The sequence below is a fragment of the Phodopus roborovskii genome, unplaced genomic scaffold, assembly GCF_943737965.1.
Source record: "Phodopus roborovskii unplaced genomic scaffold, PHOROB, whole genome shotgun sequence".
NCBI classification, from domain to species: domain Eukaryota; kingdom Metazoa; phylum Chordata; class Mammalia; order Rodentia; family Cricetidae; genus Phodopus; species Phodopus roborovskii.
The window spans coordinates 115,907-187,995 of NW_026126143.1; positions in this window are offsets into that span (position 1 = coordinate 115,907).

Consider the following 72,089-nt stretch of genomic DNA (forward strand, 5'->3'; position numbering starts at 1 on the left):
TAAGCTGCCTGTATGTACATCATCTGATAAAAAATTGTGATATATAGATAGATGCATAGATAGACAGATGCTGAAATTCTTTTCAGCTATAAATAAAATTTAAATCTTGACATTTACAAATAAATAGATACTAATGGGAAAATATTATACTGACTGAAGTAACTCAGACTCTGAAAGACAAGTAATCCTTGTCACGGCCTTTTTATGGATCCTAAATTTGAATCTTCAGGTTTGAGAATATAATCTGGAGTGTTAGATAGCTGGAGGCTGGGATGAGCAGGAGTTCTACAGAGGGAGCAGTAAGACATGGGTTCTGTTAATGAAAAGAGGCAGAAAAATTGAGTGAAAATGTAACTTGTGAAGGAGAGAAGCAGTTACAAGGTAAAGAAGTATGTTAACCACCACTAAAGATGCTAAGAAAACAAGGAAGAAACCTATTATTTTTCAAGTTTACTTAAATGCACACACTTAGTGTGCGTGTGTGTGTTTGTGTGTGTGTGTGTGTGAGCATGCATATACACACATACCCCCCCCACACACACACCAATATGTAGTTTTAAGGCAGTTATCCTACATTGTCGCAATGTGCACAACTCGAGCATCTAAGAGACTCTTCAAGCCATTTATAGCTTATTGCTATTGCCCTTGGCTGCCTGCTAGAATAGAAATATGTGATTGTGAGAAATGCCTCAGACAGGCTTGGCCATTTGAGTACTTTGTCCACATTAGTGGCATGGTTCGAGGAACCTTAACAACTATGGCCTTGTTGGGGGAAGTATGTCACTGAAGGAATCATTTTAAAGTTAAAATATTTGCTCTATTTCTAATTCCCTCTCTCTGCTTTATGTTTGTAATTTAAGATGTGAGCTTCCAGTTTCCTGCTCCAGTTAACCTGTCTTCAATCCACCATTATAAACTCCAACAATGTGGAACAATAAGCACAAATAAACTCTTCCTTCTTTGAGTTGCTTTTGTCATTGTATTTTATCAGCACACTAGAAAACATAACTAACACAGAAACTATGTCCCTATTGTTTAATAGACAATACACTTCTGTCAGGGAGCATTGAGAAATCAACCTGATACTGACTTTGAATCATCTTCCAAGGGGACAAGTTCTCAGAAAAGCTTTCATAGTCTCACCCAGGGATAAAGCCTGAGAACCACAACAATGACAATACAGCCAAGGTATACACCAGTGGAGTAATAGTGGAACTTTTACATCTAAGACACACAATGATATCTAATTAGACACACAAATGATATCTAATTAGACCTATAGCCTGCTCAATTGGAGGTAATCCATGTCTGGTACTATATACCTGGCCGATAACTCATGGTTGGAGGGATCATAGGCACTAAAGGAAAACCTACTACAGCCATATTGCTAAAGTTACACAATTGCTGTATGTATATGAGATGCTATCACCTTTCATCTGAAAAACCTTTCTTAAGCAAAGGAAGACTATAGAAAACACCTACAACCAGTCAAAATGCAAAGAAAAAGTAAATATCTGTTGGGTATCCAACCCCAAATTAAGCATCTATATTCCGATTCCTACACCTGGGGTTCAGAGAACATCACAGAGAGTTCTGAGAGCTTGACAATCAGGAAAACTGCTGCATGATAATTGCTTATAGATGGGAACGGAATGTTTCTCTCATGAGTCATAACAATATGGCTATCTGAAAATACCTTCAAAGACCACACCAATTGTCATGATACTATGATGGAGGATAATTTCATGAGGTAGTTCCATGTGAAAGAGTCAAGAAGAGTTGCTAGCTCTCAGTCAGTTATTCCTGAAGGAAAGAGAACCAGTTTGTTTTGTTTGTTTGGTTGGTTGGTTGGTTTAGTTTGATTTTGGGCATGTTGTTTTTTATTTTTGTTTGTTTGCTTCAGGGATGATCACCTACTAATAAATGTTTAGCCCTAAACACATGCAAATAAAGGAATCACTAGAGTTTGCAAGATTGTGACTAACCTAACTCATGTCCAGAAAATCATTTATCATATATTCTACCTCATATTAATCCTAGCTTCAAGTCTTTTGTGTGTTTAACTTGGAGCACAAGTGGAAGCCAAAAGAAGTGGACATGGGTTATTAAAGGAGGACATATGAATAGAAATAGCATAATATTGGCGAGATGAAAATAGAGAAGGGAATACTGGGCAAGCATTAAAAAAATTATTCAGACAGAGATGTAGAAGTTAAGGAAATCAGGAGATTGGAGTAGGACTAACCAAAAGATAGCATTATGAAAAACCCATGTGGAAACCTATTATCTCTCAACCCAATTAAATATTTTTAGAATTACAGTATAATGCAGGCAATATGAAGGAAGATTGGTCAATAGTAGCAATTAAAGGATTAAGTGGGAATGGATGATAAAGGATGAGGTAGAGGAGAGGGTTATGGTAGGATATTTAAAGTCTCATGAAAACAGACGAGTTAAGAAGCCCATTCCAAATAGAGGGATATTCCTTCATCCTAGAGGAAGGGCCTGAGCTATGCTCCAAATAATATGACAGACTTTGAAGACTACCCATGGAAGGTCTCACCCTCCCTGAGATGCAGAATGTGGATTTGAGGGGCATTGGTGGTGGGGAGCAGGGGAGGATAGGAGGGTATGGGAACTGAGATTGGTACATAAAACAAGCTTCTCTCTAATTTAAATAAAAATTATATATGTACACATATATACGTGCTGATTTAAAAATATTAATTTAAACAAAAGATTTCAAGCAGAGAGATCTTGCATGGGTAGACAATGTCACTCCCAAAAGACATAATTATTATATAACATGGGAAACTTTCCAATATACTGCTGGTCAGAGAGGTCACACAAATTTCCAAAATTATAGAAGCTATTGCATTGCCTTTATTTAAATACCGTGATTAGATGTTATAGTCCTATTTCCAAATATACCATAAACTTTGGCTGTAGTGCATAAAAATTCCAATGTCAAACTGATTGGTAAACCTCTTCCATGTTGGCTAATTTTCATAATGATGAAAAGGGACAAGTAAGGTGCTTGGGGGAAAAATCAATTGTTTCAACCATTGCTAGAACTTGCATGCTATAACACTGACCTGCCATGCAGGATGTACTCACTTGTGCAGTGATGGTATGACAGTTATATAGGGCACCAACTGCTTCCATTTGGTTTGGAGGTGTGCTCAACAGGAGGCAATTTGTGAATGGAACTATAATACTGATGAAAAGCCTATGGTAAGAGAGGTCACAGGCCTTGGCAATAGAACCTGCTACTATAATTTTACTAAATGGCCATGCTGTCAAATAACTTTTTAAATATTTATGTTTGTATTCATAAACCTAGGCTGTTTTCCACCTTGGTCAAAAAAGTTCTTCTTCTTCTTCTTCTTCTTCTTCTTCTTCTTCTTCTTCTTCTTCTTCTTCTTCTTCTCCTTCTCCTTCTCCTTCTCCTTCTCCTTCTCCTTCTCCTTCTCCTTCTCCTTCTCCTTCTCCTTCTTCTTCTTCTTCTTCTTCTTCTTCTTCTTCTTTGAGGTATAACTCTTGAAAGTTTTGAGACTAATAGAACTAGTTTTCAGCCCTACTGGTACATCTCTACTAACTAACCCCTTCACCACCAATGATCTGAGAACATCAAGAAAGAGGAGACAGAAAGAAAGTAAGAACTGAAGGACACAGAGAAGTGTCTTCTGCGCATGACATGGATATCACATCCATGAACTCACACAGTGTGTATCTCTAGAAGACAGCCAAAATTCCAGCATAGAGAGGGAAGATTCTCATAAACATATGCTTCAACCTTGTGTTTCAAACTAAGAGAATAGAAACATAATTTTGTTTTAATATTGTAGGCACCTGAAATATTCAGGTATTTTGTTCATTCTATTATCAATTATTATAGAAAATAGGTAATATTCTATGATTTAAAACTTTTAAATACAGTTCTACTTTTTCCAAATTCTCTAAGCATCAGTATCATACTCTATAAAATCGGACTAGTGATATCTAATATGTTGATTCACTTGAGCAAAAACTCAAACATTTTCACCGAGGTTTACACTGAATATCTAGAAGACATTAACTGTGTGTACCCTTTTGCATTTTCACTTAAAACCAATAACACATTTAGATAGAAATGGCCAAATAACTAATTTGTATCTGGGATTCATAAAAAGAGATAACCAACTTAACCCACAATCTAGCATATAACATTGATTCAGTTAATACTGAGAAAGCTCTCATTCAGTGTACACATCAATACAAAGGCATGTGTCTCAAAACTTACCAGCAGTTGCTTCAAAAGATGGATGTGGAAAAGGTCCAACAGCAATTTGCATTGGAAAGAGATATCCAGGAATGCAGCGCTTAGGATGAGGCTGGTTCACTGAATATAAGACAAAGCAGGGCATCTTACTTTTTTAATTATAAGATCTTGGAAATTAAATTCTGATCATCTATATATCCAGAAATTCATAGAAATATTTGATGGAATTAAAATAATTTGTAGGAAGTACTCTTATTTATAAATAATTCCAGCAGGATACAGAAATGAGTATAACATGCATACCCAGTGTCACACAAAAAAGAAATTGGAGTCCAAGTATCTTAATTATTACTCAGTGTCCCTTAGAGCACTCTTTTCATTAATTATTTTATAAACTTTCAATTCAAATCAATATGGTTACTTGGCATCTACCATATATTTTAAAAGCGTAAGATAAATGTTACAGTGCTTATTAAGCCTTCAGCTTTAAGAAACTATAATTTAATTTCATATAGAAACACACAACCAAAGAGCTACAATTAACTAGACTCTTTTGAGAGGGATGGAAAATGTACTATGGATATTACTAAGATGAAATTTGAATTTTAAATGAAGAATTCTGAAGGCTATAAAATTTTATTTTGACCTCATAAGAAAGGAGTAGGTTCATCTTCTAAGTATAGCATGAAAAAGTACATTTGAGATAGGAGCTAGTATGAAATCATGGCAAGTGATAGAAAAATAGTAAGAGAATTTTTAGAAAAGAACATAAATTTTAATAATAGATAGGTAAAATGATTTATATTCTCAAAAGTACATTATTCAGGAAATGTACTTGTCCATGCAGCCATAGATGCTGTGAGTTCATGAGCATACTGGACCTGTGTAGGTTGACCACATTCTAGTGAATGGCACCAAAGCCATGAGTACGTAGCCAGTATAAATTGGACCTAGTGAGTTATTAAAGAAATAAAGAAGACACAAACTTGAGAGGCAATGGAAAGGTGGGAATTGTATCTGGAAAGAGTTAAGGGAAGAGTGTGGATGAAAATGATAACAATATAGTGTTTAAATTATTCAAAGAATAATTAAAATATTATGATTTTAAAAGTAGATTACAGGTAAAGGATAATTCCAGTTTAACTAATACATTATAATGATTCTGTTCTCACTTCACTATCCAACTAAGAAATTTGCTAAACTAAAAGGAGTGTGAGATTCCCTTGAAAACCACAATGTACAACAAGACACAGGTCAAAGCTTGTTGAAATATGTTGATTGCTTGAATGTTCATTATAGTCCCCAAACAAAATTTACTGAACTAAGCACAATGAAATGTAATATGGATAAATTCAAAGGCTTTTGCTTAATTAAGACAGTCAGTTGTAAACGGAAGAGAAAGAGCCAGAGAGAATGATTAAGATTTAGAGACCCATTAATTAGCACACTCAGGAATGCCATAAAAACTATAAATTGGAAGCCATACTATATAATATATGATGTCCTTCTCTATGATTTTATTGGTTGATGAATAAAGATGTTTTGGCCAATGGCTCAGGCTTATTATTGGCTAATTATCTCTTATAAATTAACCCATTTTAAATAATATGTGTATCACCATGTGGCCGTGGTGGCTTACCAGGAATATTCTACCCCTTTTGCAACTACATGGTGTCTCTCAAACTCCATCTTCTTTCTCCCTGTCACTCTGTTTGGATTTCCTGCCTAGCTACATTCTGACTTGTCATTTGCCAATACAGCTTTATTCATAAACCAATAAAAGCAACATATATTCACAGTGTACAGAGGGGCATCCCGTATCATCTCTCCTTTTCTGTCTAATTAGAAAGGAAGGTTTTAACTTTAACACAGTAGAATTACATACAACAAAACAGTTGTCAAGCAAGAATTATAGTTACAACATTTAATCTATTTGTATTTGGCAAAATTAAATACTCTATCATCTATCCTATCTTTGTGAGTTTAAACTTTTATATCTTTTATCATAACTAAGGAAAACTATAATCATAAGTATCTAATCTTTAATTCTATCAAAGCTCCAAGACGTATATAATATTACCTAAATAATCAGAAACTACATTGTAAAAAATATTCAAAACTCTAGAAATGACAGAGATATCTGGTTGCCTGGACAGTAATCCAAAGTTGTATAATGCTGGGGCATCCATATTCAGCATATAGGTCTAGAGTGTCTGGCAGACTTCTCAGCAAAGCAGGAAATTTGAAGATCTGTTCTGCCTTATACTGGCAATATTTGTCAGTTGCTTTCTTCTGTGTCCTGCAGAATGTCTAGCTGTTTCCTCTGTGACACAGGAACCCTGAATGGCCATCCTGTCTTGTCTTAGCAAGTTCAACAGTCAATTTTTTTGTAGGTCATTCATGTCTGGTTTATACAGCATACTTACTGTCAGCAGTTGAGACTAGGGCAGTTCTTTGCCCATTAATCCAAGTGTTTCCCAAGAAGAAAACAAGCTCTATATAGATTGTCTCTGGTGCCCGTTATTTTCTCAGGAATAACTCAGTGCTTCTAGGAGCAGTCTTGTCTCAAGTCAAAAAAGTTCTAAATTATTAAAACATTTAAATGACATACTTTATAGGTCTTTGAAGTGTTTGAAGATTGCCCATGTATTCGGAGTACATCTCCCTGCATCTAGATAAATTTCATAACATAACTATCAGTATAACAAACATGGGTGGTTATTAACACATAATTCTAAATAACCTATATAGTTTAAAAACTAGTTTCACATTATAAAATAAACAATTTTTAAACAGATATGAAGCATGAGGACAATGACCTTGACCTTGTAACAATTTGTAAAATATCATATTCAGAGGTAGAAATGTATAGTGCAATATGACAAAAATACCTTTAAGTTATACCAATATACAAAATATCTTAAGCACAATACATACAATATGACAAAAATAATTTTACATTTGTGTGAAAAAACTTTGTAAACAGAAATAGAAACACACACAATATGATAAATACAATGTTAAATTTGTATCAATATACAAATTATCTTAGAGAGGAATACAAAATTAATTTTATATATGTATCAATATACAAAAATCTATACCAATGTAACTGTCTAAAACTAATAGTTGCTAAAATAGTTTACAAGCAGATACACTAATCTACCTTACTGTCCTATCCTATCTATTCCCATTTTTTTTAATACCAAATGTGATTCCTGGATCTAAACTTCATTGTTCAGCCCCCAACCCTATTATAACATATAATCAACCCCTAGCAGATGACAATTGTCCTTAACCTTGAAACAACTAAATCTGTCTGGAAAGGGCTTGTCATTTTCTTAGAATTGCTTCCTGCTGGCTAATGGGTGACTGTATCTTGTCTCAAGAGGATTTGTAGAATCATTTGTAACCAGTCTCTGAGTAGTGAGTGGGTAAAGCTTCTCTGATGTTCCTATCTATAGTTCTGGCTAGAATGTAGTAAGAAGGTGGACCTTCCCAGCTAGCATTTTTTGGAATTGTCTTGAGTCATTTGTACTCCAAAACCAAAACTTAAGTGGTGTTTATTGGCTCAAAATCATCATTATGAACCAGGTGGAATTGTTTTTGTGGGGCCCTATGTTCCTTCTTTAAGGTGGAAGTGTCTATTTTCCTGTAAAGACAAAATAGAACCCTCCTCTGACCCTTGTGAGTTTTTCTTACAACTTGCAGGGTTATCACATTGTAAATAAGCCACCATTTCTCCTTATCAAGAGGTTTCTCCTGTTTAAATCAAATCATAATTAATTTTGATGGTACATATTGTGTTTATTCTCCTGTGGAAATAAAAGCAAAACCGCTTTCCCAACATAGCACATATCCTGGTTTCCATTCTGAGGTCAGCACGTCTTTGAGGTACATAGGCAGATTTAACTCAGTTTTTTCTACTGTCCAACATCTCTCCACAGATGTTCTTCCTTTACTCATTAGCATTAAGAAAATCCAAAGTTAATAAAACATTATGAGGCATTTGCTTTAGAGTGTAATTAGTTCTTTCAACAACTGCTTGTCTTGTAAAATTGTGTTGTATACCTGTACTAGCTTTAAATTATAATATGAAAAACCCTCTTCATTTTACTTGAGATATTTGTTGGAGCATTGTCAGTCTTATTTTTTTTTCTTATTTTACATATTGATCCCAGTTCCCTTCTATCCCTCCCTCTCTTCCACCCTCCCATGCCCACCGAGCATTCTCCCATTCCATTCCCCCATCCCCACTCCACATGTAGGGTGATGCTATCCTGGAGGGATCATCTAACTCTGTCAAGTCATTTGGAGTCAGCCTTAATTTGTGCAGGTATGCCCATGATGGCCTTGACTTTTAATAGATGTGTAATTGCAGAATCAGCCTTTTCAGAACTCAAAGGAGTTGTGCATTAAATCCTGAAAATGTGTCTATCAGATTGTGCATATATTTTAATGTTCCAAATTCTGTAAAATGAGACAAATCCATTTGCCAAATTTTATTTCTTTGCATACCTATAGAGTTACTTCCTATGGGTAAAGGAGTTTGGTTATAGAAGGAACAAGTAAAGTAGGACTTTCTTTCAATGAATTCCATGGCCTATGCTTTAAATTTGCCAAGTGGTGGTAAAATTCTCTTATAAACCTTTATTATTGCCATAGTGTGTTTTATGAAATTTTGAGACCTTCAGCATATTTCCTATTGATAACATCAATTTCTTCATTATCATGTATTAGAGGACATGACAGACCCATATAGGACCTTATATGTGATATATATTCTGTACCTGACTATTTCCTGTAATAGTATAAATAATGAAGCTAATTGTGTGTTTTTTTTCAGGAATAAATTTGTCAGTTTTAAAGTGTAAAACAACTCATTCTGCATATTTAAAAATCAGTAACTATACTGACTCTGGAAACTCCATTAATAGCATAAAAATGACATATAATTCTCACTTTGCACAAAATTACAAGGGGTTTGAATTACTTTACTTAACTTTTCTGATTTATATCTTGCCTTTCCTGATTTATTTGCATCAGTATAGAATGTAGAGACTCCTAAGATTGGTATTCTCCATACAGTTTATGGAAGGACCCAGTTGGTTATTTTTTGAATTTGACTCTTTAACTATTGGGATAATTGTGGCTAATCTTTCCCAACAAAAATTACTGCAAGCTATTCGCAAATATTTATTATCTTTCCATAAAGAGCAAAGTTCCTTCTTAGTTAAAAGTAGTATAATTTCTTCTGGGTCCATTCCTGTCATTCGACAAAGTCTTTATTTTCTTTTAAAATCAAATCAGGGAGAGAGGGAGAGGAAAATGCGATTGATATCTAAAATAAGAAAAAAAATAATTAATTAAAAAATGAAATCAGAAATCTCTTGAACATATCTTAATTTCTTAATCTGTTTATGTGGTAGAAGTAGCCATTCCAATATAATGTCTTTCCTCTGCATCAAAATCCCTTATGGGAATTGCCTAGATGGTAATATAAATAAAATCAGTTAAGCTTTGGATCCACATGATCCACATGTACATCTTGAAATTTCTTTTCCACCAAAGCCAATTCCCTTTCAGCTTCAGCTGATAATTCTCTTAGACTACTTAAGTCCTTGACCCCTTCTAGAGTCTTGGCCAAATTATTCAGTACCTTGGGTTCTATCTCAACAGTGGGCTGTGAATTGGAAATGTCTCCTAGCAATCTTTGAAAGTCATTGTGTTCACAATTGATCCCCATAGCTATACGTTTTATGGAATTTTGTTTCAATCTATCTTATAACCTAAGTAATTAGTAGATTCTCCTCTCTGAATTTTTCCAGGAGCAATTTGAAATCCCCAGAGAGTCAAAAATTTTCTACTTCAAACACTTTTTCTAAAGCATCCAAGTTTGAATCAACTAAGAAAATAGTATTCATATAATGGTAAATTATAGATTGTAGCAACTGTATACAAATTATATACAGTGATTTTTGAACAAAATATTGGCACAGAGTCAGGCTATTTAGCATTCCCTGTGGGAAGACCTTCCACTGATATCTCTTGACTGGCACTATGAAGGCAAATTTTTCCCTATCTGTTTCTTGTGATGGTATAGTGAAAAAGCAATCTATTAAGTCAATAACTATAATTGCTCATTCTTTAGATAACAGAGAGGGCAAAGGCATTCCAGACTATAGAGCCCATTGGCTCAATTACTTTATGTATGGCTCTCGAGTATGTCAATATTCTCCATTTTCCAGATTTCTTTTTATTAACACGTACAGGAGAATTCCAAGAGCTGGAATTTGTCTAGCATTTAACTGCTTTTGAACGAGCTGTTCTAAAGCCTGTAGTTTCTCTGATGCCATAGGATATCACCCAACCCAGATCGGTTTGTCTGTTAACCACATTAAGGGTAGGGCCATCAGTACTTCTGAGAGCTCAACAGCTGTTGCACCCTGGTTTTTTTACAGCCTGGATGGTCAGTAACTGTTTTCTATTGTGCCTTATAATATTCTTCCCAGAAACATGAGTTAGTTTATGATCCATTTTTGATACTGGAGGAAAATTAATCTAGGTATTCCATTGCTACAGCATATCATGACTCAGATTGACTGCTATATCAGCTACATATGACCTCAGACTTCCTCTCTGTCCTTTTAGCCCTATGCATTCAACACATCTCATGCTTTGTTTTACCTAAGATAGGGTCAGTCCCTAAGAATTGAACATCTACCTCCTGAAGAGGTCAATTTGGACACCATGATTCTGGAATAATAATTCACACTTGCACCTGTGTCTAATATCACTCAATTACAATGTTATTTATTTGTATTCTTAGCTTTGGTCTTTGGTCATTTGTTGAAGCCTGCCAAAATATCAGCTTTGTGGTTCCTCCTTTAACTTTTGATTCACCTTCCATAACTTCTCTACCATTCAGAGCAGTATAGCTTTTTACAATAGGCACCAGATTTTCTAATTTTTCTGGGAAGGAGTGTCCATCACAGTGATTGGGAATGACTGAACCACTTTTGACATGGGGGTCTGCAAGAAGTCCTCCAAGTTGCTCTCCAATGGTAAATGCTTGCCTTATTTGTCTCTTGTTGTTCTATATTCATTGTTCCAATTTTTGTCTTTGCCACATCTTTTGCATAGTCCAGATGTTTGAGGTCTTCTATTTGTGTTCTAGGAATGCTGTGTCTTAAATTCTTTTCAGATGACCTCTTCTAGCCCAATTAAAATATTTGGTATTTTGTTGTCTCTTTAGGCCTTTAGAAATCATCTCTCCTATCCAGGCCTCATCATTATAGTTAAGAGGCTCAGCATTGGCTATTTTTAAGATCCATTTGTCTATGGGTGCTTATCTAGTCTTTAGCGGTCCAAATACATTTTTGCATTCCCAATTAGCATTTTCAAAAGCCAAAGAGTCAATGAGTACTCATCTAGTTTCTGGAACTGATACTCCTATTTGTACAGCTTCAGAGAACCTTTGAAGAAAGTAAATAACGTGTTCTCTTGGAACTTGTATAGCGTTAGTATATGACTCAATTCTTTATCCTGGTCTTTGAATCCTGTCTCAAGCATTCAAAGCTACTGTGCTACATAGGAATAAGATGTGTTCATTCATTGTATGTAGCATAATAGCCCTCACCAATAATTTGATATTAGGAAACCTCATAGCCTCTGATATTACCTTGATGCTCAGGTTCTGTTCAAGGTCTGTTGGCCTTTCCCTCCCCCCAAAAATGTATGATATACAATATACCAATCTTTATTGGAATTTCACAGGAAAAAATCATTTCAATAAAACAAACACTTACATTCCAAAAAAAAGGCCAGTTTTACCAAACAGAATCAGAAAAGCATGTGGATAAACACAATAATTCAATAATAAGATAATTTATGGAATTTAACATGGACTATATAAATATTTTTGTTAGGATAACATAAGAATTAAAACATTTAATGTTGTACAAATAGAAAAACAATGCAGCCAAAAAATCAGAATTCATATATGGGATACATTGGTATGTTTGAAGGATAGACATAAATTACAGTTTACCACAAAAGTCTCAATAATTAGCAGAATAAAATTAAGATACTAAGAATAGAAATACATGGTAAAGAATAGAAATACATGGTAAGTGTCAAAATGAGAAGAGGTGAATAATCACACTGATTAGTCACTTGACAAGTAACTAACAGGTGTGACTCTGAAACACAGAATAAGAGCTCATAGTCAGAGATGTCAGTAAGATTGATTTCTGTTCAGCGAAACTAAGGCTACAATATTAACTGTCAGATATTATAATGAGATGTGTGGTTAAAGACTCTAAGCTACCTTCAATGAAATATTGAAGAATAGAGTTGATGACCACTTGTCAACATATTATTGAGGAGAGTTATACATCAATCAAGTAGGAAGTTGCACTAGATAATATCTATGGAATTCTCAAATAGTAATGCTCTCTGATTCTAGAAGTCCATGAAAAATCATGGTATTATAATAGAAGTGTCATTATATCAGTGTTAATACCAGTGTCTTGTCATGATTAATGATATATTGAGAATGTTAGATATGTTAATGGAGTGACCACTTATCTTAAAGTGTTTTCTAGTTAGCAGTAATACTTTATACTAAGTAGACATTTGTCTCCACTTAAATTACTAAAGAATTTCAATTGAATTGATTATTAGTGCTTCGTGAATATGAAATTAATTTGCTACATCAAATGCTTTCAAATTAGCATCAAGAGAAGAATTAAGATCTATCTACGGTTTTAAAAATATATGTTAACAGCAAGAAATTTCAGTGTCTGTCCTTTGACATGTCTATCCTAACCTCATTTAGCATACGTATTCCTCATTAGGTTTAATTTATAGAATTATATGTCAACTATATCAATCTAGCTTATGTATCAAAAGTTATTAAGCTTATAACCACTGATGAAATATAGTACACCATGAAGAATAAACATAAAAATAGAGTAAGTAGTGACAGTCAAATAACTCTATGTTCATTTATAATATATATTTAAATATATATATTAAATATATATATATGTATATATATATATATATTTAAAAATGAAATATCTGATAAGAAATTGAAACCAAATCCCCAAAAATTAAACAATTAAACATATTGGTTGTTAGTTAAAAATGTGAAATTTATGGACTATCGCAAGCAGATAAATGAATATGAAATGATGATAAATAGAAACATTATACCTCAAAGAGTAAACTGTATTTAAAAAAAATCTATGTATGCTGAGAAACTCTAACAGACTACCAAAATATTACGGGCTATTGTTATTGCCTTTGGTTATCCTCCCCCCAAGGAGGAAGTTAAGTCCATATTACTAAAGACACCATGCATTTTGGACACAAGACCCAGAAACCCCAAGCTGAATCTAACCTGAAAGCCTCCTACTCGCTAAGGACTAGGCACCAAAAGGTACACGTTTTATGACACCAGAAGTACCATGCAAACTTCCAAAGGAGGGAAGCAACCAACAGCCATACCCATGAACCACATGACAACTATGAACCACAACATTGACCAACAAGGCCTATACCTGTTCAAGTGGAGTGATAGTGTTCATACATTGGTGATAACTTAAGACATGCTCAAGAAGAGGGAAACCATGCTTTGTATTGGAAATTCAGCCAGCTTCCTATGGCTAATGAGATGATGGATGGTGGATGAGAACCTATTACCACCATTTTACTAAACCAGCATAATCTTTAACTACATCCTAAATATCTACCTTTATATATACTCAGAGATAACTTCTAACCCCTCATCATGAAAACTTCCATTTGTAATATAGGGGGATCATTGCAGCAAATGACAACCAATCAAAATGTGAATTTCAGTCCCAACTGATACAATCTATGAACACCCCCCCCCCAAACCTTAAGCACAGTGATAGGTCTGAAATAGGAGGCAGAAAGATTGTGGGAACTAGAGAAACAGGAAGTTCACTATTATCTCCAAGAAATGCCAGAGTCGATACCTATGAAGTCTCAACAACATGGCTACTTAAGCATGATCATAACAAAGAAAATACCAATAGACATATTAATAAGGAAGAGAGAATGTTCCAAAAACCTCAGCCTAAATAAAGAACTCTAGGCAACTAAGGAATACTGGAAGCAGGATAAATAGTCTTCCCTAGGGAAGAGCACACAATTTCACATCCAATACCAAATGGCCAGTCTTGAAAACATATGCATACAAATAACATTACATGGAAAGAACAAGTTATAATTATATATTAAGGAACACACACACACATACATTGCATAAAATAAATAAAAGAAAGTGAAGTCATGAATTTGAGAGTAAAGGGGTGGGTTCATGGAGAGTTAAAATAGAGGAAAGGAAAGGAAGAAATGAAAAGGCTACTGTTATTGTATGTTGTTTGTCTCCTTCAACTTTACTGAAAGTGCAGGAGTTTTCTGCTAAATTCAATTGGGGTATTTTAAGTATAGGGTCAAATGACTTACTAATTTCCTGTTTTTATCCTTTTCATATATATCTCTCCTTTTATTACTGCAGCTAAAATTTGGAGCACTCTACTGAGTAAGAGAGGTGAGAGTAGCCACCCATTCTTCATTCCTGGTTTTAAAGAAAATCCACTGTTTGTCACAATGTATTATAGCTATGGATTATGATTTATTGTATGTGGTTTATTTTAAATATACTTTATTTCTAATTTATCCAGGATTTTAATAATAAAGGCATGCTGAACTTTGTCAAATGGCTTTCTGCATCTATAGATATGATCATGTGGTTTCTGTCCATAAGTTTAGTTATATTGTATACTGTATTTATTGATTTTCATATGTTAAATGAACATTGTATCTCTGAGATTAAGCCCATATGTTGCATGATATGTTTCAGAATTTGATTTACAAATATTTTATTGAGGTTTTTTGCTTCTATTCTTACAAAGGCAGCTGCTCTGTAAACTTTTCCTTTTGTTATTGCTGTTGTATTTTTACTCAATCGTGGTATCAGGATAATACTGACATTGTACAATTTTGAAGTTTCATGTCCTGCAACAGTTAAGCATATTAAAAATAGATGCAGAATCACCAATATGCATCATTGTCACATTAATAAAAGAGAAGGGGAGGAGAGGAAAGTATGTAGGACAAGGAAGATTGAGTTAGGGGAGGAATAGACGAGAAGAGATAGAGATAGAGAGAAAGAGAGAGACAGAGCAAGAGCATAAAAGAGGGAGCCAGTATATGTTTGAAGAGAAAACTGAACCTAGAGAAATGTCCAGAGATGTACAGGACTGACACCAACAAACAATTTGAGCAACAGTGGAAATGCTAACATAAATGCCCTTCCCTGATAATGAGATAAACAAATAACTTATCCACCATCATGAAGCCCTCATCTAGTAGCTGATAGAAACAGAAGCAAACACCCACAACTAAACACTGAGCCGAACTGCAATACAGATTCAGAGAGGGAGAACAAGACCAGGCTGCAGAAATGCATAGAGACAGCTGACCTGAACAAGGAGGAGCTAATGGGACCCCACACTGGGAATCCAGCATGGGGCTGACTCAGACCGCCTGAACATGCATCTCAGCTAGAAGGCCTGAACAATCTAAGGGACCTCTGACAGTGGAACCAGGATGTATTCCTGGTGCACAAAAGGACTTTGGGGGCACTTCCCCCCATGGAAGGATACTCCCTTAACCTAGAGACAGGAGAGAAGTCCTAGTCCCTACTCCAAATGACTTGACAGATTTAGATGATTCCTCCTGGAGGGCATCACCCAACATGTGGAGTCGGGGGGGGGAGGGGGAAGGATGGTCAGGGGCATGAGAAGGTGGGACAGAGGGAAAGATGGAGGGAGGGAGGGGGAACTGGTATCAATATGTAAACTAAAAGTAAAGAACTAAACTAAAAAAAAAAAAAGAAATCAGAATACTTCACCTGAATTAATTTGATCAAGGATGAGCCCAAGTTTGAATTATCCAATTCTTTCCTTATATATTCTCTCTATATATAACTTATGGTTTCTGGCTTATCTATACTCTGTCCAATGTTGGAATCTGGCCTGTTCCTATTGTCTGTGCCTTATCATATATTCCTGCCCTATGTGTGACTGCCCCTATGGAGGAATACTCTATCAGCCTAGATAGATGTGGGGAGGCCCTAGGTCCTACCCCAAATGACATGACAGACTTTAATGATCCCCCATGGGAGGCTTCACCCTCCTTGGGAAGCAGATAGGGGGTAGTATGGGGTGTTGGTTGGTGGAATGGGAGGACTGGAGGCAGAGGTTTGTTTGATCTTGTGCAAGTCTTGTGCAAACAGCCACAGCTGCTATGAGTTCATGAGTGCAACATCTCTTTCACTTCTGGAAAGCATTACTCCATGACCTCTAGCTCTTATACTCTCTGATCTCTCTTCTGCAATGATCCCTAATCCCTGGAAATAGAGGGTGATATAAATGTCCTCTTTATGGATGAACATACCACAGTCATTATTCTATGCACATTGATTTGTTTTATTTCTCAGCACCAACTGCCATCTGCTGAATGGATGATATAGAATTTCAATGCCAGTTTGATTTGCATTTCTCAGATAGATAAAGATGTTGAACGTTTGTTAATATATCTACTGGTCATTGGTTTCAGTCTTAGATCATTTTACTTGTTCAATTACTCACTGAACTATTATCTTGTTGGTGTTAAATGTTTTTGAGTTTATCATATGCTCTAAAATAAGTTTATATTGTGTGACATATGTATACATAGTGGCTGTATAAAATAACCTTAAGCCATTCCTTCACAGTGCTCTTTGGGAGAGAAAACTTTCTAGAGGGGAGAAAGATAGGGTGATGGGTGATTATGTTCAAAATTTAAACTATTCTTGAAAGAAATCTTATCATGAAATCCATAACTTTGTAAAATTAATAGACATCTTAATCTGTATTATATATTGTGGTAATTTTCATTTATTCAAACTCTAATTCAGGAAAGATAATATAATACAGAACAGAAATCTTTTATGGGAGTGAGGGGTTTCAAAACAGGATTTCTGTGTGTAACATCTCTATCTGTCCTGGAAATCACTCTGTAGAGTAGGCTCACCTCAAATTCAGAGATCCACTTGCCTCTGCTTCCTGGGTGCTGAGATTAAAGATATATGTCACCACTCAACTAAAGATACATTTTCCCAAACATCAGAAATAATTTTGATGACTTTATTGTTTTTACATATCACATAGGTGCCTTATATTTTCATAACTATATGAAATAATTTGACTACTTCGTTGTTTGGATTTGTGCTCGCAAATCTTTATCTATGAGATGGACTTCATTTGCCTTTTCTTCCAAATAATCCAAATAAAGAATACTAAGTAGCAGTCTAATTGAATGAGTTGTATTTTCTAGAAGTTATATATAGTTATTTTAGTGGAAGTAAATATTATTTTTATTTTTAGGTTATTATTAATTGCTGCATCAGTTCATCATAGGGATTACTAATTTATTCATTTGGCTAAACTAATTCCATGAGTGTATTCCCACAGCATAGTCCATCTGATTGATGGCTTAAGAACCTGCTTTGTTTTTGTCTACTTCTTTTTTTCTTTCATTCATCTTGACTACTTAAGTTTCTCCCTTGTGTCAGCAAAAAAACACATTCGGTTGGATTTCAGTATCTAATTTTACATGCATATATTGTTTGGAAACTCTTGTCACAGTTTCAGAAATTAATGTATTTCAACTGCAAACCCACATAAACAAAAGTAGTTTGGTGAATCCTTCTTGGATCACTAAAATGCAGTAGTCAGAGGAATGTTCACAGTATTCTAGGAACTCTGGTACTGTTGCATTTATTTTCAAGCCTCAATTCCTAGGATTTAACCTTAGGTCAGGTAAGATTGTAGTCATTATTTGGTGACAGTTTGTATTTAAGCCCCATTTTCCAGTGATACTCATCTCTGTGTTGACGAGTCTGTATGAAATGAGGCATGTTTTCAAGTCTGTGCTGCTTCGTGCTCCAATTGCTTCTGAGTTGATAGAGGGTAACATGTATGTAACGTTCTTCTGATCTTCAAAAGTAACTGTGCTCACAGGAGAACTCTTCCCTAGCTTTCTTTCCTAAAACTTCTTTAGTCATTATTTTGCTTATCCTGGGACATTACCAGTCTCTTTCAAATTTGTTTTCAAAAATATCTCAATGGTTTAGAGCAATCTTTCTGTGAAATTCTCAAATTTCTATTTCAAGTATTGCCTTAATACACCGCTTTTTAAATGTACAGTGTTTCTTGAGCAGGAAACCTGACCCTTTGCACAAGAACATAGACAAGAGGACCTGAATGTCACCATCATTCTACTAATGGGCTTTAAGAGACAGGCATCAACCCCAGGTATTGCAGAGTATTCACCATCATCAAAGCTTCATACTCTGATCATTCACAGGTATAAGCAATAGAGTGAAGTTATCACATTCTGTTCATATTAAAAATTCCACTCCCTAAGAACTGGCCCAGGAATCCTCAGATCTTCCTATCTCATAACACTGAAGCTATATGTATATATGACCATATTCAGTTTTTAACATGGTATGAGGATTTGAAGTCAGGCCTTCATGTTTACAAAGCAAGTTATCTTACACATTGTGTCATATTTATAGGCTCTGTCCTACATACTTGTTATTTATCTCCTTCTTTTCTCAGATATCAATATCAAAGACTTAGTGCTTTTAGTGATGGCAATAGTTCTTTTCATATTTCCTTCCCAGTAGTACTTTCTCTTGTATTCCTAAACTATATTTACATCATTATTCTGAATATATATTAAGCTATTAATATGTATCTAATGATCAGTCTGATCTGTGATGAGTACTGAAACAGGGTTTTATTGTATTGAGGTTAAAATTGGCTTGACCATTTATAGAAAAGCCACTTTTAAAAATTATTTTTATTTATTATTCTCGCACATACTACTTCCTGACTGCAGTTCTCCCTGCACATTCCCCCACCCACTCCTCAGTTTCCCTTCAGAAAAGTAGATCTTATAAATATGCTTCTATATCAATCTTTAGAATATATACATATTCTAGCATTACAGAAACAACCAGATGTGATAAAATTTATGGTACCAGAAATATTGATAATATCATCATTAGTATAATCATATAATGAGTTATAATCTATGTTGTGCTGAAAATAATATACTAAATAGATATGATGTTTGGTAATATTTCAACTGTATAATTTACCTCAAGTCTAACTCATCAGCTGTCACTAGTTTGATGTATACCCTGATGGAGTGAAAATAATATACCTGGACATATAGAAAAGCCATGACTTTAATATTTATTCATCACCAAGGAGTTACATATCAAATTAATGTTCTGTAAAACTTGTTAAAAAATGATGATAAGAATAGTTAAATAACTTCCCCACGGTAACACAGAATTATAAATCCACAATGACAATCTCTGTTTCTAAGGTATAATAATATTTAGGCATGCAATTATTATCCTGATGTATTTCAAAATAACATTATTTAAAATAATTAATCTTAGATTAAACTGAAGCCTCCAAAATTTAAATGTTTAAGTTCTTACTTAGCAATAGAGTTGCATGCAAAGCCACAAATAACATTCTATATGGATGAGTTTTCAGTCCAGTTATAAGTTAAGTAAACTTGTACTAATTGGTTTTTTAAGTTACAGATTGGTTTTGAACTTTTGCTTAGCATGCACAAAGTGATGGGTTAAAATCCAGGGACATAAATGAAATCCAACACATGATAAAGTGTAACCTTCCAAACCTGCGATGTTTATACACATTTTATATTGTCACTGTAAAGCATCTTCTCCAATTCCTATGTAAGAATTTATTTCTTAAGCTAAAGTAAAGCCATACTTTTGACACACACATCACATAATATCTCATACTCACTAAACCAGTATCTCCAAACTGAAGTTTGTGGATCATCTCCAAAAAACCAGCACCTCCAGAAGAATCCTTCATGGTGGTAAATCACTGACATTTCTTCATAGTCACTCATATCTTCATCAAACTGTGAAATAAAATATTTAATAATTTAAATTGCAGTGCTGTGTATGACTTTGTTTTTTTTTGTGAGTTCTACAACATACTGATACACCACTTTTGAAATTAGGAAATACGTTTTTAGAATATGCTTTCCAGCATTTTCTTTGTACCAGTGTGTACAACTAATGATCTTTCTAGCTTGAGTATTCTCATTCATTTTCTCTTGGTATGTCTTAATTTTTTCAATTTGAATGAGAAAATAAGTAATATCTTTCCTGATAGTTAAGAGATTATTAATTTCAATACTAAGGGCTTAAATTTCTTTAATGAGAAGACAGGAAAATATTACTATTTTTAAAGTTTTGTGATATACTGATGAATGATTGTTATACATGTCTCTCAAGAATTATGCTTGAGCTTTTCATAATATTAAATGATGAAGGAGATTTATATGGGGAGTGTGATGGGTATGTAGGAAAGGGAATGGGTGGGGGAGGAATAACACTAAGGTATTTGAAAAGCCATGTAGAAAGAACTATTGTATAAATACCACACACAATTGTGTATGCACCTATACACAGAAACACACACACACACACACACACACACACACACCATGTATGAACTGAGTTACCCTACATGGAGGATAATGCTCCTCTCAGAAGCCATAAGTTGCTAAATAAAAACACTAAGTGCCAGGTATCCCCTCAAGTGGTTAGTGTAGGAATGTGTTCTTTATTGCCCATAAGAACTTCATGGTAAGTCTTTATTGCTGAAGACAACAAATTCTTTGATCACAGATGGAGAAATCATGCTGGCAATGACTTGGAAGCTCCCTCCCTGTCTAGCTTTCATAGTACCTGAAAGTGAAACATAGGATACATGGGGTAAAGGCCATCAATAGCCTTATCACCTGTAAATACTGTAAGTGTTTGTAACAACTGGCCTGGAAAGATATTCCCATGGGTACAGTAGTAGCATGACTATTATGCAGATAACCACCAGGTCTCTTATTGGATTAAAGCCTACTCTGAAGAACAAAATTCAGGCCTGTGACTATAAATCTGGCTAAGTACACATGTTTGAGGATCTCATACACTTTAGGGATGGACCCACTACTATAAGTTTGCTAAATGGAAAAAGGCTCAAACTTCTCTCTAAATAATACTCTATCTCCATATAAAAAGATAAGTGTAATCCTCTCAGTCCTTGTCAGTCACTGGATTGTGACTAACACAGAGACAAAACTGGCCAAAGTGAGAGAATAATCATCTTTGGAATGCTCATAAGCCATTCCTTATGCATAAGAGGGGGCAAAAAAAGTTGTAAAAGCAAGACAAGACATAGAGGTGGGTTGAAGTGAAGCAGCATATTCCAGACATGACAAGGCTAGTGCACTCAAAAATTCATGTGGTTGCCTACATAAAATCAAGTGATTCAAAATTATATCATGAATAAGAGATGAATAAATGATCTGTCACCCCCTGAGGAGCTATTGACAGTTAATGACTGTTAGTAGAGAGTTAGTTTACTTTATGGGGTGAAAGAAAGCATAAGGTTTGGGAAGAAAACATCGGAGGCACACACAGGAGTTGAAGAGAGATGAATGAGTAAATACGACAAAAATGCATTCTATGCATGTATAAAATTCTCAAAGAATAACTAAAATATAATTTAAAATTAAGTGAAAATTAGTTCACAGTATTTGGCTTACAGCATGTGAACTGTCACACCCACTCAATGACAATTTAAGTTGGAAAACTAAATTTTCCTGTATACCTAATTCCCATTTGAACCCAACGCATACCCTATTTATGCAATATTACTGTAATAACAATGCTCTAAAATGAATAAGTTAACAAATTTTTGCATGAAGGTATAAATAGAAACAACCTATTATTTTAATTTTTCTTTAGGTGTTATAAATTTCTTCTACATATCTCCTTAGAAATCTGGTGTATCATAATTCCAGGCTATAAATCATAACACAGGATTTTCCATGATAAAAATCAGTGAATTTTGATCAGGTATTGGCATAATTCATGCTTCACAATTAGATTAATAAAACTACACTTTTTTGGCTTTTGAACATACTTCAAGATTTTACTGCAAACATTATGTAGAAACTGGCCTCTGATATGTATAGTATGCATACCAGTGTTTTTTTTTTTTTTTTGTTATTGCAATTTTTTTCTTATTTTACATATCAATCCCAGTTCCCTCTCCCTTCCTCCCTCTCTCCCTTTGTCCTTCTCTTCCATGCCCCCTGACCACCTTCCCATCCCACCTCCCCTACTCCACAGGGAGGATGATGCCTTCCAGGAGGGGTCAACAAAATCTGTCAAGTCATTTGGAGTAGGGACTAGGCCCTCCCTACTGCCTCTAGGTTAAGGGAGTATCCCTCCATGGGGAATGTGCTCCTAAATCCTTTTGTGCACCAGGGATACATCCTGTTTCCATTGTCAGAGGACCCTTAGACTGCCCAAACCTTCTAACTGAGACCCATGTTTAGGGGTTTCCAAGCAATCAGTCTGAGAGCCCATTAGCTCCCCCTTGTTTAGGTCAGCTGTCTCTGTGGGTTTCTGTAGCCTGGGCTTGCCCTCCTTCTCTGCATCTGGAATCCAGTTTGGCTCCATGTTTAGCTGTGGGTGTCTGCTTCTGTTTCCATCAACTACTAGATGAGGACTCTATGATGGTAGATTACATAAAATTTTTACAGAACTGAAATTCACTGAAAAACCATGAAACTAAAGTGTCTTCACTCTGAATTTTTTCAAGGTAGTGTGATTATGGAGGTGAATGCTGAACAGTCAAGCTTTACTTATTTTAGAGTGTAAATCATAAGGTCAGAGTAAGAACATGGAAGCCTGGACTTAAATATGTATCAAGATCTTTAGTGTATTACTTTATTACCGTTACAACTATGAACTATGATTTAAAAATGTATTGTTATAAAATACATTGTTATGAAATATATTGTTATAAAATATAAAAATGTATTGTTAGGGATATCAAATCAATAAATACTATATTTTAATGGATGGTTTACCATATTGTTTTGTTACACAAAATGTTTTTTATAAAGATGTGTGTAATATTTTAATTTGCAATACCATTAAGAAAACTTTAGTTTTTGAAAGATGTGAAATTACATATAATAATTCCTTTATATTATACAAAGACAATACATTTGAAATATAAAGAAAAATGAATAAATTTTAGGAAGACATACAAGACTGAAACTCACAGAGGAAGGGGCAGAGAAAATGGACAGATTGTATGATGAAGAATTGAGCGGCTAGAAGCCAGACCTACTGGCAAGGGAGTAAGAAGGGTATGCATCAAGTCCATGACTCATTCAATAATATAGGGGCAGAATGCAAGAGGAAACAGCAGGGGCCCTTGGTGCAGGAAAGGGTGGGCTCCACGGTAACGTGTAAGGAGAATTAGAACATACAGATGATGCAGGGTCTTATGTTCCTATGTTCTGCCACAGAACCTGTAGATGTGAACACAGTCCGGTGTCTGTGCAAGAGGCATAACTGTGGAGTAGGCCCTGCCATGTACTTCCAGCTCAAGCCCAGACCATGATGCCCAGTGAGATTTTAAAAGCTGAAAAAACTATATCCGACCACAAATTGAGCTATGTTAGGGGACAACAAATAATGAAACTATTTTGTATCATTTATGGATTTATGTTCATTATAGATTATGTTCCATAGATCTCTAAATCTCATTCCTGTATAGTATATTTTTCAGTCTCAATTTACATGTATGTAATTTTATCATATTTTAAAGGAAACTTTTAAGATGTCAATTTTAGAATGAAATGGATGATAGATCTATTTGTGTTGTTTTAAACTCTGAGAAATAATAAGTAGGAAAGTAAAGTTTTAAATAACCACAGGTCACAAAATCTATCATACAGTATAGTTGAAAAACCCTAAAGCTTAATATGACCAAACAGAAAAGTAGCTACAGAATGTAAGTAGAAATAGTTAAACAATATGAGGTAAAGTAATAGTTAAAAATTAATATTTTCCCTATATGTGTCTTAATTTATGCTTATTCAACAAGATTATATGTATTGTGGAGACAAGATAAAATATGTGCAATATCATATTTTTATATTGTTTTTTGCTTGAGTCATATGAGTAAAACACAAATTTCCTATGCTATGTAATTCCATAGTAGATAAGAGAAACAAATCTATTAAGCTCGAATAATTTGCTATTCTTAATTCCTTACTTTCATCAATTATTTATTTGTAGGCAGTGCTATTATAAATATTATGCTCAACAAGGAAGTATTACACAGAAGGCGTAGAATAATAATTAACAGCATCATCCATAAAGGTTTTTCTTTCTTTGCTGAAACATGAGTTTACTAATATATTAATTAAAACCCTTGATGGTGATTATACATCAAAATTTGTTAGAAATTATTCCATGAATTTAAAAGAGCCATACTGCAAAGTGTATGTCTAGAAAATATAAACTCATTTTTCTTCTAATTATTAAGTATATATTTTAATTAATTTTTATTTAAATTAAAAACAATCTTTTTAATTTAATTTATTTATTTATCTTATTTTACATATTGATCCCAGTTCCCTCTCCCTTCCTCTCTTCCACTCCTCCATGCCCCCAGACCACCCGCCCATCCCATCTGCCCACCAATACACATTTAGGGTGATGCCTTCCTGGAGAGGCCATCTAAATCTGTCAAGTCATTTGGAGTAGGGACTAGGCCCTCCCTACTGCCTCTAGGTTAAGGGAGTATCCCTCCATGGGGAATGTGCTCCTAAATCCTTTTGTGCACCAGGGATACATCCTGTTTCCATTGTCAGAGGACCCTTAGACTGCCCAAACCTTCTAACTGAGACCCATGTTCAGGGGGTCTGAGTTGGTTCAATGCTGGATTCCCAGCTGTCAGTCCGTAGGGTCATTAGTTCCTTCTTGTTCAGGTCAGATATCTCTGTGGGTTTCTGTAGCCTGGTCTTGTCTTCCCTTTCTGCATATGGATTCAAGTTTGGCTCCATGTTTAGCTGTGGGTGTCTGCTTCTGTCTCCATCAGCTACTAGATGAGGGCTCTATGATGAGGGATAAGTTAGTCATCAATCACATTATCAGGGAAGGGCATTTAAGGTAGCCTGTCCACTGTTGCTCAAATTGTTAGTTGGAGTCAGTCTTGTAGGTCTCTAGACATTTCTTTAGGATCAGTTTTCTCTTCAAGCCTATAATGGCTCCCTCTTTTATTGTGTCTCTCTCAGTCTCTCTGTCTCTGTATCTCTCTCTTCTCTAGTCTATTATTTTATATACTAATCCAAGTTTCCTCTCCCTCCTGTCCTCTAATTCCCCCCTCACAATCTGCCATCTCACCCCTATCCACTCCTCAGCAGAGGTGAGGCCTCCCATGGGGGATTATCAAAGTCTGTCATGTCATTTGGGGCAGGATCTAGGCCCTCCCCCATGTTAAGTACATATATTTTTGATGACTTACAAATACACTATAATAAAGATAAGAGGAACATTAAATAATCCACAAACTCACTAGTAATTAGTTCTCATTTACGGGTCATTCAGTCTAGATCTGAGTTTTGCTTTATTCATACACATGGACACTACTAAATATATCCTAAAATAATAAAATAATTAAGAAATGATGGCTAGAATACTAGAGTATAAAATAAGAAATTCTAAACTTTGGTTGTTTATCATTTTCATGTACTGTGAGTTCTAATGTGTCCCTTGCCCTTTAGAAAATGGTAAAAGCCTGTCAGTAAAAAATACTCATATCCAGGTATATTTTACTCCATGTCTAGATACTGTAGATGTCAAATAGATTTGGTAAACACTATAATAACCTTTACTGTTATTTAAAATTACAGAGTACAGAGTGAGATAACTAGTTGGGCTTGGTGATCTCAAATACGATAAACAGTTATAACATACTTTTGGATATCTGTAAGACTTGCTCTTGGCTGTCAATTATTGTTTCCTGGGGAGTACAATTACTGTCTAATCATAGTTTAAATGAAGTATGTAACAACTTAGGTGATACTCCATCAAAGAAATCAGGAGGCTGACCCCCAAAAATGTCTCTTCAGAAAAATCATTCATTAAAATTTATCATTATAAACATATTCCCTTAGAGTCACAGCCGTGTACACATGCAATCTCAGTACTCATGATGTAGAGGCAAAGAATCACCAATTTGATAGTAGCTTCAAGTTTACTGTGGAGACTATATTTTATGAAACCAGAAGCAAGCCAATAAAAATAAATGTATTCCAGGATCTCTTTAGAAAGAGATCTCAAAAAGGACTTTGGGAGCACAACCCCTATGTAGACAGGAGAGAAGGCCTAGTCCCTACTCCAAATGATTTGACAGATTTAGATGACACCTCCTGGAAAGCATCACCCTACAGGTGAAATGGGGGTGGGTGGGATGGGAGGGTGGCAGAGGGGCATGAGAGGGTGCCAGAGAGGAAAAGAAGGAGGGAGTAAGGGAGGGAGAGAACTGGGATCGATATCTAAAATAAAATGTTTTTAAAATATCCTGGCCCCAATCACCCGGCCTCTGACAAAGAGGGCTCAGCTGGAGAGTGCCAGGCCCCAACTGAGTATCAGCCTAGACTTTGTTCCCCATCGTCTATGACCCCCCATCTCCAGGCCTCGGCTAGAGGTGAGTCTGGGACCAATTCGGGTGGAATCCCACACACACACCCTTCACTGTGAACTCCCTGGATTGGCCCCAGATCTTGCTGCCTCTGTGTCCTGTCCCCATCAAGAGCACTCTTGGAGGTCTGAGACATACCCACCCACCTCCACCAAGAGCCTGTCCTCCCCCTACCCTGTGCCCTACACTGCCCACTGTCCTGCCACTCTGGTTGAGCACTGGGACAGAGGGTGGAGCCAAAAATCGTGCAACCTTTGGGGAAGTTCCTGGAGCTGCTGTGAGCACACTAGACCTGCTTATCCACCCTGGACCACCCGTAATCCCCACCTGCCAGGTCTCTGATGCCCACCGCTGGTCCTCTACTGGAGTTCTGGGCCCCTCCCAGAGATCCACCTATCCACTCAGGACCACTGGGAGTTCCTGCCCCATCACCTGGCCTCTGCTAAAGAGGCCTCAGCTGGAGAGGGCCAGGCCCAGGTTAGATGTGCCTATCAGCGCTTGGAACATCCTGAGGACCAGACTTCCAGGTCTTTGACCCCCATCACCAGTCTTCTGCTGGAGCCGGAAATTTGACCCCCATTTTCTGGCCCCTGTCTGAGGAGAGACCACCAAGAGAGCTTGGATCACCCAGAGATAGAGACATTGAAATTCTGACCCACCTAAGCCCACCTGGGAAAGTACCATATAGACAGAGAGCGAGAGAGACCCTGCCTGCATCCAATAGGAAACGCGATAGGAAGACAGGAATACAAGAAAACACCTAACAATAGAAAGACAAGCATAACATCACCAGAATCTAGGGACTCTACACCAACTAAACCTGAACACCCAAAAGCACATGAAGCAGAAGAGAATGACTTAAAAATTAACATCATAAAAATGATAGAGGCCGTCAAAGACAGTATGAGGAAATCCCTTAAAAAATGGAAGAAGAAACAAACAAAAAATTGGAAGAAATGAACAAATTTCTTAAAGAAAATACAGAAAACCAAGAACAAAAAAACAAAGAGGTGAAGGAAATGGTTCAGAATTTAAAAGCTGAAATAGAGACAATAAGCAAACAAAAACTGAAGGAATGCTGGCAATAGAAAAACTGGGAACTACAGACACAAGCATAACCAACAGAATACAAAAGATGGAAGAGAGAATGTCAGGCTCTGAAGGTAAACTAGAAGAAATAGATACATCGACCAAAGGTAATCATAAGTCCAACAATACTTAACACAAAACATCTAGGAAATGTGGGACACTGTGAAAAGGCCAAACCCAAGAATAATAGACGTACAGGAAGGCGAAGAAAACCAGCGCAAAATCATTGAGGAAAACTCTCCCAATCTGAAGACGGACATGCCAAAGGAAATACAAGAAGCATACCGAACCCCAAATAGGCTGGACCAAAGAAAAAAGACCCCTCAACACATAACACTCAAAACACCTAACATACAGATTAAAGAAAGAATATTAAGAGCAGCAAAATAAAAAGGAAAGGTAACATATAAAGGCAGACCTATCAAAATTACAGACGACTTCTCCATGGAAACCCTCAAGGCCAAAAGGTCCTGGATAGATGTTTTACATGTACTAGGAGTCCACGGATGCCAGCCCTGGCTAATATACCCAGCAACACTCGCAATCACTGAGAAAACAAGGTATTTAATGACAAAGCCAGATTTTCACAATACGTATCTACAAATCCAGCCATATAGAAAATTCTGGAAGGAAAACTCCAACCCAAGGAATTTAACTATGCTCAAAAAGACTTAGGCAAGAGATAATCCCACTTCACCAGAACCCAAGGGTAAAGCAGGACAAATATATTCACAATACCACTGCCAACAACAAATCAAAAACAAACAAGCATTAACATCTATGTCCCAAATACAAAGGCATCTATATTCGTAAAAGAAATGCTACTAAAACTCAAAGCTCACATAAAGCTTCACAAACTTATAGTGGGAGACTTCAATACTCTACTCTGAATACTAGACAGGATCACAAATCAGAAACCCAACAAAGAAACAAAAGAACTAACAGAAGTTATGTCTCAATTGAGTTTAACAGACATCTATAGAACATTCCATCGAAACACAAAAGAATATACCTTCTTCTCTGTTCCACATGGAACCTTCTCTAAAATCGACCACATAGTAGGCAGCATACAAAACCTCAACAGATACAAAAAAAAAAAATTGAAATCATCTCCTGTATCTTATCAGAGCACCATGCTTTAAAGTTGGAATTCAACAACACAAATCGCAGAAAACCTACAATCTCAAAGAAACTGAACAATGCACAATTGCACCATGCATGGGTCAAAGAAGAAATAAAGAAAGAAATTAATGACTTCCTAAATTTCAATGACAATGAGGACACAACATACCTGTACTTATGGGACACTTTGAAAGCAATGCTATGAGGGACGTTTATTGCCCATAAGAAGAAAACAGATGATAATCACATTAGAGAATTAACAGCACAACTGATAGCCTTAGAACAAAAAGAAGCAAACTCACCCTGGAGGAGTAGACACGAGAAAATAATCAATTTAAGGCTGAAATCAATAAAATAGAAAGCATGAAAACAATACAAAAAAAAAAATCAATGCAACAAAGAGTTGGTATTTCACAAAAATCAACAAGATAGACAGCCCTTTCTCCAAACTAATGAAAAAGCAGACAAAGGACATGCATATTAACAAAATCAGAAACAAAAAAGGGGACATAACAAAGGACACAGAAGAAATCCAGACAATTTTCAGGTCATACTTAAAAAATCTGTACTCCACAAAATTTGAAAATTCAAAGGAAATGGACAAATTTCTGAGTAACTCTCCCTTATCAAAATTAAATGAAGAACAGACAAACAACTTAAATAGACCTATAACCCCCAATGAAATAGAAGCAGTCATCGAAACCTTCCAACCAAAAAAAGTCCAGGGCAAGATGGCTTCAGTGCAAAATTCTACCAGAAATTCAAGGAAAAGCTAATACCAACACTCCTTAAATTGTTCTACACAATAGAAACAGAAGGTTCATTACCAAACTCTATGAGGCCACAATAACCTTGGTACCCAAGCCACACAAAAACACAACTAAGAAAGAAAATTACAGACCAATATACCTGATGAACATCAATGTAAAAATACTCAATAATATACTGGCAAGCCGAATCCAAGAATACATCAGAGAAATCATCCACTATGTCCACATAGGCTTCATCCCTGGGTTTCAGGGATGTTTTAACATATGAAAATCTATCAACGTGATCCACCATATAAAAAAATACTGAAAAAGAAAAATCATACGACCATTACCCTAGATGTTGAAAAAGCCTGCGACAAAATTTAACCCACATTCATGTTAAAGGTCTTGGGGAGATCAAGGATAACAAGAATATACCTAAACATAATAAAAACAATATACAGTGAACCAACAGCCAACATCATACTGAATGGAAAGAACCTTAAGACGATTTCTCTAAAATCAGGAACAAGACAAGGCTGCCCTTTCTCTCTACATCTCTTCAATATTGTACTTGAAGTTCTAGCTAAAGCTATAGACAACAAAAGTAGATAAAGGGGAACCAAATTGGAAAGGAAGAAGTCAAACTTTCACTATTTGCAGATAGTTTACATAACCAATGCAAAAAAAAAAAAAAAACTCTACAAGGGAACACCTACAGCTGATAGACTGATAGACACTTTCAGCAAACTATCAGGATACAAGATAAACTCGAAAAAATTAGTAGCCATACTTTATTCAGACGACAAAATGGCAGAGAAAGAAATCAGAGAAACATCACTATTTACAATAGCCACAAACAACAAAAATTATCTTGGGGTATGATTACCAAAAAAGTGAAAGACCCATATAATAAGTACTTTGTGTCTTTAAAGAAAGAAATTAAAGAAGATATCAGAAAATGGAAAGATGTCCCATGCTCTTGGATAGGTAAGATAAACATAGTAAAAATGGCAATCTTGTCCAAAGGAATCTACAGATTCAATGCAATCCCCTTTAAAATCCCAGCACAATTCTTCACTGAATTTGAAAGAATAATAATCAAATTTATATGAAAAAAAAACTCGCAGGATAGCGAAAACAACCATGTACAATAAAAGAACTTCATGAGGCATCATCATCCCTGAATTTAAGCTCTACTACAGAGCTATAGCATGGGACCTCCTCAAACTGAGAAGATTCTGTAAGGCATAGGACACAGTTGACAAGACCAAACGGCAGCCCAAAGACTTGGAAAAGCTGTCATCAATCCTACATCTGACAAGGGGCTGATCTCCAAAATATACCAAAAACTCAAGATGCTAGTCAACAAAACACCAAATAACCCTATTAAAATATGGGGTACAGAACTGAAGAGAGAATTCTCGATAGAGGAAATTAAAAAGGCTAAAAAACACTTAAAGTGCTCAACATCCTTAGCTGTCAGGGAAATGCAAATCAAACAACTTTGAGATACTATCTTACTCCTGCCAGAATGGCTAAAATTAGAAACACCAATGACAACTTATGCTGGAGAGGATGTGGAGAAAGGAGAACACTCCTCCACTGCTGGTGGGAGTGCAAACTTCTATAGCTATTTTGGAGATCAGTATGGCTTTTCCTCAGGAAAATGGGAATCAGTCTACCACAGGACCTGGCAATCCCCCTCTTAGGCACATAACGAAACGATCCACATCCATGCAACAAAGATATGTGCTCAGTTATGTTCATAGCATTATTATTTGTAATAGTAAGAACCTGGAAGCAACCTAGATGCCCATCAACTGAATAATGGATAAAGAATATGTGGCACATCTACACAATGGAATACTACTCTGTAGAAAAAAATAATAGAATCTTGAAATTCTCAGGCAAGTGGATGGCACTTGAAGAAACCATCCTGAATGAGGTAAACCAGTAGCAAAAAGAGGAACATGGTATGTACTTGCTCATAAATGGATTTTCAACATAGAGCAAAGGGTCACCAGCCTATAATTCATACCACCAGAGGAACTAGGATACAAGGTATATTCTAAGAGATTCATATCAAGTCTCTTACAGAAGGGGGTGGGAAAAGTCCCCCAGAGCACAGGGAAAGTGGGGGGTGCATTGAATGGAGAGAGAAATAGGAGAGAGGGGAAGGAGAGGAAAGCACGTGCAACTAGGAAGATTGAGTCAAGGTAGGAACAGAAAGACAGAATAGAAAGTGAGGGAGAGAGAGAGAAAATATAACAGAGGGAGCCATTATTTGTTTGAAGAGAAAACTGAACCTATAAGATTGCTGGCAACTAACAATTTGAGCAACCGTAGAAAGGCTACCATAAATGCCCTCCGTGGATACTGAGATCAACAACTAACTTTTCCACCATCATGGAGCCCTCATCTAATACAACAGAAGCAAACACCCATACCTAAACACTGAGTCGAACTAGAATCCAGATGCAGATGGAGAGGACGAGATCAGGTTGCAGAAACACATAGAGACAGCTTACCTGAATAAGGAGGAGCTAATGGGCCCCCAGACTGATAGCTGGGAACCCAGCAATGGACTGAATCAGGTCCCCCTGAATATGTGTCTCAGCCAGAAGGACTGAGCAGTCTGGGGGACCTCAGACAGTAGAACCAGGATGTATCCCTTGTGTGCAGAAGGACCTTGCTGAGACATCCCCCATGGAGGGATACTGCCTTGGCTTAGAGATTGGAGAGAAGTTCTAGTCCCTACATCAAGTGACTTGACAGATCTACATGACCCTACCTGGATGGCATTGTCCTACATGTGGAATTGGGTTGGGGGGATGGGAGAGGATGTTGTTCAGTGTGCATGTGAGGGGACGGAAAGGGTAAGAGGGAGGGGAGAAGGGAGGGAGTGGGAACTGGGATCGACATGTAAAATAATAAATTAAATTTAAAAAAGGAAGATGTGGCATATCTACACAATGGAATATTACTCTGCAGAAAAAAGCAATGGAATCTTGAAATTTGCTGGCAAGTTGGTGAAACTTGAAGAAACCATCCTGAATGAGGTAACCCAGTCACAAAAACAGGAACATGGTATTACTCACTCATATATGGATTTTAGACAAACATCAAAGAATCACCAGTCTATAATTCACACCATCAGAGGAACTAAGATACAAGGTGTATTCTAAGAGATTCATATAAAGTCCCTCACAAAAGGCAGAAGGGACAAGTTCTCCATAGCACTTGGGGAGTGGGAGGGGAGGGCAGTGATTGGAGAGGAAACTAGGAGAGAGAGAAGGAGTGGAGAGGAAAGCATATGGGACTAATAAGATTTAGTCATGGAAGGAATATAAGGCAGAAGAGAGTGATGGAGAGAGAGATACAGTGACAGAGAGAACATAAAAGAGTTAGCCATTATAGGTTTGAATAGAAAACTGAACATAAAGAAATGTCTAGAGACCTACAAGACTGACTCTAACAATTTGAGCAACCGTGGAAAGGCTATCATAAATGCCCTTCCCTGATAATGAGATCAACAACTAACTTATCCACCATCATAGTGCCCTCATCTAGTACCTGATGAGCAAACACCCACAACTAAATACTGAGTCGAACTAGAATCCAGATATACAGAGAAAGGACAAGACCAGGTTGCAGAAAGGACAAGACCAGGTTGCAGAAACACATAGACAGCTGACCTGTACAAGGAGGAGCTACCGGGCCCCCAGAATGTTAGCTGGTAATCCAGCATGGGACTGAGTCAGACTCCCTGAACATGGGTCTCAGCTAGAAGGCCTGAGTAATCTAAGGAATCTCAGACAGTGGAACCAGATGTATTCCTGGTGCAGAAATGAACTTGCAGGCACATCCCCTATGGACAGATACTCCCTTGATCTAGAGACAAAAGAGAAGTCCTAGTCCCTACTTCAAACAACTTGACAGATTTAGGTAACCTCTCCTGAATGGCATCACCCTAAATGTGGAGGGTGGGGAGGGAATGGGATGGGAGGTTGGTCAGGGTGCATTCCATGGGGGAAGAGGGATTGAGGGGCAGGACAAAGGGAGGGAGGGATGGAGGGAGGGAAAGAGGGTGGGAGGAAAGGAGGGGAACTGGAATTGATATGTAATTTTTTTAAAAATCCTGATTTAAAAAAAGGAAAGGAAGAAAGAACGAAAATACCCTTAGAAGTTGTTTTACTTTAAAACTAATATACATTGTTAAGTCTGCTATAGCTTCATCTTGGAAACTTTTAATAATTATAGAAGGAACTGTAATATACATTGTTAAGTCTGCTATAGCTTCATCTTGGAAACTTTTAATAATTATAGAAGGAACTGTAATGAGCATGCACTTATTAGAAACTGCACAAATGGAAGGCCTTTGGAAAGGAAACCATACAAAAACAAAGAATAATAACAAAGTAAAACTGAATTTTCTGAGATGTGGGACCAGAATTAACATTTCTTATTTGCACCAATTTATACTGAGTAGGACTCAGGCTTCTTTTTTGTTTTTGTTTGTTTGTTTTTTTTCCCTAAGAACAATATCTTCTTTACTGGAGAATCCTTTCAAGTGGTAAATGCATTTTCCTTATGAAGACTTCAGGAACAGAAAGCACTGTTTAACAGTGTGTGGTGAGTATTATTTTGTAACATGTTGTGTTTGAATTTCCTGAAATTGGAGTTGAAGAAAAGTTTGAGGTTCCTATGTAAATTTCTCCATAAAACCTTTCATACCGTACTATAATTCCAGCACCAAAGCAATGAAAATGACTTTTCAGCTGTCCTGAGATTAAAACAGTTTTTACTTCTGGAGAAACATCTCTCAAATCTACATACTAACTGAGAAAAATGTTTGATTTGTTTTCTTCCTTAAGTCTCTACTTTATTTTTTAACATGAGAAGGACATTTTGAAAATTAATCATCTAATTAACATGTTTCATGTGAGAATAAAACCACAACAATATTCATACAACCTGGATTCCTTGCTTCTCAACTTACCCTGGGTTCCATATCTCCAGTCTCTAAATCAACTCAAAACAAAAATGATTAAATTTAAAACTACACTTTAACAAAATGAAGGCCCAAAGAATCATTCTAATATCATACAGATTTTTGAAAACATGACTATCCTTTAATAGGCAAATATTTAAAGTTCCACATTTTTCAAGAAAACATTAGCTTTTTGGTTACCTCTTCTTCAATATCCAAAGTTCCATGGTCAGAGTCAAGACTTCCACAGGTCTCTGTTGCAAGTAACCAATATTCAGTTCCAAATGCTACCAAAAATAGGATAATGCCAACAGTACCAATAATTCCTGCCACAAGAGCAGCAATTCCAATCTTCATGATAGAAGAACTATATTATTTGCTAAAATTGCATGCAGCAGAAGCACAGAAATGACCAGTTGGTAAAGCAGCCTGTGGGTCTCCACAGAAGTCACTATTTTAAGACTAGGATTAAGATCTTTTTGTAGCTGGTCTAGGTTTCACCAGGCTGTGTGAGAAGAGCTATTAAAAGCAGATGACCTGGTCGAATTAAGCCAATGGTCTATCTAACACAAACCTGCTCCAGGATCAATCATAATCTCTCTCTCTCTCTCTCTCTCTCTCTCTCTCTCTCTCTCTCTCTCTCTCTCTCTCTCTCTTTTTATACACACGCAGGGACAAGCACATACACCAGCAGATCAGTTCCACAAAGTAATTAAAATAGACAGCAACTTCTTTCTTTTATACAAGTGAAATGAGTAACTTCCAAAAGGGAAGATCACAGGTTAAGGTGATTACCTGGGAAATTCTAATAAACATCACTTAGTAATAAATGTGCACAAATAACTCCATAGTACATAATAGAAAATGAAGTACTCATACATTACCTTTGAAGACTCACCAGTACAGCTATGAGCACAAATCTGTACTAATTGAAGGGAATCTTGAAATTTCCCAGTTAAAAGACGAGATTACAACTTCTGTTAGAGCTATCATTTCGTAACTATAATTTTGTGCAAGAACTAAGCAATTCAGGTATTTAGAAAGATATACAAATGAAAATATTTATTTATTCAATTTTTTACAGATACTTGACAGAAAGTGTGATCAAATGTACACACTATTAACAAGGAGAGATGTGTGGTCAGAATGTTGTCATATTAGAAGAATCATCTTTGTAGTTATCTTGAGTTTGAATCTCAATTATTCCACTTACTAGATTATGGATTTTGAATGAGTCTCTCAACTACAGTCTCTGTACTATTTAAATAACGATAGCAGTAATGCCTAAACTAAATTTGTCACTAAAATATGAATCAAATAATACCTAGCACAATATAAGAAAATGATACATCTTTTTAAGTGTCATTCTAGGAAAAAATTCTAGGTGAGAATGTTATTATAAAAAGAAGCATAACATATTGTATATGAATTTATGGGACCTATTATTGCTAATAAAAAACAAATTGTACACATGTACAGCAAATTTAAAGTCACAGAATATACTATAAAGAGTTAATAATTATTAGCAAAAAGAAAACAGAACATTGAATTACTTCTCATTGCTGAGTACCATGCAATCGTTTATGGGGACCAGAATGTTATATATGAAGCAGTTCTTAATATTTAAAGTGTGAGTAGAGAACACAGAAATATGATATAGAGGTTCAAAGAGTGTTATAGCAGTTCAGAGGACCAAGGAACATGAAGGATGTGAACAGGTGGCAGAATAGTGTGAAAGCAGCTGCAGCTGTCTTGGGAAGACAGGCATTGTACAAATGCCCCAGAGAGCTTCCTATCCAACTTCAATTCCTCATGTCACATAAAGAATGCAAACTTTCCCAGAAATTTATGGCTGGCCATCTGAAAACCTTTTCTTTAAGTGAATACCAGTTAGAAAATCCATGTATGAAAAGAAGAAACTCCAAATCATCTTCAATTAGGAATGTTGCTGCTATTTTCAGACCAAGAGAGGTCCTCAATGTCATTAAAATAAAAATTTGTTACAGTCTTAGGAAAAAGTTTTCTCTAATGAAGATTATAAACATCATTTTTTCTGAGGATATGATCAAGCTTGAAAGGCTCCTGGTCAAAGCTAATGTGCAGAGAAGAAGATTCATAAAGCAGCTATGGACTAGAATATGTGTAGATTAGGATGCAAGGCCACATGGGAGTTACCACCTTTTATAAAAAGGAGTGTGAGGTTTTACTCTTCTATTTTTTTTTTTCTGTGACCAATCTGTTTTCTAAATATGGCTAAAAGTTGAATAAATAATGTTTTTTTATATTTTTTATAAAAATATCAGTAATAAAGTATAGGTAATAAAAATAAGGCAAGAAATAACTGACAGCACAGTAGGAAATATCTGCTGAGATTTGAGATATTTCAGGTTTTAGAAAATAGGATTGTGCTTAGTGTTAAAATTAAAAAAGAAATAGTTTGATTATCAAAAGATAAAATGATCCACCTGCCTAAACTGTGGATCCAATGGTCTGGTTGCCATAGAGAGCTGAAGAAATAGTTTTCCTTTTATCAAAAGTCATCTTTCACCCCATTGCTTCTCTCAATAATGTTATCTTCCTGGGACAGAGTGCAGCAATGAAGATCACTGATGGCCTTTGATTAAATCCAACTTTCCTTCATGATAAAAATCCTAGAGAGGGTAGGACTAGAGGGAGCATATTTCAAACTAATAAAAGCTTGTATTTGAGAAACCCACAGCCAACATGTTAAATGAAGAAAAAACTCGAATCATTCCCACTGAAATCAGTTCTTTTCAATATTATCCTTGAAATACTTGCTGAAGCATAAGGCAAAAGAGAAAATTAAAGGGATTTATGTAGTGAGATAGTCCTTCTGAGGCACTGACCACGCCCATTGTGGGGTGGAGCCATGGGCGGAAATGACCTGGGGAAGGAGGTCAGAGGAAGAGCTGGGAAAAGCTCTCTTGCTGGCAGGACTCGGACAGGAGAGCATCCAGTGGAATTTCCTGGTGTTCATCTGTCTAGATTGTAAGTTATTTCTCCCTGAATAAACATCTATTCGGCCTATTTGTTTATCCTGATCCTTATTTAACAGCGATATCTGGTGTCAGAAGCGGGATTAGGGGACCTAGGTTTCACCCAGGCAGCAGATGCCGCTTCCCTCCCCTACCATCCCCAACGGGCAGGGTCCCTTGCCTAACCAAGTGGACTCACCACAGCTTTGGGACATTTGCCTCTTCCTTACTGCAAAGATCTCTTTGCCGCCAAAGTGGGCCTGAGAATGCACTCACTGCTTCTCATTTTTTGCCCATTTCCGCACTGCACTTTGCATTCGTACAGAGCTGCTCAGCACCTGCCCTGCTTGTGCATTTTCCCGCGGTTAGCCCTGCGGTCCGCCCTGCGGTCCCAGCAATTCCACAAGACTCCTTTTACTCATTTGTCTAACAAAATTTCGCTTGCCATAGATTGTTAAGAGCTATTCTACTGGGACCGGGATCAGAAGGATCGTCTGGTGCTTGATGATATTTGGTGGTACACTTCCGGGCAGATCCCGGGATCAGACTGGTTCTCTGTGGCTGGGTGCTATTTGGTGGTACACATCCAGGCGTAACTACCACAAGCTGAGATCTACAACTAAAAGTATCAAAGTTCCAGGACAGCAGAATTGCACCTATGGTAATTGTAACATCCTTTGCAATTTAAGCTTATATAATATATGAGATCAATTGTTCCATAACTATGGCAGATAATTTTACAATGCAGGACTTTAGGAATTATTTTACTTCATATATAGAAGGGATTTTAGCAGAAGAAACTTATGACTGGACTAATATGTACTTTTATTTTGTAATAGCAATGGGTTTCATCATTAACATGATATTCTTAAAGAAATGGTTTGAGATTACAACAAACAATAAGGAACTTGTACAAACCATAGGAGACTTAGTAACAAGGATTCGAAACATTGAAAATGATAGAATTCAAAGCATAGAAAGTATAGAAAGAAAGGTTCAGAATATTGAAGATGGCATTGGAGAGCTGACAGGTAGAATACAAGCCGTGGAACATGAAAATGACCAAGTGAAAAACAGAATTTGTTTCACATCAGATACCTCAATAACCAGAACAGAAACAATGCAATGCATTAACACACTAGCAGAAACAGCTCTTTCCTGGTCTGAGGAAGTTACTAATAAGTTTAAAAAACTGGAACATCAGATAGAAAGACTAGATGATAGAATCTCTTCCATGTGTGAGGATAATGACAAGCTAGCAGATAGAACTGGAAGGCAGTTTACATGCCATTCAGATATTATCTAAGAATGAGAAGATTAAAAACATGGAATCATTTGTAGTTGGAGAAAGTAAGAAACTGACTGATGCAATGAAGTCTCTAGAAAGTTATTTGATTGAAGAAGTTCATACACTCACAGAAACAATGGTGAATGGATTACAGGCTTTAGACGACCTTCAGTCTGATACATCAGAAGAAGAACTACAGGTAACAGGGCATGAAAAAGACTTAAAATTTTCCACACCATTTAGGGTCAGGAGAGCTTTCCCTGTATCTATTAATGAAAAACCAGCAACGAAAAAACACCCAAAAGGTGTCATTGCATATCAGTGGGAACCAATACGTATGAAAGATTTAAAAGGTATAAAGGAAGCAGTCTCTTATGGCATGCACTCACCATATGTGAAGCAATTAGTAGAATCATGGGCAAGGAATAACAAGGTAATCCCTACGGATTGGGATCAATTAATATCAGCTGTCCTTGAAAACTCTCAATTAGAATGGAGGACTTTATGGAGAGAGGAAGCAAAAGCTCTTGAACTTCAGGGCTTAAAGAAAGGTTATAAAGCTCCCCAAGATAAAATTCTTGGTGAGGGTCTTTATGCTGACCCAGAAACCCAAGCTGCCTATGATGAACATATCTTATCTCTATGCAGTACAGCAGCTCTGAATGCTTGGGATAAGGTTCATGAATTAGGAGAGTGGAGTAAGATTTTAAAGATGTGACAAGGATGGGATAGGCCCAACATTTTTAGGATGTGAGTTTGATCTCCAGCATGAAATGAAAGAAGATGAAGGGAAAAAGATGAAGAAATAAATCATTAATACTTTACATTATTGTATTAAAGATCCCATCCAGTTCAATAGAATAAGAAAAAGAAACACATGTAATTAAAACAAAACTTCACTATTGCATTTTTGTTTAGGATTTTGTTATTATGGTTGTTTTGTGACAGGATCTCATCATATAGCCCCTGTTTAGGCCAGGTTGGCCCAAATGTGTGGCCTCTACATCCTAGGTGCTGGAGTCATAAGCATGCACCATGACCAGGCAAACACTTCATCATTTGCAGATAATATAGAAAACAAACTAAGGTAGGAATGTAGCTGTGCCCCTGTAGTCCACATACTGAAGAGGCTGGGGAGAGACGATTACTAGATTCAAGGTTAGCAAAACTAACTTGGGCAACATAGTAAAGCCCTCATTAAAAACAAAAAGTAAATTTATGACTATTCTAGCTATATAGTTTTCATTTCATTTTTATTCACTGAATTTTGATAGAATTTCATTATGCAATTCCTTGTATATTTCTTGCAGGATTTCATAAACATTTAAACACATTTTTCTACTCATTCACTTCTGTGAGATCCACTTTGTCATCATAGGTCCTTATTTAATCATATTAACTAAAGCTACAGGTGCAAAGCAATTGCAAGAACATCATAACATATTTCATTTAACATATTAGGAGATTAAATGGTCTCCTTTAATATTAATTAGGATTACTAGGTTTTATTACACAAATCATAAAGGGATACATATTATAAGGTGATATATTGTTCAGTATTGCCTTATTTTTAATACTTTATTAAGTTGTTTTTTGGTATTCATTTTGGTGATAAGAAACTGTGTTTTGCCTTAGATGTTATTTGGTGAAAAGCTATGAGTATTGCATGAAAGACCTAAGAAAATGTGATTTTGATAACAAGTGATCTACCTGTTATATTTACAACAATATTCTCAAAGTGATCAAGAAATGATGCACCTATCTTCACAATAGCATTTTCATTTTTTGCTGCATCTTCAAGCTAGGCACAGTCATTGAATATACAAATAATTGTCATTTTGCACAACCTTAGTCTTTACCACTGGCAACAAAAAACAGATAAAATTAAATGCATTTTGTTATCATCGCATTAACAATTATTATGAGACACATTATTGTCAATCTATTTCATCATGACAAGATAAAAATTGATATCATATGTTCTATTTCTTCATTCTATACAAATTTAATGAAATCAAATAATGTTAAACATTATCATTTTCTTATCTAAATCTGTTTTACATTCAAAGCTTATATATATATATATATATATATATATATATATATATATATATATTGTTTAAAGGACTTAAGATAACTTAAATGCATTCCCTGGAAATTATCCTTAACTACATTTCTCTGACAATTTCATAAATATGAATAATACGTAAGTGGTTTCTGGCTGCTGTGTAAAGCTAAAGGCTAAATCCAGGCTTAATGTCCTTTTGATAAGGTAACTGCATCAAATGATAAAGGTTATTCATATATATATATATATATATATGCTTGATAAAACTTGAGCACTCACTGGAACTGGTGATTTGAGCCCTTTATCAGAGATTTTAATACAAGTGGTATGAAATGCATAAAGTGAGGTAGACTAAATTTGAATCATGAAAACCCCTCACAATTTTAATATTTTCAACTACCGCTTTAGTACCATTTCTCTGTTAATTTTAATAATTTTCCATTCCTCATCATTCTTATGCTTACTTTCTGCCTAGGTCTTACACTCCAAACCATTTTTGGTTAAATACATATATTTTCCTATTGCCGTATATTTATTCATATTTTTCCTTGGGAAAGGTTGAACATTCTCTTCTTAGATCTCTCAAATCTGTGTTTACAGTGACTGTATAATTAAGTTAATATTTCTGTTTTACTCACTAAAAGATGAACTCATTAAAACATTTCATTTTGATAAAAGGGAAAATGTTTGATTCTTTGCTGAGAAATTAAATGAATATACAGCAGACAAAGCCAATACATACAATAAAGTGTACCCAGGTCTATGTTAGAAAGGAAAAATTGAACATTTCTGACTACTTAATTCTAAAGAAAATTTGTAACTGAATTCCTGAAATTATTTTTCAATGAGTAGGCACAATATGACAATTTTCTGAAGAAAGTTGCTTGTGGTTTATTTCCTATTGAAAATTATCTCATTTCCTTTCACTTTTCAAACATTCCATGCAGACTGATATAGTTCACTAAAATTTGTCCCCTGAACAAGTGTCTCTATCAGATTCCCTAAATATTTACATGGAGTAGCACATACACAGGGGGACCTAATACAAGTTAAATGTGGAAAAACAGATGTTCAAAACATAGATCAGTTTCTTACTTACTAGTGTTTTCTTACAGAATTACATGAGACCATAGTAGCCTCCTCTTTGGAACCACATAGCCTTAGATCCAAAGGATTTGGCTTTCCTAAAGAAAATGACCAATCTAGTGAAGAATTACTGAACAGACAGAAATAACACAAATTTTGTGTTTCCTGAAACTAATTGACAGAAACATTTTAATTAGGATTTTCAACAGCAACATTTCACTTCAAATTCCTCAAACCAAAGTTTTCCCAGTTGTCACATTTTTCTTACACTCAGCTATATTTTGTTTGTATTCTTCCTGCCTATAATTTGCAATTAATATAACTTCCTGTAGCTATTACTTCATGAACATCAGAAGACCATCACCAAAGCAAACATGTTATGAGTACTGAATTTTCAAATTTACACTAAAATGCTTTGGTCAGTGACAAAACAAACCCATTGTCCTCAATATTCTCTATAAAATAATTTGAGCTTCCTACAAGTGTTTTGGTTCTGGAAACACTGTGTCAAATTCCTCTGGGAAAGCAGTGCACATACCTCAACAAGGACAAATGTTACAGTACCTTGTTCCTCCCATATTTTTTTAATCGCATGGTAGAATTGCTTGCATATGGTTCTTCTGAAATACATCTTTGCTATGATTCAAAAGCATGAATCAATAGGAGTTCTCAAAGTTAATACTACACAGTATTTATTTATAATCTTCTTTGAAGATTTTGCAGTGTGGTATGACATTTTCTTTCCATACTAATGAAGCAATAGTTTAATTTCTCTGGAAACTACTGAATTTAATTTTTTGCAAAAAGAATTTCTTCCATTAGTACTTAACCAGTATTTTTTTTTTAACCAGTGAAATAATATCCATTGCCTCACGCAAGACTTTTTCAATATGGTCTGAGTTATATGACACAAGGAGCTCCTTCATGATGTATCAAAAGCATAAGCTGGAAAATGCAGACTTTCAGTGGTTCAGTATCTGTTTACCTTTCTCTAGTTTCAGTTCACAAATGTATTGGGTTCCTCACTATATATAGTGCCTCTTTTCTAGACCTTTTTAATAATTCTCTTTTTAATGTTTATTTTCATGGAAAACTTAATTATTTCATGTAAACATGCCAGTGAGAGATCACTGACTCAAGTGTGACAAATGGAGAACCTACATAAGACCAAACTAGACTCTCTTAATATAGGTGTCAATGGTTTGGCTTGGACAATATATGAGGCCATCAGCAGTGGGTCCGAGATCTAACACTAATGCACAAACTGACTTAGAGGAGTCCATTCTATATGGAAAGTTACCTTGATCGGCCTAGACACAGGAGTGTGCGGATGGAGAGGTGCTTTGGTCCTGCCTCAACGAGATGATGGGACAGACTTAGTAGACTTCCTAGGGGAGGCCTTACCCTCCCTGAGGAGCAGATGGGAAGTGGGAGGAGTAGGGGGAGCAGAAGGAGAGGATGGAGGGGGAACTGGAGGTGGGGTGTAAAAAATAAATTAATAAAATTTTTAAAGGATGAATCATGCATGATGAAGAAAAATAAAATACCACCATATTCAAAATAATGTCCCTTGTATATGTCTAAACTGATAATCTAGTATTGAGCTCTATTCAGCAAAAGTATGCCTGGAATTTTATTGGATCCCATAGAAGCAACAACCTTTAAAGTCCTTATTGTGAGACTTATATCAGAATCTTGCCATAGTTTTAGTTATGCACAACTCACTACTGACATCTCAACCCCCACATTAAGAAGATTAGACTTGTCTTATAACAGGATACCTAAATATGCAAAGGCTAAAATGAAAAGGGAAAGACAAATAATGAGAAAAGAGGGGACAAAATAATGCATTAAATAGGACAGGGGAGTCTTTATGGAGTAAACTTTGAGAACTGCTTACCAGAATAAAACTATTAAAATATATTTCCATAAAACCATGCAATGTACAATGACAGCATGAAAGTGTGTTTCAAATATTTTTAAAGGACTGTAACTCTGCAAAGAATTCATTATCCACGCTTAAGCCCAACCATTTAACAGTTTTCCACTCAGCCATACAGCTTTCGACCACCAACAATGGGCTTTAAGAAAAACAAATGAATACATAGAGTTAAAAATGTTACTTGGAATTGTATTAGAACCAGAAACAACTAAAAATGTTTTGTGATATTAGCCAAGATATAGTAATTTGAAACAACACCTTAAAACTTTAATCAATTTATTTATTTACCTTAAATCAACCATAACAATTGGGAAGTTATATATATGAAGAAAAATATTAGAAAATTATGTAAATAAAAATAATCTGTTTTGAAGGTTTGGCATTACAATTTTTTGGATATTATGAGTAGGTGTGGGTATGTATGTGTGCATTGAATAACAACTGTATGAAAAACAATGCCACATTTTCAAGTAAAAATATGTGGAAAATTTTACAGAGCCATTAATGTATTCCAATACTTAAAAGTAGAATAACATCATTTTTAGTTAATGACCTATCAATTTTCCTTAATACCCAATAAAATTCTAATAAAATTCTGAAAGCTGCAAGTGATTTCAACATCACCTTGGAATTAATTTAATAGATATATGACTTACAATTTAAATGCTGGAAAGATTCTCATATATCCTGTAATATAATTCATATGTTTAATATTAGACTTAAATTTTGTAATGTATTTTCATTTATGCACTGATATTGATAAGAAACAGAAAATCATAGCTCAGGGAGATGCAGTAACTTAAGCAATAGTGGAGAATGTGATAATCAGCAGTAATGAAATACAAGTATAAATACACACACATACATACACACAAACATTTATTTGTATAAGCATGACATTGAATTTGAAGCTGTTCATCACCTCTTTGAGACATTGGCAAATCTACTTCTATTTCTTATTCCAATAATACCTTAAAATCTGGTGTCTCTTGGAGGTCTGATTTTTTTCTGAAGTATTAAAAGTAGAACAGGGAGAGAGGGAAGTGCAGGGAGGTGAAGGGAAGGAGAAACTGATTGGAATATTTCATTAGATAAGAAGCTATTTTAAATAAAAAAAAAATTAAACCCTAGGACTGATTATTTCTGCCAGTGTTTTGTCTATATGCATGGTTCTCATTTTGTATTAGTTCTTTGAGAATTTGACTCATTTACTTTAATCATATTTATTCTCTCCCTCTATTCCTCCCAAATCCAACCCACTTCCCTACCCATCCAATTTTGTGTTCTTTTTCCTCCTTCACCTGCATTACTGCTGCTATGTAGTTAATCACTATGCTAAGCATGAATGGAAAGTGTGGAAATTCTTGTCCTGTTCCAGTAAAGAATCACATTATAATATCCAGAATAAAAACTCTTACAATGGTTATTAGATGACTTTACATTTGTTATCTACCTACTATTTTTGAATTTATGTTTAAAAAAAACTGAGGGGCTGGGAGATGACTCAATGTTTACAAGCAATTGCTACTTTTGAAGAGGTGCATCCCGAGCACCTACATGGTGGCTCACAACTTCTCTGTAACTTTACTTTCATGGGGACCTGGTACCCTCTTCTGGTATTCATAGGTACCAGCCATACACATGCTTCATATATGCATGCATGTAAATACTAATATACATATAGTAAAAATAAGTACATATATAAAAGGTACTGGAAACCATATGTAAGCCTAAACTCATGATTTTCAAATTTGGATCACTTTAAAAACATTATTATCATCACTGTTATTAATCGACTTATTGTTACATATCAGATATTTTTAATAGATTGAAGTATATAAGACTGTTTAAAATATTTACTAAATCATACTTAATCTAATTACTGGAAGCCCCAAAATATAGCAACAACTCACCAAATTTGCTCCAATAATTTTCGGTTTTGTTATTTTTCATCTTTACCTACCCTACATGGCTTTAATTCTTAGAAGCAACACTATTTCATACTAGAAGAAATGGAATGATCTGCTGGAAAGTAAAAACAAAAAAATAAAAATCAAGACAATCAAAATTAGTTACCCTATTTGTAATTAGAAGAAAATAAAGTATTCAAAATTTTGGTTCCATTTGATTTTAGATCTATTTGATCCACGCATTCTCTTCATGTACTTGTGATTTATGTCAGGGATATAAATAATGGAGAAATTATTTTCTTTGAAATTACATCTCAAAGGAAAGCCTGTACAGACTCTTTATGTCAGTATAAAATTGTTCCCCTGCACTCAAAGATACACTTCTAAAAGCTCATCTACACTTCTTCCTCTTTTCTAGAATGGTACTGGTAGGAATAATGTTTGGAATGTAATTTAGGTTCAAAGAAAACTATCACATTTATCATGAAATGAAATTCAAAACAGCTCTTAAGGAAGCTCTTTAAATAGCCAGTCAGTAACAATCCAGGGAAAAATGGTGTAGCTGAGCTTTTTAACACCAGTCCTTTTGTAAAACCTGAACTGCATTATTCTTCAGAAATTGCTAATTGCTGTGCTGATACTCCCTGGCAAACAACAGAGGCTGCATGTTAGAAAACCATCATCTCCCATACTGTGGATGCTCATTGATTCTTTCTTTGACAACATAATGTGATGTAGATAATAAGCTATTGTAGAAAGGAGGGCCTGGCTGCTGGAGTGAGATTATGACTCCTCCCCTTGAGAATGTAAAGGAAAAAAAGAATACACCCTTAATCTGCCATACATTACATCTCCATTTATTTCTCCAGAGAGTATAAATTATTTACAGCATAGAAGTTCAGAGGGAAATCTTATCATTCTATGCACAAAACTTCGAGAATTTTATTTGAAATACTATAAATAGAGAGCACCTACAAAGCATTGAAAACACCTTACTCCACATTTTTGAACTGTAGGTGTCCTCTTAAATCTTAAAATGATTATCAGGATAAAATACTGTTCAGGTAATGTGCCAAGTTGTAGAAAAAGGAAAATCTCAGCTGACAAAGAGATGGAAGGTCCTGAGCCTCCTGACAAGGAGTGTGAGGATCACAAAATGATGTGTCACTATTTGCTTTTTGTTATCTCTTAATTATTGGTTATTTAAAACAGAATTTTGGTGAGTATATATTTATCTTCAATTACCTCCATAAGCCAGACGTTTCAAACATAAAAAACAAAATCAGATCAGATAGTATATAGCAAGAAAGGATATTTTCTGAAAGAATAAACTAAATATAAAATAATCCTAATCCTGATGGACCAAGCAGCAATGTCTCTGTTATTCTTTTCACTTTGTGAATAAGCAAGATAACTACAAACAAAAGGTGATATAAAAGGTTATCTAGAATTGTTTCCAAACATCACAGTATCACTGTGTGTCTCAGATTTCTGTCAAACAAAAAGGAAATGGCATTCTCCTTACTCCCTTGAATTAGTGACTGCAGGGCACAGAACAAGACTTCAAGCTTATTCCCAAATTCTTCAAATGAATAAGTATGGGATCACATAATAGCTCAGCTTTTACCTTTGATGAGTGCTGTTTTACTAGCTTTTGACCACACATCAAAGAATAAATATAAATACAAAACTATTGAAATATGTTTTTAGAAAGACAAAATAATGATTTTTGCACATTTACAATTGAGGCACAAATGCTTTGGTTAATGTAGTTTGTTTTCTTTCACCCATTTTCATATAATATACATCCCAATGTCTCCATTATTTAAAAAAGCACTGTAGTGAAACAGCTTGACATTCAAAATGTCTTGCCCAATTAATTTCGCACATAACAAATAGTGTATAGCAATAGTCATGGTCATATGAATGGAAATCTACCAGTTAAATATGGGCACACTTTACTCCTTATTTATGAGTCAATATGAAGTAAGACAGCTGACCATAATTTAAAATGTAAATTTTAACAAAAAAGTGACAGTGAAAGTAAAGGCACATATTATACCAAGCCTATGACTGCTAATTTAGTTAACTGATAGAACTAAACTTATAAGCCAATAAATCCATTAAACATATGTGCATTTCTCAGCTGAAGTAAGGATGGGCCACCATACAGAGGACAAAAATAAGCATAAAGAGAAAAAGACTAAAATCATGACAGATAGGACTAATATTCGCTAAGCAACATAAAAATATCAGAATTTTAGTGGATTTCACTTCAGAGGAAAGCACCTTAAGATTACCACTTTTAATATACATACATTATTCATTATGCATGCATTTTCTAAAACTGCTAAATATCATTAGAAATACTGAAACAAAAATACTGCTCCCAACTTAGCTGCAACACTTATTAGTACAAATATAATCATATATAAGCAATGAAATTTTATTGAAAACTTGCTTTTATTTTTTTATGGAAAATATATTTTTAAACTTTAACTTGTAAAGAAAAGCTAAGTAATGAGATTCCCACCAAATAATTTGAGAATCACCCAGTAGAAAATGTTCACATGTATAACAAGCAATGGGATTGAAGAACTAATTGGAAAAACTCCCAAATAATAGTAGCCGAGGCTCAGATTGTTTCACTACTAAAATCCATCAGATCCTTAAAAAAAGAATTAACAGAATAGTCCATAAAATATAACTGAAACCAACACTGTCAAACATTTGGTGAAACAACTGTTAATCTGTAACCAAAACCAGGTAAGAAAACAAAAAAGAAACTATAAACCCATCTAACTGCCTGTTGAAAATAGATGTAAAAGTTCTCAACAAAGTAATGCAAACTAAATTCAAGAATACATCAAAAATTTATGTACCATAATTAACTTAAATTCTTTCCACAGATGCAGAGATGTTATAGCATATTAAATCAACAAACATTACATAAATACATTCAAGGACAGAAATTGCATGATCATCTCAATATAAGCAGAAGGCATTATACAAAATACAACATCACTTCATGACAAACTTCTTGAAGAAACTAGACATAAAATAAATATATCTCAATATAATATGGGGCTTTATATAATAAATGTGTAGCTAACATTATACTATAAAACACTATAAAACTCAGGTATTTCCATTAAACTCAGAAGTAAGGCAAGGGTGTCCTCTTTTTCTACTCAATCAATATGGTACTGGAAGTATTAGCTACAGCAATAACACAAGAAAAGCAAATAAAGGGTGTACAAATACAAAGGAAGTTAATGCATACCTTTTGTATCCAACTCTAAACAAGTTTTATTCAGGAATCCCTGATTGAAGAGGAACTTCCTAAGATTAGGATTTTAAATGTGTCTCTCTAAATGGTTAGGAAGGTCACAAGAAGACCACATCCAAGTATCTAGGACTAACCTCCAACTAAGGTTATTATTTAAGAAAGAGGTTGAGTCAATAAACATTCCAACAGTGTGGGGGGTGTTCATGAGCCCTCACCCCTCACTGACAGACTGTGGTTTCTAGGGGAGGGGAAGTTAGTTTCCTTCAAAGATGAGTCCTGATAAGTTGACCCCATTTGTAGGTCCACTACATTCAGTAAATGGCACTATACTCATGAGTATATGGAAATAACAAACTGAACTCAATAGGATGGAAGAACAAAAATATGAACACAAATTTCTAAGGGGTTGGGGATGTGAAAAGTGGATGTGGAAAGAGTTGGGGAAGGAGTGGTGGTGAGGATGATCATAACACATCATATGCATGCATAAATTTTCAAAAACTAAAATGTTACTTTTTAAAAGAGAATCAATTTAAGTGAAAATATCAAACTTCCTTTTTTCTTTCCCCCAACTGGTTATAGTTATTATATCGACATATTTAAGAAAAATTAAATTATTAATTGGCATTAATCAGAATATAAATATTCAATGTTAAGTATCTATAGTAATAAAAGATTTAAAAACACAGGAAAAAGTTAAATCTTAAATTTAAACCCATCTGTATGATATAGATCAGCACTAATACCAATAAAAGAAGTAAAAAAAAATACAGAATTGGAGTTAGGGAGATTGCACAGTGGACAAAGTACTTTCTTATACAAGCATGAGGATCTGAGCTCTGATCCCTACATAAAAGCAGTGTACAGTCATGTACAGTGCAAGCACAGTACTTGGGGCAGAGTTAGGGATAGATAGATGCAAGGAGTCTAGGTATGAGAGTGACCTGCAGGTTCACTGTGATGACCATGTCTGCAGTGATACAGGAAGAGACCCTACATACATTTCTGCTCTCCACATCCACATGGACATGCAATTGTGTCTACACACACATGCACACACTCTCTCTCCCTCTCTCTTATTAATGTTTTTAATATAGAAAACAAAATTTAGTTTCACTGATTTTATTTTCTTTGTTTTGTTTCTTTGAATTTTTGTTTTCCTGTAGAAGGGCATTTTACTTTTTATGTATATTATCACTTGAGAATTTCACACATACACACAATATGTTCATATCAAATCTACGCCTTTTCTTTCCCCTCCAGTTACTCAGTATTTCCACTATCACCTTTCCATCCAAATTTCATATGTTCTCTTTTTATTTTCAGCTGGGCAGTGATGGCACATGCCTTTAATCTCAGCATTCAGAGGCAAAACAGGCGGGTCTCTGAGTTCAGGGCCAGCCTTGTCTACAGAGTGAGTTCCAAGTAAGACAAGGACACACAGAAACATCCTGTCCCCAAAAAAAATTGTTTTTTTTTTTTTTGAGAATTTCATTTGTGATTACTGTATTTACATATTTATACAATTTCCATACTTACCTCTCCCCATCCAACTCTTTCTTCTATTATTATTATTATTATTATTATTATTATTATTGCAACAGATTATTGTTTGGCTCTTCTCAGATGAGAACATAATGAATCCCTAGCTCTAAAAGCCAGGAGACAATAAAGTACAATAATGAGGTAAGATGGGGCCATTGACTCCCTCACTGTGATCAGTCCCATGCAGAGATGAATGGACATGTTGGACATTTGAGTCACTGGAGAGAGATTGTCTGCAATACTTTGTAACTGAACAGTTCTATGTATCTCCTTCCCTACCTACACCCTTGCTTGTCCTCCAGATTCCATGGGCTCCTTGGATCAGTGTTCTCTGTATCACTGATTCTCCTGGCCCCATCAACTGTCTTCATCCAACTCCTATTCATGGCTGGTCCTTTTGGCCCCATCAACTGCCTGCATCCATCTCCTTTGCAGGGCTGGTCCTCCTGGCTCCAGCAGCTCCCAGGATCCAATAACTTCTTATTCTTAACAATTTTCTCTCTGTCTCTCTCTCTTTCTCTCTCTCTCTCTCTCTTTCTCTCTCTCTCTATTTCACTCTCTCACACACACAATCACACACTGCATTGAGTTCACTTAGTGCTTCTCATACAAACATAGTTTTAGAGCTGAACACTTGCAATTGGATAAACTATAAGGGGACTTGTGCCTGGAGAAAATCAATTCTCTCTCTCTCTCTCTCTCTCTCTCTCTCTCTCTCTCTCTCTCTCTCTCTCTCTCTCTTTTACCCAATAACCTATGGGGCCTTATGAAATTTCCCTATCTATGCTGGCATGCTTATAGGTATGGTCATTATGCAGGTCTCTTTTAAGGAACCATATAACTGAGATTTCTTGGGTGATGCTTCCGTGTCATATCTGGGAGACACTTTCTGTTCTTTAACTTCTTTTCTTATAAACTGCATCCCATCCACAGTTTCCCCTCCCTCCATTCCTCCAAATTCCTCCCCCAACCTCTGCTCTTCCTCAGAACAACTCTGCCTCGGTTTCTATTTAGAAAGAAAGGTAGGAAGGAAGGAAGGAAGGAAGGAAGGAAGGAAGGAAGAAAAAGAAAGAAAAAAAGAAAGAAAGAAAGAAAGAAAGAAAGAAAGAAAGAAAGAAAGAAAGAAAGAAAGGGAGGGAGGAAGAACAGGCCTCCCACGGATATCCACTAAACTACCAAACATGGTCTAATAAAATACAGTAAAACTGGGCACAAACCCTCATACCAAAGCTGTTCGAGACAACCCAGTAGAGAAAAATGGTAGCAAGCACAGGCAAATGTCAGAGACACTCCCACTACTGGCAGTCCCACAAGGACACTAAGCCAAATAACCATAACATTTGCTGAGACCCATACAAATTTCATGTCTGTTGCTTCAGTCTTAAGCCCCACTTACTTGATTCTCTGTCTGATGTTCTCCTACTATCTTTGACCCCTCTGGCTCCTGCAATCCTTCACCCCTCTCTGCCAGACTCCCCTGTCTCTGCCTAAGGTTCTCTGCATCTGCTTCAGTTGTTGAATGACACCCCTCTGATGGTGATTGGGCAAGGCATCAATATTTAAGCATAGTGAAATATCTTTAGGAATCTTTTCATTCACATTTTTTGCCAGTCAGGTTTGGTTCTATACTGGGTCTCTGGGCTATCCTGCCTCTGAGTCTTGTTGTCCACGGGGAACTCCCTTGCATGGTATGGACCTCAAGTTGAACCAGTCATGAGTTAGCTACTTCAAGTACTGGGCCCTCAGAGCCACAGAACAACATGCAGACAGAAGACAGAACAGAATATAGGTCAAAGGATTTGTAAGTGGGTTGATGTTCCATACCCACTGTCAGATGCCTTTTCTGGTTACAGAAGATGGCCAGTTCTGACCTTGCATCCCACATTATTAGGAGTTTCCACTAGGGTTACTGTTATAGATTTCAGGGAGATTGCACAGTAATAGGTTTCTACCTCACCCCTGAAATGACTCCCAATTCTAGCTGTCTCTCCCAGTACTCTCTCTCAACCCCTGTCACTCCTGTTCCCATCCGCACCCTCTCTCAATCCACCCACAAAATCTATTCTTTTTCGCCTATCCTATGAAGATCCTTGTGTCAATCCTTGAACCCCAGGGAATGTTTCTTGGAGTAGGAATGCTAGTCTACTGGTGTTTAGAATCTTTGTGCCATCTCTTCTACAATGTTCCTTGAGTTTTAGTTATAGACATTGTTTTAAAGATGAATCAATTGAAGATAGACATCTCACCAAAATCATTTATCCTCTGCTTTTGACTGTGTTTTATATCTATGGTACCTTCCCTATGATACAAAAATCAGCTTCTTGATAAGGGATGAAAGCTACACTTATCTGTGGGTACAAGGATAAGTATTAAGAATTCATTTAGTAATTATATATGAAACTTGTTCTGTTGATTCCTCACCCATAAATGGAACACTACATTGTAATTATGTATTCTATAACCAATTAATTGCAAATGCTGGTTAGTCTACTCTCAAAATAAAAATGGAATAAATTTAATTGTTTCCATGTTTTCCACTACCAATTTAGCCCAAATTATCTCTTAGATTATTGCAACAACCTCTTTAGGGCTGTTTTTATTGTTTACCATATGTTTATGCAATTACCACCAAAACATATTAACTGGACTAAAATTTTTTTCGATAATTTCATCTGTGTAAGAATTAAACCGGCAGAGGGAAATGAAATAATAAAAATTAAGATCGACCTCAATAGCAAGGATACATTTTTATTGGTCTGAGAGGGGCACAGTACTCAAGGGTGCAGAACTCCCTACTCAGAGTCTAAGAGGGGTTTTGTGATTGAGGGTAGGAAAAGAGGAGGGTATAGCAGCCAAAGCCCAGCCTTGCAAACCCAGAAACTGCTTCTCTGGATAAACAGCCTTTTGAAATTGCACATGGCCTATAAGTCAAATTGTCTGTTGTAGTGTGTTACAGAATCCAGTGTATGTGGTAAAGATCGGGTGCTTTTGTGGAATTACAGAGAAGTAGGTGTAATGAAATCCTGGGGCTATTTTAAGAGTCCTGGTATTGGGAGATTTCCCTATAATGTGTGGGGGGGTTGTTCTTTGTGTTTGTTTGTTTACTACTGCAATACGCCAAAAAATATGTAATTATCATGTATTTCTGTAGGAAATTCAGGCCTACAATGCCAAGAGGAGCCAACCTGGAGTCTGACAATCTGGAATCTGACAGTTGCTCTCAGTGGTACTGATCCTGCCCAGCCAATGAGGGATGGCCACAGGATCCTACCTGAGGCCCTAGCAACAGGAACTGTGAGAGGCCCTGATCATGCCTAGCCAATGAGGGGTGACTACACAATGTCAAGGATCAGAATTCCTGGGTACTGGGAGAGTATATAAGTTTGTATCTATTGCTAAACAAAGAGCCTACTGTTTTCCTTTCACCTAGCTGCCAAGGTCTGTGTCATTGACTTCGTGGCTTCTCACCCCCTTCACCTCAAGAGCTATTAGGATCCAGCAACATCAAGACATGCATTTTGAGGGATATGGATGTGGCTCCGTGGGTAAGGATGCATTCTATCAAGCCTGAAGACCTGAGTTCAATCCCCCAAGACCCACATGGAAGAAAAAGAAAATCCACTCCTGTAAATCATTCTCTGACCTCTACAAGTATGTTCAGGCATGCAAGAACACAAACATATAAACAAAATAATAAATGATAGGTAGGTAGGTGTATAGATAGGTAGTTAGATAGATGGTAATTGTTTTTTAATGTACTTTTAGAGTAACTATGTTCCCATATTTTCCTCCTATGGTTTTGCACAATAGTAAATGGTCATATTGCCATTTTACTTAAAACCCCCATTACTTACAATTTTACTAGGAATATGGTTTAATCTTAGAAATTTGTATGATGTTGCCTAAGGCTAACTCTAACTCATTTCACACACATAAACATACATACACATACACTTTTTTAAGTTATTACATTGTTCTTTAAAGTTTATGAAAACTACTTTTCTAACTCAGAATTTGCTTGTGATCTCTACAGTAGGATGATTGTTCTATAAGACTAAGATATCTGTGCCATGCTCATCCTTCATGTCTTACTATGTTGGTGTGAAATCATTCTTAAGCCATTCTTAAAATATTAAACTTAAAGTATGCCCTCTGATGCTCATCTTTTATCTGGTATACATTTTTCCCTTCCATCGTAGATCAACAATTTATATTATTCTTTCTTTTGCTTATTTTCTGCCTCCTCCATTATGCTATCATATTGTCTCCAAATGATATTAACTTTAATTATACTTCTTATCAATGAATGTATAACAGAAGTAGCCACCTAACAATTATCCTTTCCAAAAATACCATTCATGTTTCCTCTCACTATATATTCCATTGTATTATCTAGAACTGTTTATAAATATAATCAAAGACTACTCTCAGCTGTGTGAAGTATTCTACTGAATGTATATTTTTATATTAGTTAGGATTATTGTGGATATTAACATTTTATTTCTTTTAATTTCTGCATATTTCATTGCATAGGTATACTAGAATTTGATGTTGCATACATATATTGATAGACATTCAGGTTATTTCCAAATGTGGGATATAAAATATGTTTTCTTTAGCCATAGAAAAAATAGTTGACTATGGAATTCTTGGAGAATATATTAAAATGTATTTTAAACCATTAAAACATATTAAATTATATAGTTTATTCAAAATACATTCAACATTTGAATGGCCTATCAAATTTTTATATAGCATATTCCTAGCAATAGTGTAATGGTGTATGAGTTCTCTAGTTTCTACACATCATTGCCAACATTTAGAATGATCTTTTTTTAATTTTAGTAATTCTATTTATTGTGTAATCCTTTTATTACACTTTAAATTGCATTCCACTGATGTCTAATGATTGGTTTATTAATTAGAAATGTGTATACTTTGTTTAATGTATTGTATATTAAAATATTTTCCATGTTTAACATAGTAACACATGCATGTAACCCCATCCCTTGGATGACTGTTGCAGAAGTTTAAGAATTTTAAAGCCAGCATGAGTTACTCTGAGACTTTCAAGCCAGGATGGGCTACATAAAAAGCCTCTAATTCAAAATTGAAAATTTAGATACACTATTTTGTCCATTGTTTTAGATATCTTCTTGAGTCTTGTGTTTAATACATTGGGTGCAATTTTTTCCAGCCTTTCCTATTTTAGGAATAGATACACTTATCATCATATCCCTTTTTGTTATAGAAACCCACTTGTAATTATAAAGCATTTCCCTTTTTAATCATGTACTGTGCTTTATCTTGAAACACATTTTATCTGATAGTAAACAGCTACTCTACCACTCATATACATAACATTTCTGAGACAACATTTTCTGCCATTTATTTAGTTCTGTCTGTGTACATAAGTGTGTCTCTTAGACATATAATAGAGTTCTGCTTTTTTGCTTTCTTAGATGCTCCCTTTGGAGTGCTTATATTATCAACATTTAGTATGAATAACAATAGTATTCATTTGTGTGTATAATTATAGTATTGGCTTTCTCTTTGTCCCTAACATTTTCTGTTCCTGTTTCCACATCCTTTCTTCTTTTCAAAATATTGTGGCCTTGTTTTGATCCAAAGAATGGCCACAATGAGAGGGAAAGCAACTCTATTTTAAAGACAAGTAGAGAGAAACAGCTTGAGAAAGCCATAAAGATAGTGATTATATTCCCACAAAACACAGAGAAATAGACAAGCAACACGCAAAAAAGAAGCCAAGCCAATCATAGGTACAGCAGTGTGACCTAGATCAAAGAGGAAAAAGTATATAGGGAAATGGCATAGACAAGATCTTTAACAAAATCATAGAAGTAAGCCTTCCCAAAGAGTCACGTCATTGGCATACAAGAAGCATATAAGACCACAACTAAACAAGACCAGAAAAGGAACACCCCACAGATATCATAGTCAAAATACTAAATAAACAGAACAAAGCAAAAACAATGAAAGCTGTAAGGGCAAAAAAAAAAGTCACATATAAAAGAAAACCTATCAATATAACATGCTGTTTTTAAATAGAAACTGAAAGCCAGAGGACTCCTTCTAAAAGACTGGCAACCTACACTACTGTACCCGGAATAACCATTTGCTATAGTGGAAGGCAATAGAAAAACCTTTGTGACACAACAGCCTAAAAAAGTTACAATGGACAAAACATTATTTCAAACTGAAGGGAGGCATGTGCACAGACAAAAGACTTAAAAGAAAACAAAGTATGTCTTAATGAAATAAAAGCAGCACAACTAAAAACACAAACCAGCAAAAAAAAAAAAAAAAGAAAAAAAGAAAAAAAAAAAAGACTACACTCTACACAAAACTTTCAATTGTAACTCTAAATACCAATAGTTTCATTTATTTAATCAAAAGACACAGGCTTGGTGAATGGATTAAGAAATCAAATCCATCTATCAAGTGTCTACAACAAACTAATTTTAAAGATAGGCATCAACTTAAAGTGAAAGTATAGGAAAACTACTTTAAGCACATCATATCAGGAATCAAAAGGGTGTTTTTATCCTAATAGCTGCCAAAATAGATTTCAAAGTATAACTAATCAGAAGAAACAACTTCATATTAACCAATACATGAATTAATCAAGAAAATACTGTACTTCTTTGTATATATGCAGCTCTGCATCTCAGTCTCCAAATAACACAGGTACTCCCTGGAAACCCACCAGATATGCAGGACATGAATTGGTAAACAATCTTCACTCTCCCTCCTGTGCTCCAATTGCAAGCCCCTAATTTTATCCCCAGCTTTGTAGCAGACCACCTTGTCATAGTTAGGATTTCTATTGATGTGCTTATGTTCCCAATGGTAGGATACTTCCTTAACCTAGAGGCATGAGGGAGGGCCTAGTCCCTACCCCAAATGACTTGATAGATTTAGATGACCCATCCAGGAAAGCATCACCCTACATGTGGAGTGTGGTTGGGAGGGTGGTCAGGGGGCATAGGAGTGTGGAAGAGAGGGAGGGAGGGCAGAGAGGGAACTGAGATTGATATGTAAATTAAGAAAAATAAATAAATAAAATTTAAAAAATTTAAAATCTATTGCTATGTTTATAAAGAAAAATATTTAAATAAGGTGGCAACTTATATTTTCAGAGGTTCAGTCCAATATCATTACAGTGGGACACATCAACATGCAGGCAGACATGGTGCTAGAAAAGCAGCTGAGAGTCCTACATCTTACAGGCAATAGGAAATGGACTGAGACACTGAGCACTGAAAAACCTAAAGCCTTCTCCCTACAGTGACACACATCCTCCAAGACACACACCCACTCCAACAAAGCCATGGCTCCTAATAATGCCACTCCCAATGAGTGTATGAGGACCAATTACATTTAAACTACCCCACAACTGCTGTCAACTCTTCTTCTCTGCCCCCATTTTCTGTGGTCTATTCAGATCCCAGTAGCATAAAAGCATTCCTCCTTCCTGCAGACCATCTCAGCTTACCTTTCTAGGGGATTCCAGTTCCTCATTGTCAGCTCCAATACCTAGAAACATTCTACTGAGGAACTCTAGTGGCCACAACTTGCAGAATCTCAGAAGCATTTCCTACCAGGTATCCCACAGATACCACACTCTCATAAGAACCAGAAAGGGTAAGAGAAAAAAAGAGATGCTACACATAAGCAATAAAGACAAGACCAGATATCAGCAACTAAAATTACAATAATCACAAAGCCTAGATGCACAGACACCAGTATGAAAATACTATCAATAACATCAATAACCCAGAAACCCTACCATAATAGGCCATGAGAAATGCAATGTAGCTAAAACGTAAGGCAAAGGCTTCAATATAGCTATTAAGAGTATGCTTAAGAACCTTAAAGATGGTATGACTAAATTTGTTAATGAAATCTATGAAAACATAGATCTTAATGAAGTGAAGAAAACAATTCAAGACATAACAATGTAAATAGAATTACTAAACAAAACATAAAGACTGGGGTTAAAAAGAAATTTCCCTTGTCAAATAATAATAAAAATACTAAACAAATAGAATGAAGAAGTAATATTTAAAATCAGCAAAGGAAAAAAGATGAAATATCATGTAAATGCACACCTATTAGAATAAAACCTGATATTTCAAAAGAGACTCTATAAGCCAGAAAGAATTGAATAGATGTTCTGCCAATTCTAAGAAACAACAGATGCTAGCCTAAAACAATATACCCAGCAAAACTTTCTATCAAAATAGATGGAGGAAAATATTCCATAAAAACCTAAATTTAATTAGTATCTATCTACAAATCTGCCCCTACTGAAGGTTCTAGAAGGAAAATTCCAACTGAAAGAGTTTAACCATACCCAAGAAAACACAAGAAATATGTAATCTTATACCAGCAAATAAAAGGGGGGCACATACCAAACAAAAAAATGACAGAAATAAATAGTGCTCACTGATAACTCTCAAAGTCAATAGTCACAATCTCCCAATAAAAAAAATGCATACACTAACAGATTGGGTTTGAAAACAGGTTTTCTGCTGTGCCCAAGAAACATACATTAACATTAAGGATAGATCAAAGTGAACAGCTGAAAAAAGATCTTTCAAGCAAATGGACACAAGCCATGTAGTCATTTTGATATCTGATGAAACCAGACATCAAACCAAAACTATTCAAAAGAGATAGGGAAGGATACTACCTACTCAAAGGAAAACTACAACCAAAAGGCATTGTTATTCTCAACGTGTATCTACAAAACACAAGGGCACTCATGTTTGAAAAGGAAACATTACTATGTCTAAAATCACACATTGACCCTCACATAATATTAATGGGTAACTGCTATATCTCACTCTCTCAAATAGACAGGTCATCCAGAAAAAAATACTGCTTTCTGAACATAACACCAGTAGCACAGACACTGAGATCAACAATTAATAAATGTGACCTCCTCAAACTGAAAAGCTGCTGTAAGGCAAAGGATACAGTCAACATGACAAAATGACAGCACACAGAATGGGAAAAGATATTCACCAACCCCACATCTGACACAGGGCAGACTTCCAAAATATACAAAAAAACTCATGAAGCCAGTCACCAAAATACCAAATAATCAAATTAAAAAGTGGGGTACAGGTCCTGTGGTAGACTGATTCCTATTTTCCTGAGGAACCACCAAACTGATCTACAAAATGAACATAGTTGAACAGATGTTTTTGTTGCATGGATGTGAATCCTTTGGGTATATGCCTAAGAGGGGGATTGCCGGGTCCTGTGGTAAACTAATTCCCATTTTCCTGAGGAACCGCCATACTGATCTCCAAAATGACTGTACTTGTTTGCACTCCCACCAGCAGTGGAGGAGTGTTTCCCTTTCTCCATATCCTCTCCAGCATAAGTTGTCATTGGTGTTTCTAATTTTAGCCATTCTGGCAGGAGTAAGATGGTATCTCAACGTTGTTTTCATTTGTATTTCCCTGATAGCTAAGGATATTGAGCACTATCTTAATTGTCTTCCAGCCTTTTTGATTTCCTCTGTTGAGAATTCTCTATTCAGTTCTGTACCCAGAAAGCCCCCTCTTAGGCATACACCGAAATGATCCACATCCATGCAACAAAGACACATGTTCAACTATGTTCATAGCAGCATTATTTGTAATAGTAAGAACCTTGAAGCAACCTAGGTGCCCATCAACAGAAGAATGGATAAAGAAGATGTGGCACATTTACACAATGGAATACTACTCTGCAAAAAAAAAAAAAAAAAAAAAAAAAAAATGGAATCTTGAAATTTTCAGGCAAATGGATGGAACTTGAAGAAACCAACCTGTTCAGGTAACCCAGTCACAAAAAGAGGAACATGGTATGTACTCACTCATACATGGATTTTAGACATAGAGCAAAGTATCTCCAGCCTATAATTAACACCGCCAGAGAAACTAGGAAATAATGAGGATTCTAAAAGATTCATATAAGGTCCCTCACAGAAGGGAAAAAGGACAAGATCTCCTGAGCATATTGGGAGTTGGGGCAGTGAGTGGAGAGGGAGCTAGGAGAAAAAGAAGGGGTGGAAAGGAAAGCAAATGGGACTAAGAAGATTGAGTCAGGGGAGGAATAGACCAGAAAAGAGAAAGAGAGAGGGAGAGAGAGATCATAAAAGAGAGAGCCATTATAGGTTTGAAGAGAAAACTGACTCTAGAGAAATGTCCAGAGACCTACAAGACAGATCCCAACTAACAATTTGAGCAACAGTAGAAAGGGGCTACCATAAATTCCCTTCCCTGATAATGAGATTGATGACTATCTTATATACCATCCTAGAGCCTTCATCCAGTAGCTGACAGAAGCAGAAGCAGACATCCACAGCTAAACATTGGAATCTAGTTGCAGAGATGGAGGAGTAATGAGCAAAGGGGTCACTTCCAAGCTGGAGAAATCCACAGAAACAGCTGACCTGAACAACAGAGCACTCATAGATACCAGACTATTAGCTGGTAAAATAGCAGAGCACTGACTCAGACCCCTGAAGGCAGGTGTCAGTTAAGAGGCCTGGGCAATCTATGAGGCCTCTGGTATTAGATCAGTATTTATCCATTTTATACAAATAGACTTTGGGAGCTCACACAGAGGGATAATCTCTCAGCTTAGACACACAGGGGAAGGCCTAGGCCTTACTCCAAATGATATGACAGATTTTGATGATCTCCCATGGAAGGCCTCACCCTCCCTGGGGAGAAGAAAGGTGATGGGACAAGAGAGGAGTCATAGAGAGGGACCTGTGATTGACATGTAAAACAAGTTTGTTTCTAATTTAAATTTTTAAAAAGGAAAAAATAAAAATAAACATAGAATTATTGAAACTATATGATGTCATGAATTAAATGAACCTAACAAATATTACAGAACAGTTCACCTAAAAACTAAAGAATTTACTTGCTTCACGGCAGCTTAGGAAACTTTCTCCAAAATTAACCATATATGAGAAGAAAAAGCAAGTTTCAATAGATAATAGAAAAGTAAAATGACACCTAGCACCCTAATTGGCCACCATGGATTAAAACTGAGAGTCAACAACGACAGTAACAATAAAACACTTACAAACTCAATCAAAATTAACCACTTACTACTGAATGAAATATTATTCAAGTCAGAAGTTAACAAAGGAATATAAAACTTTTTAGAATTGAATGAAAATTAAAACAAAACATACACAAACTTATGGAGCACAATAAAGGCAGTTCTAAGAAGTAAATTCATAGCATTAGAAAAATGTGGAAATATATCATGTTAGCAACTTAATTGCACACCTGAAAGCTTTAGAATAAAAAGAAGAAATCATACTGAAAAGGAGTAGACAGCAAAAAGTGATCAAACTTTGAGCTGAAATCAAAAAAATAGAAACAACAAAAGAATAAATGAAAGGAAGATTTGGTTCATTGAGAAAATAAGATTGACAAACCCTTGGTAACATTATACTAAAGGCAGACAAAGAAAATTCAAGCTAACAAAATTAGAACATAAAAGTGCGGCCTAACAGACACCCAGGAAATCCAGAGATTCATGAGGATATATTTCAAAACTGGTTTTAAAATGGATAAATTTCTTCACACATATCACGTACCAAAGTTAAATCAAGATCAGATAAGAAATTCAAACAGATCTATAACTCCTGGTGAAATAGAAACAGTCATTGAAAGTCTGATAATCAAGGGGAAAGAAAATGCCCAACGAAAGAGTATTTTAACACAGAATTCTACTGAACTTTCAAAAAAGAGTTATCCTGAATAGTCCTCAAATTATTTCACAAAACAGAAACAGAAGGAGGAAAAGAAGAAGTCAAAGTATCTTTATATGCAGATGATATGAACATATACATAAGTGACCCTAAAAATTCCACTTGGAAACTCCTACAGCTGATAAACACTTTCTACTATATATGACAAATCAAACCATAGCCAACAGTACCAAAATGGAGAAAACTTTAATCCTATGAAAATAAGGAAGGAGACAAGTCTGTCCACTATCCATAATCCTTTTCAATATAATAGTGATAGGATGAATCAGAGCACTAAGACAAGGGAAAGCAATTAAAGAGATACCAATTGAAAAAAGAAAGAAGTCAAATTATTCCTTTTTACATTAATGTAGTAGGATCTAAAATCAACTTTAGAAAATCAATAGTTTTTCTACATATCACCAACAAACACATCGAGAAAAATATACTGGAACACTTCCATTTACAATAGAATCAATGACAATAAAATATCCTGGAATAATTCTAATCTAAATTGTGAACATTCTGTAAAATAAAAACTTCAAATCTCAAAAAAAAAAAAAAAAAGATTGAGAAAAATACTAGAAACTGTGAAGATACCCTGGGCTCATGGATCAATTTTAATATTATTATCATTGTTATAGCATTGTATTAGTGTTAATATTCTGAAATGACCATCCTATGAAAAGCAATTAATTCATTGAACACAGTCCAAATAAAACACCCACAACATTCTTCACTAAAATATAAAAATAATCTTAAATTTCATGTAGATCCAGAAAATACCCCAAATAGACAAAGATATCTTGAATAAAATGAATAATATAGGAAGGATTACCATTCCAGATTTCAAGATATACTATAGGCTTATAATAATAAAAACAATATGGTACAAGCAATGATAGGGGATGTCTTTCTGTATGCTATGAATATGTGTTGTTTTTATTGGTTGATTAATAAAGCTGCTTTGGTCTGTGGCAAGGCAGAATATAGCTTAGCAGGAAAGCCAAACAATATAGGGAAAGAGAAGGTGGAGCTGAGTAAGCCATCAACAGTTCCCAGAGGAGAAAGATGTCTGAGCATCTCCTATAAGCCACAGGTCATGTGGAGATACACAAATTAATAGAAATGGATTAATTTATATATAAGAGCTAACCAATAATATACATGAGCCATCAGCCAAACTATTATAATTAATATTAAGCTTCTGTGTGATTATTGTGGTACTGGGAAGCCAGGAAATAAAAGTTCTGCCTCCGTTACAGGCACAAAAACAGACTTGTAGACTACTAGAACAAAAATTAAGACCCAACATGAGAACATGAGTTCTCCAATACAACTTGCAGGAAAAAAACTAATGCCCAGAATGAGATTAGTGCATATCTAGTACCCTGCACAGCAAGTAGCTCCAAGTAGGAAAAAAAAAACTTCAATCTGAAACCTGAAATGCTAAAACTGCTGGGGGAAAAAATCTATCATAAGATTTGGTGTAAGAAAGAACTTTCTAAATCGGACTCCATTTGCCCTAGAATTAAGGCCAGCAATTGGCATGCATTCTCTCATAAAAATGAAAACATTTCTTTACACCTGAGGAAACAATCAAGTGAAGAATAAACCCAGTGAGTGGGAGAGAGTCTTTGCCAATTATATATGTAAAAGAGGATTAGCATACATAATACACAAATAACTGAAAAAAAAGCCAAGGAAACAAATGGCCCAATTTAAAAATGGAATATGCATCTAATCAGAGCTGTCAATAGCAGATATACAAATGGACAAGAAATTTCTCAAAGGGGGTTCATTAACCTTAACAATTAGGCAAATAAAAGTTAAAATAATTTTGAGATTTTATCTATTCTAGTCAGAATGACTAAGATTAAGGAAACAATAGGCAACAAATGTTGCCATGGTTATGCAAAAAGGGGAACCCCCTCTCACTATTGGTGGGTATGCAAATTGGTGGAAGCACTATGGAAATTAGTATGCAAAATCCTCAAAAAAATTAAATTAAATCTACCATATAACTCGGCTGTACCAATCCTTGGCATATGCCCAAAAGAACTGATATCCTATTCCACAGAGGCTTGTTCAGCAATGGTCTTTACTACCCCATTCATAATAGACTGTTAATGGAAACAACTTAAAAGTTCTTCGATAGAAGAGTGGATAATGAATGTATGCCACATATACACAATGTGATGCTATTTGGCTGTAAGTATAAATGAAAATGTGAAGGTTGTTAGAATTAGAAAAGATAATATTAAGTGAGGTAATACAGATGCTCTTATCTGAAGTTCTTAACTCCAAATCCTCAGCTGAAAATCTACAACATGCAGTAATGATGAAAACCAGGGAAGTATAAAATGATCATTGGGGCATTCTTGGCAGGGGCCTAACAGGATACGTGTGATATCAACTAAGAAATGAAAATTAGAAAAGGGAATTACACTAGGGAATGGAAAGGGAGGGCAAAATACAAGTAAAAAGAGAAAGGAGGGATAAATAATGACAAGGTACTGTATTAAGCCTCAAGGAATCTTATAATTTTATATTTACCTAAACACATATGTGTAATTGTATATATGCATATATGTGTGTATGTGCATGTGCATGCATGTGTGTTGTGTGTGTTTATGAAATTATACTGTTAGGGCTGACAATGCTCCCCACAAGAACCATAGACTAACAAAATACCCAGTAACAGACAGGATAGACTCTTTAGACTCTTTAGAATAGTTGGTCAGAATAGTTCAAATGATTCATAAAACAATACAGACTATTTATATAGCTCTTTGTTGTCTCTTAGAGAGTGAAGGTAAGCCCCTAATGTTGAAGACACTACATCTGTAACATAGGACTTGGATAATTTGAGTTCCATCGAACATGAAAGCCTCCTTCTTGTGGTCTAGTTTCTATGGTGCCAGAAACTGAAGTAATTAATAATCCTACTCAGCTGTGATACCTATGAACCACAATGAACAGCATGGAAGGATAGCCATAAAGGTGCAATAAGTGGGACTCGTGTGTTAGTCATAACCAATGGCTATCTAATTGTATTTAAGGACCAGTAAACAGGAGAGTAATAATGCCTGATAATAGGAACCTAGCTAATGTTCCAGGGCTGGTGAAGTCATGAATCTTAGAAGCTACAACCAACAATTCATTAGACCACCAAAATTTTTACCTACATTCTAAATATTATGACAGCAGGTAAGCATAGCTACTATCCATCATCAAAGAAGCTTCTTTCTACAGCAAATGGTGATGAACATGAAAAATATCACAACTGTATATAATGTGGTTATCAATGGATTGTTGGGGAACCCAGTCCCAGTGGATACATCTACTACATTACAGCCCTGTCACATATTAATTAGTGAATACCATGGAGGGGGTGGGAAAACAGTAAAAGTCAAAATACCAGAATTGTGCTGTGAAACTGTCCATCATGGAAATAACTACATAAACAAATTCTGAGCAATGGCAATATCAGCAGACAAACTAATTCATAAGACAGAAGATTTCACAGGGTCATACCACTAGACAAGAAATTATTGGCACCTGATTATTGCTAAGAGAAGGAGAATCAGACTCTTCTAGAGATGAATTCTCTAATTAGTTGTTCAATATAAAGTGATCAGTCCTGAAACCATATACACACAAACAACAAAAAATGATTTGACTGGTTATATTTATAGATTTGTGCATGGATATATTGTGCTGGCTATCTCTTTGTTTGCTTGACACTAACCGGAGTCGTTTTTGTAAGAGCACCTCTCAAATGAAAATAAAAATTCCTCCATAAATTGGACTTTATGTAAGTCTGTGGGATATTGCTTTGATTCGTGATTGGTATAGGAGGGCTCAGCTAACTGAGGATGATGCCATCCCTATTCAAGTAGTCCTAGATGACATAAGAAGTAATGATGGGCAAGCCAAGGGGAACAAAACAGAAAGGAAAACTTCTCCATTGCCTGTGCATTAGTTTCTGCCTTGAGTTCCTGCCTGACTACCCTACATGATAGACTGTTAGATATAAGATTAAATAAGCCCTTTTCTTCCCAAATAACTTTTGCTTATGATATTTTACCACAGCAATGGAAACCTTAACTAACACACACACACACACACAAACACACACACATATTCCTAGATTGACTAGTTGTGCAATATATGTATATATATGCACTAAACAAACACATGCATGCATCTATATATAATCAGATTGACTACTTGTACACTGTATATATGCACTACACACACCTACACATATGTATATAATCAAAGATTGGTTGTACACTATATATACAATATGCATATATAATCATAGAGTGACTAGTTATGCACTATGCACACACACATACACACACATAGATATGATCACAGACTGACTAGTTATGCCCTATATATGGATAGATAGATAGATAGATAGATAGATAGATAGATAGATAGATAGATCACAATAACCAAGGGAGAAGAATTTATGATTTTAGCATGAAAGAGAAATGAAATAAGTTAGAGGAAGAGGATTGTAAAGGCCTGGATGGAGGAAAAGGATGGATGAAAATAATGGAATTAGATCCTGCAAAACCTTCTAAAGTTCCAGCTCAGCCCACATCCTCCTGCTATTGGCCATAGGTGAGTCTGGGCCCAATCGGGGCTGCCTGACCCCTACAACTTCTTTTCCCCCTCCCCCACCCGAACTCCCTGAGTTGGCCCCTGATCCTGCTGCTCCTGTCTCTGGTCCCCATCGAGAGCACAATTGGAGCTCTGATACAACCCCACCCATCCCCACCGCCAGCCTCCCCCCCTACCCTGTGCCCTATCCCACCCATGGTCCTGCTGCTCTGGCTGAGCACTGGGACAGAGGGTGGAGCCAATAGTCCACCCTACTTCGGAGACTTCTCAGAGCAACTCTGAACAAGGAAGACCTGACTATCCACGCAGGACCACCCATAATTTCCACTGGCTTGTTCTCTGACCCCGCCTCGGGTCCTGGGCTGGAGTCCTGGGCCCCTCCCAGAGATCCGCCTATCTCTGCTGGTCCACTAGGAGTTCCTGCTGGCAAGATCCTTGGCCCCCAAATATTGGCCTCTGCCAAAGAACAAGGTCTCAGCTGGAGAGCGCCAGTTTCCAGTGAGATCCCACTATCCTGCAAAACCCTCTCAAGTTCCAGCTCAGCCCTTGCCCTCTTCCGCCAGCTATTGGCCAGAGCTATTGGCCAGAGGACCACTGTGAGTACCTACTGGCGTCTTCTTCTGGATCCTCATCCTTGACCCGATCCCTGGATCCCTGTCTGCGGAGAAACCTCCTAGAGAGCTTGGACCACACAGAGCTAAAGATATTGAATCTCAGACCCACATAAGCTCATCGGGGAAGTACCATAGAGAGAAGGGGGAGACACCACCAACACCTACTGAAAGAAGTTATGGGAAGTAGGCAATACAAGAGAACAACTAACAACAGAAAGACAAACATGACACCACCAAAATCTAGGGAATCTACACCAACTAGAATGGAACACAACAAAAAAGCAGAAGAAGCAGAAGGGTACGACTTAAAAATTACCATCATAAAAATGATAGAGGCCCTCAAAGAAGATGTGAGAAAATCCCTTAAAGAAATGGAGGAAAAACCAAACAAAAAAGTGGAAGAAATGAACAAATTCCTTAAGGAAAGTACAGAAAGCCAAGAAAAAACAATTAACCAGGTGAAGGAAACGGTTCAAGACTTGAAAACTGAAATTGAGAAAATAAAGGCAACACAAACGGAAAGAATGCTGGAAATTGAAAACCTGGGCAAAAAATCAGCAACTACGGACACAAGCATAACCAACAGAATTCAAGAGATGGAATTGAGAATCTCAGGCACAGAAGATAAACTAGAAGAAATAGATTCATCGACCAAAGAAAATCATAAATCCAACAAATCCTTAACACAAAACATCCAGGAAATGTGGGACACCATGAAAAGGCCAAACCTAAGAATGATAGGCATAGAGGAAGGTGAGGAAGCCTAGCTCAAAGGTGCCGAAAACATATTCAACAAAATCATCAAGGAAAACTTTCCAAATCTGAAGAAGGACATGCCCATGAAAGTACAAGAAGCATACCGAACCCCAAATAGGCTGGACCAAAGAAAAAAGACCCCTCGACGTATAATAATCAAAACACGTAGCATACAGAATAAAGAAAGAATATTAAGAGCAGCAAAGGAAAAAGGACAGATAATATATAAAGGCAGACCTATCAAAATTACACCTGACTTAGACCTATCAAAATTACACCTGACCTCACCAGGGAAACCCTCAAGGCCAGAAGGTCCTGGATAGATGTTCTAAAAGTATTAAGACAACACGGATGCCAGCCTAGGCTACTATATCCAGCAAAACTCTCAATCAATATAGATGGAGAGAACAAGATATTTAATGACAAAACCAGATTTTCCCAATACGTATCTACAAATCCAGCCCTACAGAAAATATTAGAAGGAAAACTCCAAACCAAGGAAGGTAACTACGCCCCACAAAAATGTAGGCAACAGATAATCCAAGTACAACAGAAACCAAGGGTGAAGCAGAACAAATATATTCACAATACCACTGCCAACAACAAACCTAAATCAAACAAGCATTAACAATCAACGGTCCTTACTCACCCTCAACATTAATGGTCTTAAATCAACTATAAAAAGACACGGGCTGACAGAATGGATACGAAGACAGAATCCATCCTTCTGCTGCATACAAGAAACACATCTTAGCTTCAAAGACAGACATTACCTCAGGGTAAAGGGTTGGGAAAAGATTTTCCAATCAAATGGAAATAAGAAGCAAGCAGGTGTAGCTACCCTAATATCTAACAAGTTAGACTTCAAACCAAAATTAGTCAAAAGAGATGAAAACGGTCATTTCATATTCATCACAGGAGAAATCCATCAACACAAAGTCTCAGTTCTGAACATCTATGCCCCTAATACAAAGTCACCCACATTTGTAAAAGAAACACTACTAAAACTCAAATCTCATATAAAACCTCACACACTTATAGTGGGAGACTTCAATACACCACTCTCAACACTAGACAGGACCACAAATCAGAAACTCAACAAAGAAACAAAAGAATTAACAGAAGTTATGCCTCAACTGGGGTTAACAGACATCTATAGAACATTCCATCCAAAGACAAAAGAATATACCTTCTTCTCTGCTCCACATGGAACCTTCTCTAAAATCGACCACATACTAGGTGACATAACAAACCTCAACAGATACAAGAGAATAGGAATAGTCCCCTGTATCTTATCGGAACACTATGCTTTAAAATTGGAATTCAACAACAACACAAATAGCAGAAAACCTGCAAAATCATGGAAACTGAACAATGTGCAATTGCACCACTCCTGGCTCAAAGAAGAAATAAAGAAAGAAATTAAAGACTTTCTAATATTCAACGAGAATGAGGATACAACATACCCGAACTTATGGGACACCTTGAAAGAAGTGCTACAAGGGAAGTTCATTGCACTAAGTACCCATATGAAGAAAACAGAGGATAGTCACATAAGAGAATTAACAGCCCAACTGAAAACCTTAGAACAGAGAGAAGCGAATTCACCCCGCAGGAGTAGATGCCAGGAAATAATCAACTTGAGGGCTGAAATCAACAAAATAGAAACCAGGAAAACAATACAAAAAAATCAATGCAACGAAGAGTTGGTTTTTTGAGAAAATAAACAAGATAGACAAACCTTTATCCAATTTAACAAAAAAGCAGAGACAGAACATGCAAATTAACAAAATCAGAAAGGAAATGGGGAACATAACTACAGACACAGAGGAAATCCAGACAATTTTCAGGTCATACTTTGAAAATCTGTATTCCACAAAAATTGAAAATTCAAAGGAAATGGACAAGTTTCTGGATAACTATCACTTACCAAAATTAAATCAAGAACAGACAAACAACTTAAATAGACCTATAACCCGCAATGAAATAGAAGCAGTCATCGAAAACCTTCCAACCAAAAAAAGTCCAGGGCCAGATGGATTCAGAGCAGAATTCTACCAGACATTCAAGGAAGAACTAATACCACTACTCCTCAAACTGTTCCACAAGATAGAAACAGAAGGTTCATTGCCAAACTCTTTTTATGAAGCCACAATAACTTTGGTAACCAAACCTCACAAAGACACAAATAAGAAGGAAAACTACAGACCAATATCCCTGATGAACATCGATGCAAAAATACTCAATAAAATACTGGCAAACCGAATTCAAGAATACATCAGAGTAATCATCCACCATGACCAAGTAGGCTTCATACCTGATATGCAGGGATGGTTTAACATGCGAAAATCTATCAATATGATCCACCATATAAACAAACAGAAAAAGAAAAACCATATGATTATCTCCCTGGATGCAGAAAAAGCCTTCAGGAAAATTCAACACCCTTTCATGATAAAGGTATTGGAGAGTTCAGGGATAACAGGAACATACCTAAACATAATAAGAGCAATATACAGCAAACCAACTGCCAACATCAAACTGAATGGAGAGAAACTTAAGCCAATTCCTCTAAAATCATGAACAAGACAAGGCTGTCTTCTCTCTCCATATCTCTTCAATATCGTACTAGAAGTTCTAGCTAATGCTATAAGACAACAAAAGGAGATCAAGGGGATCCAAATTGGAAAGGAAGAAGTCAAACTGTCTCCATTTGCAGTTGATATGATAGTTTACATAAATGACCCAATAAACTCTACCAGGGAACTCCTACAGCTGATAAACAGCTTCAGCAAACTAGCAGGATACAAGATAAACTCAAAAAAATCAGTAGCCCTACATTTTTCAGACGGCAAAGAGACAGAGAAAGAAATCAGAGAAATATCACCCTTTACAATAACCACAAGCAACATAAAATATCTTGGTATAATGCTTACCAAACAAGTAAAAGACCTATATAATAAGAACTTTGTGACTCTAAAGAAAGAAATTAAAGAAGATACCAGAAAATGGAAAGATCTCCCATGCTCTTGGTTAGGTAGGATAAACATAGTAAAAATGGCAATCTTACCAAAAGCAATCTACAGATTCAATGCAATCCACAATAAAATCCCACCACAATTGTTCACCGACCTTGAAAGGATAATAATCAACTTTATATGTAAAAAAAAAAGTCCCAGGATAGAAAAAATTACCCTATTCAATAAAAGAACTTCAGGAGGCATCACCATTCCTGAC